General features: G+C 42.6%; 1 protein-coding gene across 4 annotated transcripts; it reads left to right on the top strand.

Moving 5' to 3' along the window:
- Positions 1-24,306: 24,306 nt before the first annotated feature.
- GATA6 (GATA binding protein 6) lies at positions 24,307-57,782 on the top strand. Of its 4 annotated transcripts, none has more exons than XM_028524857.2 (7): positions 24,307-24,604; positions 25,956-27,115; positions 31,461-31,627; positions 35,191-35,316; positions 36,285-36,372; positions 36,468-36,571; positions 53,073-57,782. In XM_028524857.2, exons 2-7 carry the CDS (start codon positions 25,993-25,995, stop codon positions 53,241-53,243), a joined length of 1,779 nt encoding a protein of 592 aa, XP_028380658.1. In that variant the 5' UTR covers positions 24,307-24,604; positions 25,956-25,992; the 3' UTR covers positions 53,244-57,782. The 4 variants fall into 4 exon arrangements, with proteins under 4 accessions (XP_028380658.1, XP_035865110.1, XP_035865111.1 ...); XM_036009217.1 differs by having other exon boundaries at positions 24,309-24,412; XM_036009218.1 differs by lacking the exon at positions 24,307-24,604 and adding an exon at positions 24,623-25,241.
- Positions 57,783-71,917: the final 14,135 nt, after the last annotated feature.

Here is a 71,917-nt window from a genome sequence, read left to right as displayed (position 1 = left end):
GTGGGTAATAGCAGAATTGTAATGATGTTTTAACTATTAAAAAAATGTTTAATAGGCCCTGTGTAGTGTGGCTCAGTGGATTGGGTGTTGGCCAGAAAACTGAAAGGCTGCGGGTTCAATTTCTATCCATGGCACATGCTTAGGTCTTGGGCCAATTCCTCAATGGGAATTGGGGGCGGGGTGTGAGAAGCAACAAATCGATGTATGTCTTATACATCAGTGTTTCCCTCTCTTTCTTCTTCCCTTCTCCTCTCTCTAAAGATAAATAAAATATTTAAAAGAATTAAAAATATAGAACAGTTAAGACTATCTAGAAGTGCTGTACATAATTTTTTTTTAAAAAATTGACAAATGTAATGTTGACATTCACATGGTAACAGATTCTTTGTGATGGGCAGATACACTTGTCTCTCACCCATGGGGAAAGCTCTCCAGCCAGGTTAATAACCCCCTGTAGCCAAGAATCAGGAGTCTCCCCAAAGGGGTCTGACTAAAACTCCAACATTGGGAGTCTCTAGAAAGTGTCAGGCCAGAGGCATGTTGATGCTTTCAGGTGGTCTGATCTTATTTGGATCCACATTCCATCAGTACCTGGGGATGTGGATGCTTTGGTTTGAATTGTCTTCTCGCTCAAATTCATATGTGCAAATCCTAACCCCTAATACCTCAGAAGGTGACCTTATTTGGAAATAAGGGCTTTGCAGATGTAATCAATTTTAAATGAGGGCATATTGGATTAGAGTGGGCTCTTGTAAGATGAGGGAAATTTGGATATAGAGACATGCATAGAGGGAAGATAATATTGAGACACAGAGAGAAGATGGCCATCTACAAGCCAAGGAAAAGGCCTGGAAGAGAGTCTTTCCTTACAGACTTCAGGAGGAACCAACTCTTCCAAACACTTGGTTTTAAACTTCTAATCTCCAAAAGTATGAGAACTGTCTGATACTGAACCTTTCTGGCGCTTAAGCCACCCAGTCTGTGATACCTTGTTATGATAGCCTTAGTGCCATGGGGATAGGGTTCAACTCCAAAAAGAGGAGGGGGTACTGGCAAGTACCAGGCAGCATGTTGCCAAGCAGGGGAATGAAGCTTCAGCCTCATGAGAGGAATGAAAATGAAAAAGGAAATGAGACAATTCCTAGTGAATTTTGAAAAAGTCAGTGAAGTTAAAGTTGCACTCAGGGGCTGTGCCAGAACTCACCTCCCAAACATAAAATATCTTATATCACATGTACAGCAGCAAGAGCCTAGTAAGGCTGGGTGTTTCCATGGGAAGTGTCTGAGTGGCTGTGTCAGGTTGAAATGTATGTGAAGATCCTCAGAACCTGTGCCTGAGGGGGGTATAGGCAAGGCAGTTGTATGAAAGCATGTCTGGCATTTATTACATAGGAGGCTAAATTGTGGCTCAAAATGGGAGTTTTTAAAAATGAGAGAGAGAGAGAGAGAGAGAGAGAGAGAGAGAGAGAGAGAGAGAGAGAGAGAGAGAGAGAGAGAGAGATTGATTTGTTGTTGCATTTATTTATGCATTCATTGGTTGGTTGATTCTTGTATGTGCCCTGACTGGGAATTAAACCGACAACCTTGGCATATCTGATGATGCTCTAACCAACTGAGCTACCTGGTCAGGGCAATAAGTTTTATTATTTTTAAAAAAGAAAAACAGTTGAAATTTAAAATATCATAGGAGACTTGGAAAATAGGAAAAGAAAAAAGTATCCCCACAATCCTACCATCTTAACCAAATTCACCATGCCTTTCCTTTGTCTTTCTTCAAGGATGTGTGCTTTAGGTAGTTGGATTTAGAAAAGTATATATATTATGTAATTTACATTTTTATTTTAAAGTAAAATTATAGTACAAGCATGTTCCCATTTTACTACATGATTTCTCATAAGGATTACCTTTAATGGTTACATAAGCCCCGGGAGTGAGTGATTTCCCTGTTGTTGGAAGTTAAGGTTGGGGCTGTTTTTTACCTTATCAATGTTCACTTTAAGTTTCCTTCCAGTACTGAGATTCTCTGAATCCATGTTTGGCAAAGGGAAATGAAAATCACTTCTCAAATTATCTCCTCCATCTGTAATTCCTCTTAAGAGAGGTCTTTTGAGACACCTTGACCTGTGATATTGTCAGATTTCTATTTATTTCCTCTGAGCATCACTTTAACAAAAAATAATTTTAAGCAATTTCTATCTAGTTGCCTATCTCAGACAGTTTTTTTCCCCAAATGTACCAAAAAAGGAAGAAAGAAAAATGCAAAATTAATACAGAGAATTCCTATATACCTTTCACTCAGATTCCCCTAAAGTTGATATTTTACCTAACCACCATACAATAATCAAAGCTGGGGAATGTACCTTGATACAGTGCTCTTATTAACTTAATTCAGATGTCATCAATTGTTCCACTCTGTCCCTTTTCTGGTTCCAGATCCACTGAGGTAGAATTAGCTGTTGTGTCTCCTTTAATCTAGAACAGTTCCTCAATCTTTTTCTTATTTCACAATCATGACACTTTTGATAAGTACTGGCCAATTATTTTATAGAATGACTAAATTTGGATTGTCCTGTATTTCTTCATGGACTTTTTGTACCACCATAGTGATGTGGGGTCCTTCTCAGAGCATCTGTATCAGAAGGCACATAGTACAGATCTGTCCCATTACAAGTAATGCTAACTTTAATCACCTTGCAAGATGGGGTTCCCCCTTATCCACAGGGGCTGTGTTCCAAGACCCTTCAGTGGATGCCTGAAACCTCAGACAGTACTGAACCCTATATATATACTATGTTTTTTCCTAATCATACATACATACATACATACATACAATTATGAAGTTCAATTTATAAATTAGACAATTTCATGGATAGAAGATTCGTTCTTACTACAGATCTTAGCAACCTCAGGATACCATTGTTTTTCTTTCTGAAATTGAGAACTTTTCCTTTTTCACTTAACAAAAGCACAGCTTCTCTTTGGCCTATCCACATTGCCAGCATCACTACCCTTGCTCTTGAGGGCCGTTACTGGGTAAAATAAAGGTTATTTGAACACAGCACTGCCATACTGCAACAGTTGATCTGATCACCAAGATGGCTACTAAGTGGTTAACAGGCACTTAGTGTGTACAGCATGGAGACACTGGACAAAGGAATGAGTAACTTCTGGGGTGAAACAGAATGGGATGGTTCAATATCTCATTGTGTTACTGAAAAGTGGCACAATTGAAAAGTTAGGAATTGTTTATTTCTGGAATTTTCCATATGAAATTTTTGGACTGCAGTTGACTGCAGATAATTAGAACAGAGGAAACTGAGACTGTGGATAAAGTGGGACTACTCTATTACTTTTTTCTTAGTAAGTATTATAGATACATATTTGAGACTATATAAAAATCTTGTTTCTTATACTTTCACTGGTAATTTTGTTGATGATTCTTTCCTGAACCAGTTATTACTGTGCTGTTTTCTAGAGGATAGTTTTCTATTTATTATTCCTGTGGTTATTAGTTATAATTTACTTTGGATACACTTTATAGATTTCCTTGACCTATACAGCCCATGATCATCCTTACTTAAAACAAAAGAACAGAATGTTTATCTACCATTTATTGTGTGTTCTTGATATCAGAACACATGGAGACACCGAAGGTGGAGGTGCCCTGACAATGGCTTGGAGATGAGGGAGCATGTTCATGTATCTGCACTGACTTGGTTTTCTGAGTCTACCTCAGCTAATTACAGCTCATTCTGAGAAGGAATAGAGGAACTTTTCAATATGTCACTTATCCTTAAAAACTTAACGTTCATTCTATAGATGAGAAAAATGAAACAGCCCAGCTGCTAAGTAGTTAACAGAAGCTTCTTGAAGTCATAAATTGCTTTTTTCTTTTTTTTTTAACCTGAATTCTTGATGACATTCTTAAATTCTAAATATGGAATCTCCCATTTATCAGAATGGTTAAGAATGGCTGGTTAACTGAACATTACCATATATAGCAGGGTACCCCCTCCTCAATGAATCCGTAAGATAAAGCAGAAGCAGTTGCATCTTTAAAATCGCACAATATTTCACATTAGGATGAACGGAAACTCTCATTACCTAGTACCATGACAAAAGGGAAGGATGTGAGCTGATTTTTTAAAGAAAATAATTTCTTTTGTTACCTTGGTTTTTTGTTACCTAACTTTTTCTCCTAAAAATAGCACATCGGAGAAAGAAATTTTAGATTAGGTGGACTTTCTGGTGAGGGTATCTTGAATTTTAAAAAGTTAATCAATATATCTGTCATTTAACTTCTTTTCCTTAAGTTACCAATAGGTATATTCCACTACTAGGAGAGCAAACATCTCCACTCACACACAGAATCAAGACCCACTGTGAACTCCGAGTGCCTCAGCATAGGCACTCCTCTTGGTTGTTGTTTGGTTTTATTTGTAACATTTGTGTCCCCTATGCATTTGTCCCCATACCTGGCACAAAGTAGGCACTGGATAAATATTTGCTAGCTGATGTACTGACCCACTGACAGCCAGAATTTACACCCAGGGCGAGACCCAGCCTAGGTCTTCCTGAATTCCTGGAATTGTTTTCTTATTTCAAAAAACAATACATGCTCATTATAGAAATTTGTAAAATAAACAAATACACACATACAAAAGAGAAAAATGAAGCTCTCTTTATCTTACCAGCCATAGAGATGATTATGCCATATGATGAACATTTTCCTATTTATGAAATATTCTTCAAAAACATGTTTTTAATGACAATAAAATGATCCATTGTGTGGATGTGCCATATCTAACCATTTCCTTGTTGTGGGTCATATAAATTCTTTACAGTTCACCACTATTGGAGATGACATTGTAATGTTATACATTAAACTCTCTATTACAGCTGATTATCAAGTTACTTTCCAAAAGGATTATATCCATTTAAGACCCCAAGCCTCAGATACTTTAAATGCTGACAGTTAAGAAATAAGGGTCTTGAGGCAAGTCCTTTCCTTTTAAAACAGCCTCCAGTATGAGAGTGAACTAACATTTTCCACCAGACCTAACTCTGGGCCCCTATGAAGAGTAGAGTAAACCACAGGGGAATGACTAATTTGAAAAACATGCCTGAAAACCTCAACCTAAATTGAGGAGAGAATATTAGCCTTTCAAAAAAAGTTTGTGAGATAAAGTAAAGGAGAAATGATCCCCAAATTGTGTGATTAGTCACACAAAACAACTACTATCATTATGCTGATGTCACTTTATTCATGGCCTCAGATTAAAAACTATTTTCTCTTTACAAAGATAAAATCATACTAATTAAAAGGGGGAAATATTGGGGAAGGGAATTAGTCAAAGGGGAGAGAACTTTAAAAAAATTAATATTCACCTTTAAGGAATATGTAACATTTGTTTCATTCTGAAACAAAAATATTATTTTCAAAAATAATATACAGTGAAAGCCAAAACTTTCCCAAATTATTTGCCATTACCATTAAGAAAATTCCATTCTGGTGCTTGTTTTTTCTGCTGGTGCATAGTCCACCTCAGACTGGTAGACCAGTTGTCAGACCAAAAGCTTTGCTCAGCGCCTACCGTGGGTATCCATCTGCTCCTAACTACAGCATGTACATATCTCTTTATTAATTCAGTGTTCAAAATGACTGTGAGCCATTATGAACATCTAAAGTATTATTATTATTATTATTGCAACAGACTAGCTTAACTATTTTAAATTTAACCCTTAATAGGACAGTTTATTTTCAGGTTTCCAGTGAACCGAAGGCTACACTACTTGGAATTCTGTGGAAAGGTCTAGAGATAGAGTCCTGGGCTTTGAGCCAGTCATTCATTGGAAAACCACCATTTTAGAAAGTGGGATATTTGGAGTATGTGGGAGTGAGATGGAAATCAATCCTTATGTGGGACAGTTTTGATGAAAAGCCTGAGTAATTGACCCATTCTTTATTTTACTTTTGTGTTTTCATTGATTGTCATGAATCCAATTCCAGCTTATTTTCCAATCATAAGCCTATTTATTATATTTTACTGCTTGATGGCTCATGAATGAACCATTAGTAAAAACAAAGATATTCTGTAGAGTTACATAAATGTACTTTTATTAATATGAGGGTAGTTGGGAAAGAAGCATTGCTCCCATTTTCTTTGTACATTTGTTTAGATAAGCTCATAGTTAACCTTGCAATTCTTAGTGTGTGATTAAAGACAGACCATCAAAAGTGGATTTGAAGCCACCATAGTTTCATCCCAAAGCATACTGGGAAGACAGTGGTACCAAAGGCCTGTTGTCAGGGGATAAGGAATGAGTCGTATTTCTAGGGCCCTTATTCTTCCCATTGACAAGGAAATGAGATGGAGAGGAAGACGTAAGATGTGTAGCCACTTCTAAATGATGCAAAGATGTATTTTTTCTATTGATATTTTCCTTTCTAGTAGTGGTAGTAGATCTGAAAGTCTTAATCTGGAGTAAAGGTCTAAGTAGCTGGGGTTTGAGACAGAGACTAGAGATCTATAGTCTGGGGCTTCTAGAAGATACTTTAGTGTACTCTAGAATGGAGAAAACAGAAGGAGAACATTTTCATTTTCTTCTTCTGATCCCCACACTTGTGTGCCTGGCCAGGCCATTCTAGCTTCCTTAGTTTCACTGTGTCAGTGGCTGGAGCTGGGGTTAATGGGAAGAGATGATTTAGAGAAGACTGTTGGTTACTTATCCATTTATCCCCTTCCCCCTCTCAGTAGACCTTCCCCCTCTCAGTAGACCCACATTTCCATTTCCATTTCCATCATCACCCATGTACATTGAAGGGAGACTATCTCAACCATAACTCTTGGTTGGCTTAACCCAATCAGCCCATTCCCTTCCTAGACTAAGGTCATTTGGTTCAGGCATGGGCATGTGATTTACTAACCAAGGTCAATCTCAGGACTCCTGCTTGGAATCCTGTGACTGGCGTTTTCTCCTTCTTCTTCTGGATACCAGGATATATAGGAATCACCATGGTCCTTTTGCCACCTGAGAAAAATTACGTAAAGATGAAGTTAAATGGGACAAACACATGCAAAGGAGTGGCAGAGAAATGAGCAGGAGCTCATGGGTTCAAATGACTGAACTTCTAGTTACATGTACACATGAACGTCTTCATTGTTCAGTTCAGTGAGAGAAGAGTTTCTGTGTCTTGGAACCAAAAACAAAGCAACCTTCAGAGAAGGTTGGGGGTCTAATTTTGAGGCATCATAGGCCTCCTCTCTAGGGTCTGTTTCTTTCTTCTGACTTGTTATGAGTTGTCAATGAGTCACATTAACCTAGAATATAAATTAAATGTTACACACCCACAGTGAATGGTACTTAAAAACAAAACTGTTTAAGATATTTGCCATCTTTAGGTGGTTTCAATACAAAGATGTAACAAAGAGAGGAAAGGCTGTATTTTGGAATCTACCCATTATTTATCACTTATTTCTCTAAGAAAATCTGCTCCAACTTCCAAACAAAAAATTTATAAATGACTTTGGGGGCCCTCTAGGTCTTGGGATTCTTATGAGGGTATAATATTAATTAGACAAAATTTAAGGCATCTTCTAGCTTTAACATTCTATAATTCTATGTTACTGATTCATTTTAAGTAAGTACAAATGAATCCCAGCAATAGGGCAGCATTCTTGAATAATATTACATTTGAAGATTGTTCATTTCTTGTTCAGCAAGCTGTATCTTGTTTGTTTTCATAGCAGTTGAGAATTTGTCATCATTTTAGCCATTTTTGAAATTCTAGAATAGTGCTCACATCTTGCTTCTAAATATTTATACACAGAATACCTTATTTCCTATAGCAAACTCAGTTTTTTGATTTGTCTTTTTATGGAAACCTGAGAGATCCACATGAGTTCATATTTCTACGCAAAAGTAAATAGTAATTTCCTTCTTCTCCACACATGGGTTAGTCAAAGCAGAGACTTTTTACAAAGAGTTGAGATATTTGCCATCTTTAGATGGTTTCAATGCAAAGATGCAATGGCTTATAATACTTTTGGTTCAACACCTAAGTTACAGTTTGAAAAGCAAATGATCAACTACTTCTAGTCAAGATGGAGGCATAGGTAGACACACTTTGCCTCCTGACACAACCAAAAGAAGGACAAAAACAAATATAAAAACAAAAATAACCAGAGCTGCCAGAAAATCAAACTGTAAAGAAGTCCAACAACCAAGGAGTTAAAGAAGAAACATTCATCCAGACCAGTAGAGAAGTGGAGATGGGCAGCAGGGGTGGAGAGGACTCATGGCAAGGTGGTGGCTAGAGGTCCAGGGTGGGTAAGACAGTAGCTGGTGGATCTGGGGGTCCCACATTTGCATGTGGATAAACTGTGAAGAACAAATGGGGAGTGAGACAGACCACGCAACCCAGGGATCCAGTGCAGGGAAATAAAGCCTTACAACCTCTGACTGAGAAGACCTGTGGGGGTTGCAGTGGTGGGAGAAACTCCCAGCCTCACAGGAGAGTTTGTTGGAGAGACCCATAGGGTCCTAGAATGTACACAAACCCATCCACCAGGGAATCAGCACCAGAAGGGCCCAATTTGCTTGTGGGTAGTGGGGGAAGTGACTGAAAGCCAGCCAAGAGCTAAGCAAGTGACATTGTTCCCTCTCTGACCCCTACCCCCGCAAGACAGTGCCACAGTGCAACAGCATGGGTTGCCCCACCCTGGTGAATACCTAAGGCTCTGCTTCGTACTGTGTAATAGCTGTGCCAAGACAAAATAATATGGCCCAAATGAAAGAACAGGTCAAAGCTCCATAAACAGAACTAAGTGATAAAGAGCTAGCCAACCTATCAGATGCACAGTTGAAAACACTGGTAATCAGGAGGCTCACAGAAATGGTTGAGTATGGTTGCAAAATAACAGAAGAAGTGAAGGCTATGCAAAGTGAATAAAGGAAAACATACAGGGAACCAACAGTGACAGGAAGGAGACTGGGACTCAAATCAATGGTTTGGAGCAGAAGGAAGAAATAAACATTCAACCAGAACATAATGAAGAAATAAGAATTCAAAAAAACAAAGAGAGGCTTAGGAACCTCCAGGACAACTTTAAACATTCCAACATCCAAATAATAGAGGTACCAGAAGGAGAAGAGAAAGAGCAAGAAATTGAAAACTTAGTTGAAAACAATGATGGAAAACTTCCCCAATCTAGTGAAAGAAATAGATTTCTGGGAAGTCCAGGAAGCTCAGAGAGCCCCAAAGAAGTTGGACCCAGGGAAGCACATACCAAGGCACATCATAATCACATCACCCAAGATTAGAAAGAAGGAGAGAATGTTAAAAGCAGCAAGAGGAAAGAAGACAGTAACCTACAAAGGAGTTCCCATAAGACTGTCAGCTGATTTCTCAAAAGAGACCTTATAGGCAAGAAGGGGCTGGAAAGAAATATCCCAAGTCATGAAAGGCAAGGACCTACATCTAAGATTACTCTATCCAGAAAAGCTTTCATTCAGAATTGAAGGGCAGATAAAGTGCTTCCCAGATAAGGTCAAGTTAAAGGAGTTTATCATCACCAAGCCCTTATTATATGAAGTGTTACAGGGACTTATCTAAAAAAAAGAAGATCAAAACTATGAACAGTAAACTGACAACAAACTCACAACTATCACAACTGAACCTAAAAAAAAAGAAAAAAGAAAAACAAATTAAGGAAACAACTAGAACAGAATCAGAATCACAGAAATGGAGATCACATGGAGGATTATCAGTAGGGAGTGGTGTGGGGAGGGGTGAGAATGGGGGAAAAGGTACAAGCATAAATGGTAGGTACAAAATAGAGAGGGTTAAGTTAAGAATAGTACAGGAAATAGAGAAGCCAAAGAACTTATATGTACAACCCAAGGACATGAACTAAGGTGGGGGAATGCTGGCAGGAGGGGGTTGCAGGGTAGGGGGGAATAAAGGGGAGAATAAAATGGGATGACTTTAAAAGCATAATCAATAAGTTATATTACAAAAATGATCAAGTCAGCACAAAGAGTGCCTTGAGAAAAAGATCCATGCTTAGAATCATGACTAGGCAAAACCTGCCTTACCTATAGGTGTGGCAGGTAATCTACTTGGTAGGAATTAAATGTTCCTTGGAGACTTCCCCTATTCCCTCTTGCCAAATCTCTCCCACTAGGCTGCTAAGGAGTCTGAAATTCCACCAGTTGCTCCTTTGAGAAACCATACTACACAAAGTCCCCAGTGAAACAGTACTATATTACCCTGAAGGGCTGGTTATTAGTCCATTAACTCCCAGCAGCACACTAGTTTAGATCAGTCCCTGTGGCCACCTATTTGGGGTGGGTTGCTGGGAAAGGAGAGAAGGGAAGGACTGAGTGTGGGGTAGCCTGATAAGAGTGCCTGTTGGTTACACATCATTGGGTATGGGAACAAGGGACCAAAGATGATTTGTTGCCTTGGGCTTTCTCTACATATCTTGATTCAAAAGAAGTCAGCAGATCTCATTTCTTGTTATCGAGTCTCAGAGGGTACCAATTGAAATAGATATTCCTTACATATCGCTTCCATTCTCTGCCCTGTTTTTCTTCATTGCATGGTCACCTACAAAGAAGTCTCCTTGGGACACTTGTGATATGGCCAGGCGGTTGCTTTGTAAGTAAAAGAACAGCTGTTTGGGTGTTGCTTGTCTCCGCTGAAGGATTTACTTGGGGTTATATCCAGAAATAATGACTTTTCTGTGAGCCCGAGTTGGTACATGGAGGAAGGAAGTGACAGACAGTTATTTTACCTCTTCCTCATCTGTGGCCCAAAGTCTCTGTATCAGTGTGAGAGATGAAGCAATCAAGAGAAAATGTAACATGGGCATCTGCTCTTGGTGTTGTGGAGCAGAAGGAGTACAGTTGAACTGATATGGGTCTGGGACTTTGCTATGAATCTGTTTGGGGTGCATTTAATTAGGTAGGATATTTTATGGTTGCTATCCATTAGAAAAGGATTCTGTAGGGCAGAAACTTTATATACAGTATTCTTGTATGGTGTTGTGTTAGAGTGTTTAAACTTAATTTCCTTAGCAGTTCTCACCCTTTTTCTCTTATATTTGAGGGCTTCCAGGGAGGGTGGACCCATGGAATGAAGGATGGCTGGTTATCTTCAGATAGGATACCACTTTTCATATGAGGCATGTCCCCACCAATAAAAATCAATTTGAACTATCCTGAACAACTCAATGGAAGTGATAGTATTCTTAAATTGAGTTCAGTAAAAAGGAAGGGAATTTGACATTTTATTTGAATGACTCCTTCAGAAATGATGCTCTTTCTCTCATTTGGTATGACCTATCCTATTTTATTTTATTTTTGGTAGGTGACAGTGATAAATCTATTCTTTTGCCATAATTAATGGCAAAAGGCAGTTTCTCTGAAGACTGAAATCTGTTCCTTAATGTTAGAATGATGGAAATAAAAGAGGTTCATGCATCCAGCACTGAAAATGGAAGTTACCCCTGTTCTTCATGTTCATGGTACTGGAGATGATGTTGATATTTAATAAATTCTTGCTGATTTGTACTTTTAGGTATTCTTCTTTTAAAGTGCTATTTCTAGTACATTTAAAAAAGTATTCTCTAAAACAGAATTCTGAATACATACAATGTTCTTAAGTGGCTGAATTAGGAGAAAAAATGTAGAAAGTATTTTGAAGTTGGAGGTAGTAGAACTCAGTGAAATATAAAGTCCATAAAAAAATGAGACAAAGTCTGGGAATTAAAGGAACAATGCCTGCTGCAACAATAGCCTCACAATATCTCCTTTAAGGAGTAAGGATACAAGGACCACAAGCTACAGTCAGTATTTTTTTTTGTATTAGGATTATTGATTACAAAATCCCTTATAAAGATATTATTTCATTACCAGCTCTGTTCAATATACAGGGTCTAGCAAAAGTAAGGCTTGTTTGAACATGGTTGGTAGGGTAATAATATGGGTATAATAATTTTATAGTTTTAATTTAAACATTTCACCTAAAATAGTGGGACTCATATCATATGCTTGAGTGTGCTATTATTATATTTAGAATTACATGCTTATGTTTTTGCAATAAAAAGTTTTGTGATTAAATGAGGCATTATTTGTGTCAGACCCTGTAGAATCCCCACCTCCAAAGTTGATGTTTAAACCTTCTGGTTGACAAGATGGAGGCATAGGTAAACATGGCTTGCCTCCTTGCACAACCACAGCAAAAATTACAACTAGACTACAAAACAAATATAACCCAGAATCGTTAGAAAATTGAGCTGTATGGAAGTCTGACAAAAAGGAATTAAAGAAGCCATATTCATCCAGACAGACGGGTAGGAGGGGCGGAGATGCAGAGAGATGTGGAGAGGTGTGGAGAGGCATGCTGAGTCCAAGAGATGTGGAATGGGCAGTCCCATGCCCATGTTTGGTGGATAAAATCTGGAGGGATACTTTGGGAGCAAGGGATCCTAGCCCCACACCAGACCATTAAGCCCAGGGTCCCAGCATGAGGAAGATAAGTTCCCATAACTTCTGGCTATAAAAACCAGTGGTGGTTGGGGTGGCAGAAGAAACTGTGGGATTCTCAGGTGTCTCTTCTTAAAGGTTACTCAATAGACTTAGGACTTACATAGACTCACTGTGATTCAGCACCAGGACAACAGCTGGAAGGACACCAGTGGCATATGGGGAGAAATTGAAGTGACTGGCATCAGGGTGAATGCTGAGAGACAACTTTCCCTGAATAAAACCCCAGAGGCCAGGAAGCAGTATTATCCCCTCTCTGTGCCCCACCCCCCACACACAGAGCAACAGAGTAGTAACTCTGGTTGTCCCACCCTCACAATTACCTAAAGTTCTGCCCCGTCTAACTTAGTGGTGCCCTTTTCCACAATAGACCATGCTACTAAGACAGGCAGTCAAAGCAGCTCTACCTAATACACAGAAATAAACACAGAGAGACTGCCAAAATGAGGAGACAAAGAAATATGGTCCAAGTGAACGAACAGAAGAAAACTCCAGAAAAAACTAAAAAAAATGGAGATAAGCAATATACCAGATGCAGAGTTCAAAATACTGTTGATCAGGATGCTCAAGGAATTCACTGGGTACTTCAACAGCATAAAAAAGATTCAGGCAGAAATGAAGGTTACACTAAATGAAATAAAGAAAAATTTATAGAGAACCAACAGTTGAGGGGATGAAGCTGAGAATCAAATCAATGATCTGAAACATAAGAAAGGAAAAAACATTCAATCAGAACAGCAAGAAGAAAAAAGAATCCAAAAATATGAGGATAGGTTGAGGAGCCTCTGGGACATCATCAAAAGTACCAACATTCGAATCATAGGGGTGCCAGAAGGGGAATAGAAAGAGCAATAAATTGAAAACTTATCTGAAAAACATAATGAAAGAAAACATCCCTAATTTGATGGAGGATATAGACATACAAGTCCAGGAGACACAGAGAGTCCCAAACAAGATGGCCCCAAAGAGGATCAAACAAAGACACATCATAATTAAAATGCCAAAGGTCAAATCTTAAAATCTTAAAAGTAGCAAGAGGAAAGCAGATAGTTACCTACAAAGGAGTTCCCAAAAGACTGTCAGCTGATTTCTGGAAACTTTGCAGGCTAGGAGGATATTTGAATACTAGCAAGAAGTATTCAAAGCAATGAAAAGCAAGGACCTACAGCCTAGGTTACTTGATCCAGCAAAGCTATCATTTAGAATGGAAGGAGAGATAAAGTACTTACCAGACAAAGTAAAGCCAAAGGAGTTCATTATCAGCAAGCCATTATTATATGAAATGTTAAAGGGACTTTTTTAAGAAAAAGAAGATCAACACTATGAACATTAAAAAGGCAATAAATTTACAACTATCAACAACTGAATCTAAAAAAACAAGCTAAGCAAAGAAGCAGAACAAGAACAGAATCGTAGATATGGAGATCATTTGGAGGGTTATCAGTTGGGAGGAGCAAGGGGGAGAATGAGGGAAAAGGACAAGGGATTAAGAAGTATAAATTGGTAGTCACAAAATAGGCAAGAGGATGTTCATAACAGTATAGGAAATGGAGAAGCCAAAGAAATGATCTGCATGCCTCATGATGTGAACTAAGGGGGGCATTGCTGGAGGAAGTGTGGATTACCAGATGGTGGAGGCAAAGGGGAACAAATTGAGACAACTGTAATAGCATAATCAATAAGATATATTAAAACATCTAGTTGAGTATTCTATTGAGGAGAATGTAGAAGAATTTTGATTTTAAAAAGTAGATATAAAGAGATCATTGTCTTTAGTGTAGAATGGTGTGATATTGATGGAATTCATGCTTCAGGCTGGGTGCATTGTATCTTAAAAATTTTAATACTATCACACTCAACAAGCATTTGGTGTATGCTATGTGCTAGACATGGTATGTATCAATGGGGACCCAAAGATGAATGAGATCAGAGGGACACAGTAAAGATGAGCCATCTGTGATTCACCACATGTCACAATGACAACAATGCTACATGAGCATAAAGAGGGCAGCTGTAATTGTGTTAGTTTGGTTCAATGGGTGGAGAAAGAAGGCCATTAAGGCCATCGTATGATAGAGATACATATGACAACCTTCACTAATTACATGATGGGTTTCATCGTCATTAGAGTCACACAGACTCTAATTAGAGTTGTGACTGTAGATGCAACTTGGGGTGCTCATGAGGACAGAATGAGTGTCACAACCCCAGGCCATGTTCTAGCCATCATATTGTGCCTCCTCAAGGGAGAAGGTGTGCCAGTTCTGTCGGGAAGAACCTTTTATATTTATTAGACATTAAAATATCTGTGCCCTGAAAGTGTTTTATTGCCTCTGTAACCTCTACTTTTACCTCTATGTAAACATGATATGCTGGGTGAAAGCCCACAACTCCACTCACAGATCAAATTATTGGCACGTTTGTCATTATGAAGATAGCATGTTGGAAGGTGCTATATTCAGAAAGGGTGCATTTATGTTGGTAAATAGTTTCCAGTAGGAAATGTCTTATATCCTCAAACGTTTTTTCCTGTATCATTTTTTTAATGCCTTTGATCACTTCCTACCTAACTTTTTGGGGGCTGTGGTATATTCTCTCTTCCCTCTCATCTCTCTTCCCCTTAGGATGTAGACCTAAGTAGAAGTTCATGTTTTTATTTATCAAACAGTTCAAATAGCTTGTTTTTTGAGCTAGGCATTCTTCTAAGTACTTCGTAAATATTAACTTGCTTAGTTTTTATAACTATTCCTTGAGGTGTCTACTGTTACTATTAGTTCCTTTTTACAGATGAGGAAATGGCAAGTAGAGATAGTAAGAAACTTGCATAAGGACACACAGCCAGAGAGACAGCAAGCTGCAGAGCTTGGATTTGAACCCCAACCCGCATGCGCTTAATCTCACTGCAGTGTTGAGGTATAGACAGATCCTGTGGGCCTACCAGCTCAGACCTTGGTAGGCTTTTCCCCATTCACTTAGCCTTTTTCACTTCTGCCCAAAGTATGCTGAGCTCTTGAAATGCAAAGGTTGATGGCTTTAATTGTGGATCCACACTGTGGTTTTTGGCTAGAGTTTGCTGGTCACTGGCTTTGTGGTAGTCAGTCTTTAAAAGTGGTTTTTGTTAGATAATTGTATGTCTTTAATTTGTGGTATTATAAACAGAGCAGTAATCTGGCTCAGGAGTAGCTAAATAAAATTATTTGATATCCATTAAGTCAAGTTTCTGTTTTTACTCACCTCTATTAGAATTGAATATAGCTATGGTCAGGAAAAAGCAACAACATGGACTATCTTGTAGTGGGTATCTCCTGACTGAATAGATTTTTTTAAAAAATGCCTTCTGAAGAAGGTAATCTTCCTTCTGCTTCCTTCCTTCCCTAACAGAACAGATAACTACAATTTTCCTCTTAGTTATTCCCCTTAGGTATTATGACAGTTCAGCTTTCTTTAGAAGATGAATTTTAGAGGGGAAAATAGAAGCACACTTTTTTGAAATTTAATAGACTTGGAACATGACTATTTTTTTAAGGCCTATTTAAACCTCTCTTACCTAAAATATTTTCCTTACTCAGAAAATTCTTGATAGTTCAAGATACATAAAAGTATTAAATCACATAAAGTAATTACTTATTTAGTAAATATGAAGTCCCCAGATAGTAACTATATTTGAAATAAGGGCATCCATTGTCAGTGACTGCTTTTCATTGGTGTTTTGTGATTTAGTTGGCTAATTATGTATTTATAGGTAAAGAATAGATTATTTCAATAGCATTTTCTATCAGAAGTTTTCAGGTTTGAAAGCTGGAGCCTAAGCTAACTGTTCAGTTTTTGGAGATAAATCATTCCTTTTGGTTAGCCCATTGGTGCATATTTCTGTTCAACCTGACAGAGTCCAAAGAGCCAGATGAGACACATTTGAGTGGTCTTCCTGGGGCCCTGACAGAGCCACACACAAGTCAGTAGTCTGTGATTAATGTAGAAAGCAATACTTTTACCATTTTACAGATGGGGAAACTGAGGCACTGAGAGGTTAAGTGGCTTGCCCCCCACCACAAGGCTGTTTAGTAGATCCAGGAAACCAGGCACTCATGCCAGCTAACCATGCTTTTGCATCCAATTCTCACCAATTCTAAACTTTGCAAGTTACAGTTCTTGTACCTGTCCACAGGTAGGTTACAAACTGGAAGTTGGATTTAATGTTGCCATTCACTTTCTAGGAGAAGGAAGCTACCAAGGTTGCTTTGGCTAAAAGAGCCGGTTCCCCATGGACACGACCCTCTTGGACCAGCTGTCTCTCTGCTGATCCCCCAAGGCTTCAGTCCATGAGGATTCAATCAGCCCCAGACCGCTGGCTGGGATGGGGGGCAGGAGGACTGTAAATCTGGGAAAGCTACAAGTATTCAGGGTCTTGAACTTTATCAGGTTTAAATGTGTGATTGTGAAAGTAAAGAGCAAAGAAATGACAGCACTCAGTAAATCAAATGTAGAGAAGATCAGGACTGTCAGAGACCAGAGAAAAACAGGCTCTGGGCTCAAGCACTGCTGAAAACCTGCAGGGAGGGGACGACTTTTATGTTCTCTCCAGACTTTGCCTTTTGAAAAGCAAATCTTTTTCCCTGTCATTTTATCTAGAGAACAGTATTCTTTGTTAGGTCCCATGGATTTCTTTTTTTTTTTTTTTTTTAAGTTTTCCTGATTGAGGTTTAGATCTTGTTCGAGAAGACAGGACACTGTAAGGAAAAAAAATCGGGTGGAAAATGTCTGGAATGGCCTAGATTTTCCTCTAGGAAAATGGTTCCAATGGTCAGTAATGGGTTCCATTTTCAGTAAAACTGGGCAAAAAATAGTGTGTTCCATAGCTCCTCAGAGATATATTTTTATTCAATAACAAAAATATAATTAAAGTAAAATAAGTCTCCTAATATATTTCGATAACAAATTGAAAGGCAAAAAGCATGAAAGAAGTGTAGTTAGCTGACCAGGTCAGTTTAATTAATTCTTTTTTTCTCCCTGATACCCAGTGCCAGTCCTCACAGCTGCCCTCCTTCGTGGCCCCATCTGTTAATTCACTGCTATCTACTGCCAAAAAGGAGTTCCAGGGAGAGGGTGCTGCTAAGACTGGGATTCTTTTCCTGGAGCAGAGGACAAGCCTTAAGATTACTATCTTTGTCCTGTAGAAGATACTGGTCTGTTGGAGGCAATTGCAAGGGGAACAAGGAATGCTTCCTCTTCAAAGGAATCAAAAGTAAGTAAAGGACCTTTTCGTCTCAACTCCCTCCTCCCCCCTTTCTTACCACAATGCAATAAATAAAGTCCTCACTGCTGGTGCATAGGAAAAGCTTGAGATCTCTGGTGAATGGCAGTCTCAGAGAAGCTCTTTCCTGAGAATTAATTTAGCTTCAGAGGACAGTTAAGTCACACAAGAAATTAAAATTTGGTGTAGTATATGTGAATCTATTACAATATAGATATTGGTAATAAGTTCACACATATACAGTGCTTACTATGTGCCAGGTACTATCAGTATTAGCACTTTACATATCATCCTCATTTTACAGATGAGGAAAATGAGGCACAGAGAAGTTAGACAATTTGTCCTGCTCACACAGCTAGTAAGTGGTTGCGACAGGATCCAAACCCAAGCAGGCTGGCCCAGGATTTGGGCTTCCAGAAAGTCCTTGGTATGTGAGCTAGAGCAACTCCCTTTTTTTCAAATTAATCATGAAGCCTAGAGGAAAATCTGAGGCTAGGTATTCACTAGAGAAGAAAAAAGGCTGTCATCTCCCTCTGTCTTGAAAGGTATCTGTGGTTCTTTGCCTGACCAGCTCTACAGAAGTGCCAACTTTGTAGACTGTAAACACTTCAAAACTAGAGGCCAGCTTTTCTAGTTCTCTTTGTGCAGTGGTACTCAGTACTGCTGGGTAAGTACAGGACACTGGAGGACTGCATGTGGGTAGACAACCCTTTGGTTCTAATTCTCTGCATATTTGCAACATAGCTAAATGGAAAGGTCATGTTTCTTGGTAGCAAATGCAGTAATTTTTTATTTCTTGGGCACTTTTTAAAAAGTGCCCAAGGAGGGCACTTATTCAAGGAGGAACATTTATTTATTTAGCAAATCTCCAAAAACCTATCACCTCCTTTTTCTGCTGCCTCTTTACACCCTCCCCACAGGGGGAAAAAACCCAGTCAGAAAGGCCTCTGATCTGTGATGGCCCTGGGGCAGTGGCGTCTGGACCCTGATCCTAGAACTGGCATTGCCTGCACACTTAAGGATACAAGTAAAATTCAAGGAAAGCCTAGGATTTTGGTCTTTAGAACTTTCTGCATCTCTTTGACCTTCTTGGGTGTGGAAATGATCCCTTACTCTCTGATGATCTGTTTTTTTCCCTTTCCAGGAGCTGGGTGAGGAGAAAGGATTCAGTTTTGGAGTTCACCTTATTTGGATGAGGAGAGGAGAAAAGAGAGGCATCTTTAACTTCTGAGGCCCAGCATGAGGTGACAGACAGAAGCTAAAGATACTGGATAGAGTTTTGGAATTCAGAGCACTGTCTCCAATTTTGACAGAGAAGAACAGATAGCTGAAGGCAGAAGATGTGAGAAGAAGCCCCACTGCGGGGAAGCCAAGAGAGTCTCATATGCCAGCCCAGCTTTTCATCCTGCCATAGTCAAAGTGGTAGAAAAGGCTTATTTGGGCCTTGGGGGAAACTCCAAAACATAGCATCATACTCCCCAAACCCACTTTCCAGTCCTGGATCAGGAAACTGAATACTCCTCTGTTCACCTTTGGTGAAAGGGAAGGGATCACCCCGGGGGCAGGGCCCGGGCCCAGCTGGCAGCCCTAGGCTTTATGTAGTGATGCCAGTAGTAATTAATAATGATAATAAATACCACACTTCATAACCAAACCCAACCTGAGGATGACTGAATGATTGGACCTCTGCCTCCCACCTGCACGCTGTTAGTCTGTGAGTCCACACCCTCCTGTTATCTTGGGTCGAATCCAGCTTCCAGGTTCCAGCCACCACGTTCAGCGGGTTCAAAAGAAGGTCTGCTCCCCGCAGCCGCGGATGCGAAGTAACAGCGCCCCTCAGCAAAGCCGCAGGCAGCAGGGGGGAGGGGGCGGGGAGTAGAGGTGGTTTGGCTTTACGGTATTACTCAGCGTCAGACAACAGTTAAAGTGGGATGGTAATTTAGGCCCAACCGTGCTCGGTTTAATTTTCCTGCGAACTTCTGGGGACTGCTTTGGGGGCCCAGCTCCCGCCTGGAGTTGCCCGGGTCCTGGACCCCACAGTCTGGCCGTCGCGGTTCTGCGGCCCGGGCACCTCCGCGTCCCCGCGCCCCGGGCACCTCCGCGTCCAGCTCACCCACCGCGGCCAGGCCGGGCCGTGGAGGTGCGACCTCAGGGCGTCGGCGCGCACCCCAGCCGTGGGGAGGGTGGACGGCGCCGCTGTGGAATGTCTTTATCGGGATCCCAGAGCCACCCGCTTCTCCTTCGCTACTTCAGGCGATCACGGAAAGACACCTTTCGATCTTTTGTCAGGCATCTTGGCTCTTAATAGCTAAATTTATTTGGTTTAAAGCGGCCTTGGGAGAAGCAGTGAGGGAGAAATCTTTCGTCGGTCATTGGGTGGCCCAGATAACAAGCTTTAAAAGAGAGAGGGGAGAAGAAAGTAGAAAGGTTAATGGACCAGGGGAGGGCGGGAAGGCGCCCAGCGTGGGGCTTTTACAGCGACCCTCCCCCGGCCGCCCCTTATCGCGGCCCTGACTTACCCTCGGAGCATGAAGCACATTAAGTCACGTAAACAGCTCGCGGAGAGGAATGCCACCGCGGTGACCTTTCGCGCACCTCCGCCTCGAGCCCACCTCCGCGGCGCGCCGGCGGCGCAGGCAGCTGCCGGGGCTGCGGGGCGCGCCCGGGGCTGCAGGGCGAGGGGCGGCCGCCGGACCTGCGGCCGCGGAGCTCCGGGAGCCGGATTCCCGCGCCCGGGGCGTGGCGCTGCCTGCTCCGCGCCCAAAATGACCGCCGGCGGGGGCGAGGGGGTTGGGGCGACCTCTAGGCCGCGCGGTATTCGCCGCCGGCACCACCTGACATTTCTAAAGAGTTTTTGAGAATTAAAAAATAAAACACCCTCCCCTCCCTCCTAAGAAACCACCGTCAAGACTCGGGCGACCGCCCGTGTGGACCGACAGACGCTGGGGGCGGGGGACACGCCGTCCAGACCCAGCTAGGGGGCGCGGAAGCCAGTGGGGCTGAGGACCCGGAGGTGACCCGTGCCCTTCGGCAAGAGCGTCTCGGGAGCAAGAATAAATATGGTATCAGCGAGAAGATACCATAAATCTGGTTCAAAAACACTCTCAACTTAAAAATGTGGTTTAAGTAAGACGTTGTGCTCCTTTTCCTTCTGAAATGTCCCTTGAGCAGCTAGGAGCTTGGAAAACGACAGTGCAGTGAGCGTGAGTTTGCGGGAGTGAAGGCGGGTGGTGATGTGGATTCCGGGGTGTCACCGCACCCCGCCACCAGCCTGTAGTGGGACTGAGTCCCCGAACACCTACTCTCTCGTTTGGTAGCAGAGCCCCCGCCCCCCGCCCCATTGGCTGCTGTTTTCAGGCTGAATTCGAATCTCGATGAGTAGTGTGGCGCGGCCCAAATAAATCAGTCCCGGGGACACGCTGCGCCCCAGCCTGCGCCCCGGAGCCAGCCTCTCTCCGAAGGTGGGGAGGGCTGCTGGGGAGGGACAGCTCACTTCGGAGGGGCCACCCCTTGGGTCTAAATAGTCCGGAGAGAAATGATTCCGTTTCGGATGAGCAAACCCCAGAAGAAGAGACAGGCGGAAGGAAAAAGAAAAAAGTAAGGAAAGGAAAGGGGAGGAAAGTTAAGGAAAGAAGTCACGAATAAAACAGAACAACTTCGAAGAGCCTGCCTGTCTACCTGGAAAACTCTGGGGGCCTTCTACAGCTCTTGGATTTCTAATTTGGGGCACACTTTTTCTGCATCCCTTATTCTCCCCACCTTCTGAGACCCGCAGGGGTGCTCAGAGAAAACTCAAAGGGCTTGGGGCCAATGGAGGCTGGCTTTGGAAATGTGCTGCTCCGCCGGGGTGTTGTCCCCAGGGCCAAAGTCGATGCATTGGGAAAACTGCAAACTGGAAGGGTCAGGCAACCTGACTTTCGGTATGAATTAACTCTACGGGTCAAATAGTTTGTTTTATTTTTAAATTAACTGGCAAGGAAAGCGCTTCACTACCGATTCCCTCCTTTGGTTGGAAAACCAATCTTAAAAAACCAAAAAACAATTTGTGACCCAGCAAAGGAGCAATGACTTTTCCCCTCCCCTTCTTTGTTTTAGGCAATGTTACAAAGAGGTTGGGAACCTGGAGGATAAAATGCCGAGTCCCTTCTCGGGCCCTTAGAACCCTCACATTGGGGACTTTACCTCAGTGTCTGTCCTGCCGCTCCCCTCTGTCCCAGCGGTGCCCGAGCCAGCTCACCCTCACTGCTGCTGTGGAGCTGTGGGACAAGCAGGTCCCTGGGGGTGAGCTATTGTCCAAGGAAATTCACATGCACACCCCGGTACTTGAAAATAAAAAAGAAACACAGTGGACATTAGATTTGCCCAGGGCTGGGTCTCCTTGGGGCTCAGGCTTGGAGGCCCCTCAGAACCTGGACTCTAATTGGCCAAAATATGTGTAAACCCATCTTCATTAGAAATCAACTCGCCAAAATTTGAATTAAAATAACACTTTCCTTTTAAAAGCAAACCTGAGAAACATTTAAAAACAGTTGGCCTCAAGGAAGATCAACTGTCCATAACATTTCTGTAACTGCTTACAAAGGAGATTCTGCAAAGGTCAGTCTATTTAAAAATTTGGTCGGAACTCACATAAAAACCAAAAGAAAGACATTGGAAGCCCTGGCCCAAGTTAAGTGCTCGGCGGACCGACGTAGGGCGGTCCTTCCTGGTAGTCTCATTGGATGGAACTCGGGTTCACATTGAAAGCCCCTGGATCCTGCCCCTGCCTCCAGGCTCCGTTCCAGAGTTTTCTACCTTCGGTCCTTCCGAAACGTGGCCACAGCTGAAACTGGGAGCCGCCACAGTGGTTCAGGGAGGCTGAGAGGAATGTAGTAAAAGTGACTAAATTAGATGAGAGCGGTTTATGGACCTTCTCAGTAGCAATTTAAAATTCAGAAGTGTTTAGCAGCAATTTACAACGAAGAATGAAAAAGAAAAGAAAGAATGAGTCTCGAACTCTCTCGATTCTGCGCCTGTTCCACCGTGCTGCCAGGCCCTGTGCGCTTCTCTCTGCTCCCCCCACTACCGCATCCCCCGCCCCCCACCACACACAGGTTCACAGCCCACAGTTATACTGAGAGACTGGGTCTCACAATCTTTCCAAACCATATTTTACGAGTCCCCTACCTACCCTGGTTTAACCATGCTTAGGTTTCTCTCCTTTCCCCCAGCGGAAAAACACAAACACAAACAAACAAAAACAGCCAAAACACTTTCAGGGAGACTGACCTTTAGAAAATCATTTACTTCGATTTACCTGTAAAAAAAAAAAAGTGTAAAAATCCATTCCCACACAACTCCTGCCCTGGTTAGAGTTCTCGCAAGCCTTTTGAGGTCATGGCTGTCGGAAGAAATCCTTTTTGTGAGCAAAAGGAGCGAGACCTAGTATCAGAGCTCCTGCCGCGGACGGACCCGTGGCCGCGCGACTCCCTGATGACAGATCGGCGCTGATAACCCCGCGACGTTTATTTCCAGTCCCTTTGCCGGCTAAGGACCGTATCAGTTTGTACACAGTTGTGATAACCATTTGGAGGGAGTGAAGAAGGGGTGTGTATGTGGGGGTGGATGGGAAGCGGTATGTCACGCTGGGTTCAGGGAAGGTGACCCCCCTCTTTCCAATGACTTATCTGAGACTTACCTGAAGTTCTCCAGAGAAAGCTCAGAGCAAAGGAGACACCCAAACTCGGAGAGCATCTGCGGGCGCTACTGGCACAGAAGCCCTTTTGCAGCCTGTACACCCCACGGACTAACCTAGCACGGCATTTACTAGTGTGACTGCACCACGACCCCTAATTAAAAGTCCTATAGGTTAGTTAAGGAGTACTGACATGAACCTCCCAGAAATTCAGCGTGTTTCTGTAAAGAAGGGCACAGAGAGGGAGCTGAGCATTCGGGTTCCTTCTTTCAATGTCATGGAAGCCTTAACTTCGATGGCCACCACGACCCTCTGAGCTCCAGGATCTTGAGCAGAGGTCGGGAAAAGTTTAAGGTCGATCACACACAAACGCAGAGCAAAAAATTCATTTAATGTGGAGGGAGGAGCAGGGAAGGCCAGCGGAGCAAAGCATTCCCCCCCCCCCCCCATTCTGGGGGAGCGTTGACCAGGCAGCTGGCGCGTCCCTCCCAAAGTGGTGGCAGCGCCGGGCTGTACAGAGCCGATTTTTCCTGTGCCACCCTCCCCCACCCCCCGTGAGTGCGTGTGTAACTAGTGGCGGAGGAAAGTTCTTCGCCGAAGGTTGGCTGTGGGTCGCCTGGCAGGTCTGGCGTTCGGCCACCTCCGCCCCTCCCCCGGCGTCCTCGCGGTCGGCGCCCCCTGGATGCACCAGTCCGAACTCCCAGGACCGCTCGGCTCACACCCGCAGGCAGCGCAGCGCTCATTGTCTGCCCTGGCCGCGCGCTCCCCTCCCCCTGCAGCCCGCCGTCCCCTCCCCACCCTTTATTTTCTCCTCCCCTCGCTCCCTCCTCCTCTTCTTCCTCCTCCTCTTCACCTCCAGCACCTAGTTGCTCGCGGAGAGCAGTTCAGACCCACAGCCTGGCACCCTTCGGCGAGCGCTGTTTGTTTAGGGCTCGGTAAGTCCAATCAGGAGCGCAGGCTGCAGTTTTCCGGCAGAGCAGTAAGAGGCGCCTCCTCTCTCCTTTTTATTCACCAGCAGCGCGGCGCAGACCTCGGACTCGCGTTCGCTGGCCGGCGCCCTGGGCCTCTCTCCGCGCTCGGGAGCACCCTTCACCGCTGCGGTTCTCCATGCGCAGCGCCCACCCGAGGTTCGGCTGCTTCCTCTCTTGCTCGTGCTTCGCTCTTTACTTGATTCTACCCCTGCCCGTCGCGGGCCGCCTGGTTCTGCGCTCCGGGCCGCAGTCGGCTCCGAGGGTGTTTCGCTTCTCCACTGCTGTCAGGCTGTAGAGGCTTCCAGGTTCCCGGGACACCCGCGTGCCAACTTCTGGTGTGGTTTCCTCTCCCCGAAGTGCTTATCTGCGCGCAGGCTTATCTCCGAGTTATCTGGGCGCCAAGGGGCGGGAGTCGTAGCTCAGCGGGCAGAGAGACTTCTTTCTTGCTATCTAGCCCGGGTCTGTGTGTGAGCATTCATTTTAGCGCGGTTATCTTCAATGAGCCTAAGCGATTTGGAAAGGCAGCCTGGAGGAGGCCTGCCGGGCTGCATTTCCCTCCGTGCTTAAAACCCGAGTCTCCCTGTCATTCTTCCTGCTCTCTCCTTTGGGGTGGCTTCGGCTCCGGGGCGGTCTCACGTCCCCCCTCCTCTTCTCTGCACTCCGCTCCACCCCGTACGTCCGATTCCGGAACGGTCTGGCCTTTTCACTGCTGGGGATGACCGTGGGGTGGGCTGGGGTGGCCCGGCGGGAGAGAGCGCACGCGCTGGTAGCTGCAACGGGAGCCGCGATTAAGGTGTGCGGCGCCGCCACGGGAACGCGGGTTGGTCGTGAATCTCGGCTCTGCGGGCACCCCTCGCTGCCTGTGCCCGGAAGGTCCAAGACTGCCGTCCCCGCCCCAGGCCCCACCTTCCCTGGGCTGAGTTGTATTTTTTCTCTGGGGCTTGCGTTCCGTCTTGTCAGCTCAGTCCGGGAAGCACTGGGAGAGCCCGTGTGAGAGAACGCGGCGGTTTCGTTTTCGGGACAGGTTGTCTTACTTGAGCCAACGATTTCCACGAGGGCAACCTTAATAGTGGGCGAGGGGCCCCTGCGGGGAGGAGAATAAGGCAACGCCGACACGCAACGCTACTTAAAAAGTTCTTTTGTGTGTGAACCGCCTGGAGGGAGCCGCTTTGAGGAGGAAGGGAAACCTCGGCCAGCCTTGCAGTCTCCCCCTGGGATCGGGCACGCACGTGGATGAAGGATGCTGAGGAGGGAGAGGGTGGGGAGGGCGACGGTACCAGGGAGGTGGGGGTGTGGGAGGGCGGTTAAACCCTGTCTTTGGAGGATCCGGTGGCTGCTGCGCACGTCACAGCCCCTCTTATCCTCCAACTCTCACTCCCAGGCGGAAATGGGATCTTTGAGGAACCTCATCAGCTAGGAAAAGGGAGTGCAAGTGCGATGTCGTGGGGCCTGCGCTCTTGGTAACCCCTTTTTTATTTCTCCTCCCGTCCCCGTTTCCTCGCCTCAGGAGCTAGAAGTCAGCTTGCAGCAGCGCCGGACTGTGGATGGCCTTGACTGAAGACAGCTGGTGCCTCTCCAAGCGCTTTGAGCCCGCGGGTGAGGACGCGAGCGACTCCGGAGCCTTTCCAGCGCGGGAGTCCTCCACGCCTCCTTCCCCCAGATCCTCTTCATCCTCCTCCTGCTGTTCTCGGGGTGCGGAGCGCGGCCCCGGCAGCGCCAGCAACTGCAGGACGCCGCAGCTCGACACGGAGACGGCGGCGGGACCCCCGGCCCGCTCGCTGCTGCTCAGCCCCTACGCCTCGCATCCCTTTGGGGCTCCCCACGGACCTTCGGCGCCCGGGGTCGCTGGCCCCGGGAGCGCCCTGTCGAGCTGGGAGGACCTAGTGCTCTTCACTGACCTCGATCAGGCCGCGACCGCCAGCAAACTGCTGTGGTCTAGCCGCGGCGCCAAGCTGAGTCCCTTCGCACCCGAGCAGCCTGAGGAGATGTACCAGACCCTCGCCGCTCTCTCCAGCCAGGGGCCGGCCGCTTACGACGGCGCGCCAGGCGGCTTCGTGCACTCGGCGGCCGCCGCGGCAGCGGCAGCAGCGGCGGCCAGCTCCCCAGTCTACGTGCCCACCACCCGCGTGGGCTCCATGCTGCCAGGCCTGCCGTACCTGCAGGGGGCGGGCAGCGGGCCCGCCAACCACGCTGGAGGCGCGGGCGCACACCCAGGCTGGCCCCAGGCCTCCGCCGACAGCCCCCCATACGGCAGCGGAGGAGGCGCGGCCGGCGGAGCCGCAGCTGGGCCCGGCGGCGCGGGCTCGGCCGCAGCGCACGTCTCGGCGCGCTTCCCCTACTCTTCCAGCCCGCCCATGGCCAACGGCGCGGCTCGGGACCCTGGGGGCTACCCCGCAGCGGGCGGTGGGGGCGCGGGCGGTGTGAGCGGCGGCGGCGGCCTGGCTACCATGGGCGGCCGAGAGCACCAGTACAGCTCGCTGTCGGCCGCGCGGCAGCTAAACGGAACGTATCACCACCATCACCACCACCACCCGAGTCCCTACTCTCCTTACGTGGGTGCGCCGCTGACACCGGCCTGGCCCGCCGGCCCCTTCGAGACCCCGGTGCTGCACAGCCTGCAGAGCCGCGCCGGAGCCCCGCTCCCGATGCCGCGGGGCCCCAGCACCGGTAAGGATGGAGCCGCCGCGTAGGGGTGGGACCCGTGGCCTCGGGGCGAAAACGGGCGTGGAGCAGCTACTTGACCTGGGCCCTGTTTTCTGGACTTTCCGGTCGGGGTGCCCAGAAGTCGGTCTGGCCCAAGGCAGCGTTTGCCGACCTGTGTCTGGACGACCCGGAGTCTGGCTGCGTTGATGTGGCGTTTCTGTTTTTCCGACTGTCTCACTTCCTTTCCACGGAAGGGACGCGCATGTATACCTCAGTGCCCGGGAGAAGCTGAAAGGATTTGACGAGTAGTGAATGGGATGGGCAGTAAGAAGCAATGAGCTCGGAAAGGAACCGATAGGGTCTGAGTCCTGTGGAAGACTGTAGTTTTGCGTGAGTGGAAGAGTAGATTCCTTTGGGGGTAAGTTTAGGAGAGTGTTGGACACTTAATTCACCTTGTTCTCAAATACACACAGCCTACTTAATCCACCTCTCTAAAGGTGAGGAATTGTGTGTATTTTCCTTAGGGAGAGTATTTAAAAAAAAACTCGACAGTGGAAAAAGACCTGAGGACCTAGTTGGCATCCCCACCTCCCCCTCAGTGAGAGGGGAGAAGACAGAGGACGCCTGGACTGGAAAGCTGGTGGGGGCCCTTTGGCTTGGCATCGTTTGGTCAGGTGCCTGGGCCTCCCACACCTATCCTTCCTCTAGCGTTCAGCCCGCCAATTTTTCAGGTTTTAGTCCCACTGGTACTATCATTCCAGTGTTTAGGGCAACTCAGTGGGTGACCTGGGAAAAAACAATTTTCAGAATACCTGGAAACAGCCCATTTTGAAGTGTTTTGTTCACAGATGCAGGGGAGGGTGCAAATTGTGTTGTCTGGCCTGACAGAGGCCCTTTGGCTTCTTAGCCACAGCATCCTGGTGCTTCCACAGGTCTCCCTTACTTTATATTTAACCTGTTTCATAAGCTGGCAGACTCCTAAGACAAAGCTGTTTCTTTTTTAGCTGTTGTTTGAGGGGATCTGTGGGGAGCCGCAGGGATGGCAATAATGAAGGAGGAGCCTTGGCCTAAATTATTTCACCTGGTGCTTTTACACCACAGGTCTGAGAGCTTCAGCTTTCCATTTTGGGACAAGAAGTCCTTTAGGGGCCCTGATTAGTTAGGATATATGAGGCGTTGCCAACCTTGTGTTCAGAAGACATGCTGGAAACTCGAGTGGCTTGAGAGTGAAGGATCTGATGTGAAAAGCATTGGTAACGGTGGGAGAGGGCAACAAGCTCTTCCTCTTGTTCTCCTCCCACTCTATAGATTTTGGTCTCCAAATTTCCTCCTCTTTCCCTTGCAAAGCTGGCTCTCGAGACCATTTTCACGATGAGGGGGTGACGGGTCCTGCAGATTTGCTAAACTTTTGAGTAGAGACGTGAGAGCAGAGCGCTGTCACCCTTCCTGCTGTATAGGGACCCATGTCTGGCTTCCAGAGACAGAGAGAAGCGAGATGTGGGATCTTCAAAGGATGGAAAGGGGGTGGGTGTTAGGGATGTGAGGCCTTTGTCAGTCTGGAGTCTAGTGGGGAAGCTGAAAGGGTTTGTGAGTTGGGTTGGGGGCTGCAGCAGCTGGAGCGAGGTGTAGCTAGCTCTGCCTGTTCCGGACACACCTTAACGCGATCTACTAGTTCCTTTCCCTTAGTCTTCTAGCATTTCACAGGAGAAAGAGAAGTAGTCCAAAAGACAAAGTACTTGGTCCTGTGTGGAAAATCCTTTTAGAGGCAGGGTGCAATTGCAGGCAAGTTGTTCATTTTAAACTTAGCCGATCCTTTCACCAATGTTTTTACTTTCTGGATAGGACACTGCGAAATCAGAAAAATCTTCCGTAGACTCAGTATATTTGAAAAAAAAAAAAAAACAACAAAAAACAAAAACCAAACAACTAACCAAAAATGGGAAGGGGTTTGGGAACACCCAGGCTTTTTGTGTGGAGTCAGGAAGGCAGGAAGCTACTGAGAATAAGTCAGTGTGGGGCCAGGGGAGGTGAGTAACTCTTAACTTGGCTCGTCCTCGCAGGTGCTCTTTTGCTAGAGAGACCTGGACCCCCGAAGCCTCTCTCCCTCCCAGCTTCCTAGCCAGAGTCCCTGCTTCTCCACTTCAATTTTTTTTTTTTTAAACAAACCATTTCTGGAGACACTCTTTAATTGATTTGAGCAAGCAGCAGGACTAAAACCTGTGTGGAGCTTTCTCAACCTGCCCAGTGTGGAGGCTTCTGGGAACCAGCTCCATACATCTCTCCCTGGTTCTGGTGGTAGGTGGCTGGGGAGTCTTGGGGGAACTCAGTGTCCTCACAGCCCTTCAGCCCAGGAGCCCAGGCCTCTCTTAAGCTGCCACTAACTGTTCTTCTCTTTGGGTCCTGGGGAGACACTTGCTGGCTGAGCCCTTCTCTCCTGAGTCTGTCATTCCCCAGGGGCCCCTGAAGCAGCCATGTTAGGAGAGATGATGATGAGTAGGGGGAAACTGAGGAAGGAAGGGGCTTCCAGCACTGTCAGATTGTATAATTTTAGTTTAAAAATAATTTTCTTGTTTTAATTATAGAATTGTAGCTGCTGAGTGAGGGGTGGGGAGACATAGGGAGGGAATGGTAGCTATAGATTTTATTTAACTAAAAATAAGCAAACTTCGTACATTTTACTTATCCACAGTGGACTTTAAGTTTTCAGATGACCGAATAAGATACCTGGAGAGTTCACACTGTTTTCTTCTTATTGTTCTCCTCTCGGGGCAGGCGGCCAGGCACAGGTCTGGTTTCTCCAGGGAATGCCCCACTCCTCTATTGAGAGAGGCTCTGATAGGTAACATTTTAAAGTCAACAACAAAGACAAATACCTTGTTTAACTTCAGTGTCCTTGAAGTCCTGAGCATTTTACTGATTACCGTAGTCAATAGTGGCTTTTAGGGCGGAGAAGAATAAATCTTTGTGATGTTGTAAGTTGCAGTATCCCCATGACAACTTTGAACTCAAATTATGTAGGATGCTAGTTTCTTTTAAACTTATTTCTCAAGAAAGGAGACTTGTGTTGTAGGGTAAATAGTAAATGAAATTAAAGAGTATTTATGTCAAAGACACATTTAAATATCTTTACAACAAACAGTTAAGTGTGCAGGAATGGAAGGAATAGAAAGGCTCAATAGCACACAATCTTCAAATAAAACTCTAAAGTGTTATGTTTATTTACTTTAAAAATTGATTCAGAAATTCTTAAAGCAAACTGGGACATTTAAGTCCTTTATAATGTTCATAACTCAAACAGGAAATATATAATTTTTAAAAGTATTTAAAAAGTACTTAATAAGTGCATATCTCATTAGATAATATTCATATTTAACCAATTTAGGTTAATACATTTTACAACCACTTATTCTTAAGATTGTTTTTAAGTAACAGGTTTTGATTAGTTGTGAACTCCAAAGACTAACCAAGTAGAAACGACACACACACGCTTTTTAGAAAGATTGCATAAGTTGACATTTTAGTGTAGGAAAATGGGAAATAGTTGTATTTAGCATTGGATGGTCTTAGTAATTTTCTGGATCAATAAAATATGAACCGTTTGTAGAAATTTTGCAGATAGAATCAATTATACCCACTTTAAAATCAGAATATATTAGTGTTTGGTTGTTGTGACATGAGAATAAAACTCGCCATTTATCTCTGCTTGTTAATATTAGTGCATTTCTTCCCTGAGGAGATCCGAGGCGTGTTCTAATTAATTGGTATAAATGCTCAAGAACAGTATTTGTAATTTCACCTGTCTTTTTTAGAGGGGGGATAGGAAGGGTGGCGGTCATAGTAAATACTTTTCAAAAGAAAAAGAAGATAAAGGAACTGAGGCAGCCTCCGGGTGTCCTGGGGTCCTCGCGGGCGGGAGCAGGGGTCAGTGAGCCGCGTTAACACCGTGTGGTTTGCTCGGGCTTGGCAAGTGGCATACTGTAACAATGATGGATTTCAGTTTTAAAAAGCTTGTGAACAGCCGGAAAGGAGGGGTCAGGGAACCCAAATCGATCTCCCCACAGTTCATCTCAACTCTGAGGTCCTTGTTGGTAGAAGGCAAATGACCTGGGCTCGGCTTCCAGCACTGACTTCTACTTTACTGGGTTTTTACTGGGCGCGCCTTAGGGTGCAGAGAATGGTCAGCGATCAATAGGGACCTCACCAGCCGGCTCCGGGCTTGGCTGCTGAGCAGAAAGATCTGTGGGGAAGGGCGCGGGCTTGACCTCGGCAGCACTAGGGACGTGGAGTGCTGGGGGTCTTGGCGGGAGCCTGGGGGAGGGGCGGGCGCGGCGCGGCCTCACCCGGCCTTCGGTCCCCTTTCTCACCGCAGACCTGCTGGAGGACCTGCCCGAGAGTCGCGAGTGTGTGAACTGCGGCTCCATCCAGACGCCGCTCTGGCGGCGGGACGGCACTGGCCACTACTTGTGCAACGCCTGCGGCCTCTACAGCAAGATGAACGGCCTCAGCCGGCCCCTCATCAAGCCCCAGAAGCGCGTGGTGAGTGAAACCGCCGCCCTCCTTCCCTGAGGGCTGGGCTGGCCCAGCCGGCCCAGTCAGCCCCGGGCGCCCTGGCGGGGACAGGTGCCGCGCTGCCGGGAGCCCCCTGGGCCTGACTCGAGTGCAGGAATGAAGATTCCTGATTTGTTGACGCCGGATTGGAGGTTATCCTGAAATCAACGTCTGGGGAAGGAAAGCAGCCTTTTCCCCATATTTAAGATAGGGAATGGCATTTTATATGAAAGCAAAAAAGAAAGGTGTAGGGTATTACCTTTTTTTTTAAAGTAAAAAAAAAACTATATTTACATATCTCTTTATGTATTTGTAAATGCACTGAAATAATTCTGGTAGGAGACACAAGGCATTTGCAGTGATGGTAACCCCCGGAGAAAAAGACTGAGCATACCGACCCAGGTTAGGTGAAGGGGAGAGATTTTTTTTTCACTATGCATTCTGCTCTGGTTTGGATTTTGTTCTTGAAAAACGATGCTCATTTACAGCACCCCTCTCCACCTCCCAATAGGACATGACAACATACCTACGCTCCCTTTCTCTCTACAGCCTCATTGCGGGCTTCTTTGATTCTGTCCCTTCTCTAACACTTCTGGGTCCCTTCTGCCTCTTCTTGGAGAGAAGCAGGTTTTAGCCGCAAATTCCATCCGTCTTTTGGATTGCCCTTGAGTCTGGTGAAAATTTGTTTACTCTAACCTTCGTTATTTTGAAATCTGGTTGTTCAGAACTACACAGAACTTGAGAAAAAATGCAGTCTGTGTGTTCTTCACAAGTTGAGGATTTTCGTCAATAGGAACACGTTTTACTGTGTTTCAAAGTGTGGGGATTCTGATTTTTTTTTTTTTCAGGGATCAATCTCTTATTATCTTAATCTTATTTTTAAAGGAGAGGGTACTTAGAGAAAATAAAGCTTTCATGAGCCCCACGATAAAGTTAACATTTGTGTAGACAAGTACGCATACTCTAATACTTTTTAAAGTAAAATATTTTACAGTTAGATGCCAGACATCTTAAGTGTCCAAGTAATTTATTTGTTATACGCTAATTAGCAGGAATATATGCTACATGTGTTGTTTGTGTTAAACAGATTAGAGTGAAATTGCATCACAGTGTAAGTCTGGCACCTTAAGGAGAAGCAATTAGTTTTATGGTTGCTTTGTTTTTAATGCATTTAAAATAAAATGGCCAAGGTTAATTTAATGAGTGTATGTGCCTTAAACTTGTTACAGCCTCCCACAGCCTAAAGTTTTTCTTCAAAGGCCATCCTTAACTTCAGTGCCTGCCTGACTCCCTATGGTTTTCATTTTTCTTACAAGCATGATATTAAAAAAAGTAGCTGGAAAATGTTCCAAGGAAGTTCTTTGTTTTCATGTATTAGGCTATGTATTAACAATGAAGCTGATTATTATGATTATTATTTTTTTAAAAGGTACATTGAGCGGAGAACTAGCTGAGCTCAGAAGTAACATTTTCTTGAGATTGAGTAAAAAACTGGTAGAATAGTAGCCATTTCGGTTCCAGTTGTATTATAAATTTAATCTAGTAGCATCCATATTTAGATAGTGCCATTAGTTTTGTGCTTTTACAAGTAAAAATAACTTACCAGAAAAACAGTTTTTAACATCTCCGAATCCATTAGTTTCCCTTCTGTGTGGCAGCTGTCTTGGCAGTAACCAAGGTCAGCCAATATGCTTGGTAAATGGGTTATAAATGATACCAATTGAAGGGTGTGTCTATCAATTAGTTCTCCTTGTGGGCTTCTTATTTATGGTTTTGATGGACCTACCTTAGTTATCAGAAGTAGAATGTTGAACCCAAGTTTGTTTAGCCAGCAGTACAGAACCAATCACATTTCAAAATAAGACATTTATGGTTAACTTGAATTCCTTGTCAGTGATGAATATAACTGAGATCACTTGTTATAAGGAGCTTTTATAACCCACTCACCTTCATTTCACATGTTTATGAGGACTGGCTTCACTTATGATCTGCAGTTGACAGTCATAAAGTTCTTTGATATAATGGCACATTCTGATAACAGCTTTGCTTCACATTGGCTCCAAATTCCACTGGAAACTGTCATAAATGGCCTGTTTATAAAATGAACCTTCCTGGTCCCTTGTTTTCTGAGTTTACGTTTATAAAGAGAAAGGAGTGTTCTGCTAGGAAATTATTTTCTTTTAACCAGAAAGGAAGAAAGAAAAAGAAAGAAACCCTGATGAGTAAGATTTTATGTTTTCATCATTTTAGCAAAGCAATTCCCAAATAGTTCTCCTGTCATCCAAGCATATTCATCACTACCAAAAGTCAAATTGATTTTTTTTTCTTAGCACCAGCTTCTTAAAATGTTGCAGTGCTAAGAGGCTTACCAGTGTCCCGTTCTTTTTATGATTTGTCTGTAAAGAGTAATGCTAAAGTAATACACCAGGATGTGAATTGTAAGTGACAAATTCAATTGTATCTTTTAAAATTGCCACCAAAATATGTGGACGTCTCTGTGCTTTAATCTGTGAATTTTCAATATATGCTCAATGTTTGTTTTCATTGTGCGTTCTCTACAGCTTCTTCTCTTAAATTAGTGTAGCTAACTTCCCAAATTCTGTAACTTTCAACCTGTTTTGGTCCCTGGATTTTCACTATAGCTTTTTAAACAGGACTCCTGGCACCATTTTTTAAGTTGCCTGTCTAGGTAATTTATAAACAAATTTAGATTTTTGACATTCTAGAGAGGAAGCTGATACTAGGTTAAAATCTCATTCTTTATCATTCTCTCATAATTTAGGGGAAGTAAATTCCCTTTAAGGATGTTACAGGCATAAGGGAACATGGAAATCATAATGACAGTAACTTTCTGATATATCACTTACCCCTTTGTGTGAAAAAAAGTTCATTATTATAGTGGCAGGGTAAATAAAATATATTAGTATCATTGTATATAAGACAGTGCCAGCATTAAAATAATGCCAGAAAATTTGCTTTCCCTTTGCAAAAATGAGTAATATAAAACATCAGGCAGCATTGGATCATGTTAATTATGGAGTATATTAAAGATATACCTCTTTACAAACATTTTCTACGTTTTCCAAAGTCAATTTTTATTAATATGTAGTTTCTCAAAAGTTTCCGGTTTGATTCTCTGCACATGAGAGGCAGACCTGACTAACTCCAGTTTTCAGGGGAAACAGACTGCCTAGAGCCACCTGACTGGTTGACAGTCAGGTGCATTGCATTTCAGTCATCCTACATCTCTGACCTCTGACAACAGTGGGTGCAGTTACCTGGCCAACATTGTGACTGGTTCCTGGTTATCCTATAATCTACGTTAATATGCTGGAGCAAATCAAATGTGTTTGGGATCAAGCACACTAAGTAAGTTTCTTGGGCCTGGAAGGTCAATCTAATCACACTTAATTTTTACTCAGTGAACCTCTTATTTATAATAACCAGGTACATGCTTATTGATGACAGGGACATGATACATTCGTATGTACAGCATATATACATAAAAATCACTTATAACTGAACACTTACTTTCTTGTGCTGCTTTCTAGCCTTCCTCCCGGCGGCTTGGATTGTCCTGTGCCAACTGTCACACCACAACGACCACTTTGTGGCGCAGAAATGCTGAGGGCGAACCTGTGTGCAATGCTTGTGGACTCTACATGAAGCTCCATGGGGTGCGCCACGAATTCTGCTCATAGTGCATATATGTTTAGTATGGTTTGTAAATGATTTCAGTTAAAAAAGTCAGCAAAGGAGCAGAGGATAAAAATTAAAAAATCTGATTTTTTTATATGCATGTTACTGAATCTAGGATGATATTAATTATATTAAACTATTATCTTAGAGGGCAGTAAGAAACAAAAATGCTGCCAGTTAAACTGTCACACACATCTACTGTAAGACAATATTAGAAATATTAAAATGTGAAAAATGTATATTTTAGAATTGATAAAATTGTAGTAACCCTTTAAAAAAGCTTGCACAAAGAAAAAAGCATGGGAAGAACTAGAAGGGCACAATAACTATTTTATATCTTAATTTTTGAATGCATTCAAATATATTTATACAAAGGAGTAATATACAGAGTGAGGGAAGAGTAGGTTTATAGTTGTTTGTATGGAAAATAATACAATAATTAATAAATAATATAAGAATAAACTGTTTCGCATACAACTGTAAACCTGCTTTTGCCACACCCTGTATTTGATAATTGTAGTTAGAAAGATTCTATATTTCATCTTAAGGATAGCACAAAATATTATAAACATCTACTTAGAAAGGAAAATAACCTTGTATATGTACAATTGGAAGAAGAGAGCACATGAGCTCTTTGAAGTAAAAGTACACATTCAGTGGTTTTCCTCTATAATTGAATTGTATAAAACAGTAAGCATTAATTGAAGGAATAATATCTCCCCGGCAAATCACCTCATTTGCTCTGAAGGACTCTGCATTTGATGGGGTAAGTGTAGTCTTTGTGCAGTTGGAATCTACAGAGTGTATATAAAAATTGGATTGAGATTTATGCCAAGTTCTTTTAAATGAGGGCTTTCAGTACTGATGTTGGGTCTTTAGCTAAAGTTTGAGTTTTCTTCAACATAATATTTATTAACTGTATGGCCTATGTGAAATTTTTTTTTAGGTGCCTCGACCGCTTGCTATGAAAAAAGAGGGAATTCAAACCAGGAAACGAAAACCTAAGAACATAAATAAGTCAAAGGCTTGCTCTGGTAAATATAATAAAATGCTATTTGATTGTAAAGTATTTGCCAACCTTAACAGTAGAGTATATGTATATTTATGAGGTTAATTTTGACTGTTGCAGGTAGTAGCAATAATTCTGTTCCTATGACTCCATCTTCCACCTCTTCTAATTCAGATGATTGCAGCAAAAATACTTCCCCTACAACACAACCGACAGCCTCAGGGGTAAGTGTTAAAACAGTATAGACTCTAAACTAGTGGGTAGCTGTCTATTTTATTATCTTAAATTTTATCTTATCGGGTAGCACAATAACCTAAACCAACAGTTCAGTTTCATTAGCTGATACCTAAGAATAGCTTTTAGAGGAAATTACGTTTAAATGTGAATAAAGCGACTAACTTAAGTACTTTACAAACCTCTTAATTAAGAGCTATATCATGTTTTTATGGTTAAATTAACCTAAATAAAAGCTAGAAGTTTTGGGTTGAAGTGCTTTAAATTGTTTTATTTGCAGGTATATGTGTGCATGTATATTTGTATGTGTGTATATATGCACACATGCCTGGAAATATGTATATTTTATATATAAAAATAAATATATAAATATATAAACCTGGTATTATAACATAATATTTGTATGTATTTCTACTGTAGATCAAAAAAATTATCAGCTCAGTGGTTTCCTATACCCCAGAGCCCATGACATTTAAATTGCTTTTATCACATCAACTCCTGCTTTTGATTTCCCCTCCCCTACCCTCCCCCCTTCCTTCTCCTTCCTTCTTTCCCTCCTTATCATCTACTCAAAACACAGCTCATCATAATGTGTCAGGTGCTGTATCACTGATCTTTCTTTACCCAATGTCCTCCTGCAAGGAGGGCTTGCCTTCTTCAAATGCACCTTAATTGTACCCAGGCTTCTTTCAGGCTTGCTGCAAACCTGTCAGCAATTTTATTTGTGAGTGAGGGTCTTTGTGAAGATCACACACAAAGTTAGTTTCTGTAAAGTTATGATTGGAATTCAGTTTTTCTTAAGTGAAGAGCACTTTTCCACCCTAGTATTTCCTGAACTTATCTGGATGCTATTTTAAAATGGCCAGGTTGCACCCTAGGTCTCATTGAAATCCAGGGTGGGGCCTGGGCAGAACGACCCAGATACTGAGACTAGTTTAGGATGAAACACCAGCCTTAAACATCCCTATTCACTTAGTAATTGTTTTCTACATTTGGCTTTGTCCTATTTGGAGTACTTAGAAATACTACACATTCCTGGGCCCCACCCTGGATTTTCTAAGTCAGAGATTGGGATGGGGCTTGGAAATCTGTGTTTATGAACTAGTGCTCCAGGTGACATTGAAACCCTGCCCTTGAGGAGTCTTCCAATCAGAGTTTGGGAACCACAGAGTTGGTTTCTTTTCTTTTGTCATATTCTCACATACCTAACCAAACAAAAATTAAACCATTAAAACAGTTTTAAACTGTGCTTAAAATTATATTTATTTCCTTTGTTCTCTGACCCAAATTCTTTTGAGTTTTTCCTTTGTTTCCTTGTTTTAATGAAACAAGAATTTTGATCAGAGTATCACAAGGGAAAAAGCCTTTTGTTTTTGTTTGTTACAGACGGGTTAAAGAATGTTTCTAGCCTTTATAAAGCTGGACTCTGATGTATGATGTTTTTACAGGAGGGTTACATGTAATTTTAAGGATCTAAAGTGGTAAATAGAACAGGTCCTTGTGGGGAAATGAAAAGGTCAAAATTATTTAAAAATAATTTTTATTATGCCCTAAATCCAGCTAAATGAGGCCAAACTAAGTTCTGCTTTTCCAAAGCTTTGAGGGAACAGCCCGGTTTTAAGCCTTGATATCCACCTTCTTTAACAGAAATGAGGATTGCTGTCAGTTCTAAGTCACTGTTGTTGGTAAAACAGTCCAGTTTAAGCATGGCAGGAGCCAGATTTGAATGATAAATGGCAGAGAAATAGATATTTGCCCAACAATGGGCTTTGGGGACCCCCAACCCTAGTGGGTGGGTTCCACTTGGTTCTCGTGGTTCTGTGATGTAAAAGGTCAAAACTGGCAATTTGCAAGTCCAGTCAGCTGCCCTCCCAGAGAAAGAACAGTGAGGAGTCTGGGATGGTCTGGCCCTGGACTGTCTGGAAGAGGAACCTCGGGAGTTAGGCTGTGGTGTCTCAGCATCTCTCACCTGTGACTCAGAATGCTCAGTTCCCTCCCTAGGGCCAGCAGGCAAAGCAACAGGATTTTAGAGGTTAGGAGATTTGTGAACAGTTCTACACGAGGTCTTTTGCTGTAAGCTCTCATCCTTCCTGTGGCCTGCGCAGCCTCTGAGGAACCGAGGAACAGGCTGTGAGAGCTACAGCCATCCACAGAAATGCTCCCTGACAGCTTTCCCAGTGCATGGGCTTTTGTGGGGTAGATAGCCCACCCTCCTCCCCTCACCCAGAGACCCACTCCTGGCCTGCTCCACAGGCACTCAGCTGGCGCCTGGGGTGTGGGTTTTCTCCAGTCGGTTTGCCCATCACGGATGTGCCCGTCAGCTCCTGCCTGCCGTTTCCAAAGCCAATCTGCTGGCTGCCTTTGGAAACTCTGCCCCTCTAAGAATAATTGTAGATTCTAGGTGTCTCCCCAAGTCACTACCAAAGAGTACAGTGTGTGTCTCTTGGTCCCTAAGCACTTTTCAGAGCCTTCTGGGTGTGCATGACCACTGGCAGCTGAGTTGTAAAGAGCATGCTGGGGGAGTTATCTGTGAGCCGAGGGCAGAAGCACTTGTGAAGGGGGACGGTGTTGACAAAGATGTGTCATTTTCCCTTTTTAGTCACGGTTAATGATGTTGGAGGGCAGTTGCTGTTTGTGCTGACCACTTACAGGATTTAGGTGAAGGGCTGTAGGTGAGGAAAGTGTTATATCCACATAGCAAGGTTGTATCTGGTACATACGTAGTATGTAGCACCTTCGTTGGCTCAGTGTGTAATAAGCCTCCTATGGTGATGGGTACATCCCATTGATCTCCAGTGGCCCCTTTGGTGGAAATTAGAGTTACTCTAGCTTGATAGGCACAACTGAGCTGCAAAACAAAAGGCAGTCTTAGGCATCCAGTGGAAGATAGGAACTGGGGCTGCATGTTCTTCCCTGAGAGATATAAAGGGCAATGTAAATGCTCTACCTTTCTTTAGTATTTGTATATTATTTTTGAATATTTGACTATTTCCTCAATATCTTGGACTTGCAAGGATGTCAGACCACTGCAGAGGTCTTAACCAAACTTGCTGTTTATTTTCATTCCCACTGAGAAATCAACTCTAGGAGATCACTAGTAGGCATTCCCACCAGGCTTCTTTTCAGCTCTATTGTTCCCACGCTGCCCTGTGGGTGGGCGTGTTCAGGTGGTAGCACTGGTCTCCGGTGTGGCCTGGTTCCTGAGCTAGCCTGGCAGGGGCTGAGTGTTCTGCCTGAGTCTTCTGCCGCTGTGAAGGGGCCTCCAGGCTCCTTCCTGAGCAGGGCGAAGGGGTGGGCAGGATTCTTCGTGTATAACATTTGGCATTTTTCTAGAACAAGAAAATGAGGCTCTGAAGCCTCATTTCTTTGACTTTTTTGCATGTCTTAGCTTTATGTTACATACTTGTTGCCATTTTGTGTTTTAACTAGACCTCTGCCTGGGAAAAAGGAAGACATTCCTTCTGATGGTCATTGGATGAATGTTGTGGGCTATGTGTGGGGTGTGTGTGTATGTGTGGTGGAGGTAGAGAGAGAGTAGTTTGTTTTCTGTGTGAGGTCAGGAAGACCTGCTGCTGTGCAGCCCAGGATTTGAAAAGTCCATATCATGTTGCTTTGGAATCTTTGTTAAGAAATATGTTAAACTTAATTTTTAATAGTATTAATTTTTTGTGACTTTTGAACTTATAGATAAGTTTCCCCTATGTAGTCTTTAAGGTATTTCTTAATTTCCTTTGGGATGGGAAAGATTAAATTGGGGATGAAAAATGCAGTAAGAAAATGTCTGAGAATAAGAAATCACTGAACATACAGGATGGGGCAAAAATAGGTTTACAGTTGTGAGTATGTGAGACACAGCTTATTTCTGTATTATTGGTTACTGTACACCTTTTGCCCCACACTGTGTAAGACTAGGCCTTGCTTTACAGTTGTTGTTCTATTTATACAGCATTGCACTATGGGAGGCCCTGTTTAAAACTGAGTAAAACAGCATTCCTGACTTCAGATTTTTCCTAAGGTGGTAGTAGTCGTGGGGGCAAATATAGACAGATCTGACTGCTGGTTAGATTCAGAAGTGCTTTAAAGGAGCGACAAATTATGGTAGGAAGCTAAAGCAGGGAGTGGTGAATTCTGAATGCAGAGCTGGAGATGGCTCCATAGAGTAGAGGAAATTCGAGTTAATGGGTTGGATTTTTGTGGGGGAAACAAAGGGATGAAGGTGTTCAGGAAGAAGAGGAGCATGGGTATCTATGGTACTTCAGGGATAGTTTTAGGGGTTCAGTGCGTCTGTAGTGCAGGGTGTAAGAAGCCAAAGGCAGATAAGGCTGGTAAAATAGGTGGAAGGTAGAGTCCTCCTTAAGAAGGGCTCAAACCACATTCATTTCTAAATGATGGACTTTCTCTAACCCACACTGCAGTCACAAATGTGTTTCTGTGTGCTAGAGCCCAACAATTAAAACATTCTTAGCTGGGAGTATTTTGAAAATTGATGTAAACAAATGCTAGCATGCTCATACTTGTACATTTTACAAGCAGGGTTTCCCCTCACAAATAGTAAGGAAAAAAAAAAAGTCTTCCTCGGAGCTGGTGACATGCCCTGACCTCACAGCTTATAATGTTTAGTTTCTCTGTCCCCAGGGTTCATCAGGGCAAGATGGTTTTGGGGTAGCTGGCACGTGACATGAATGGAAACATATTAGGCTTGGTGTGTTAGTGATAGGAAGAAGTTTCTTCACCTTGTGGTTCGTTGTTGGTGATACACTTCCACAAGAGAGGCAGATGACCTTACACTGAGATAAGGACGGACCTCATCTCATGTTCCTCCCAGGCTGATTCTGTGCCTTTGGGTGGACCTTACCCATTTGGTCAGTTTCTCCTTGCTGAATAGATTTCTTCATTCTTGTCTCATTTATTCTTCTGAGATGCTCTTTTCCTAGCTAGACCTGTTTTCTTATTGTAGTCACCCCTTGATAATAATGTTATTCAAAGGCCTTGTCAGAAGACGGACTTCTTTTTTTTTTTTTTTTTTTTTTAAGATTTTATCTATTTTTTAGCGAGGGGAAGAGAGGGAGAAAGAGAAGGAGAGAAACATCAAAGTGTGGTTGCCTGGCCTGCAATCCAGGCATGTGCCCTGACTGGGAATCAAATCTGCAACCCTTTGGTTCGCAGGCCTCCACTCAATCCACTGAGACACACCAGCCAGGGCAGAAGACGTACTTCTCTTGAGCTGCATGGTGCTAAATCTTGTGCTGGAAGTGGTTTGAGAGAGTTAACGCACACCCATAAGTGCTTGTAGCCTACAGGCAGCGGTTGAGGGACTGATGCTTGTTAGGATATCTGGATGTCTTCATAAGGCCTTCTGAAGGAAGGTTAGGTGCTTTGCAGGATAATATTTAAAATTCTTTATATAGATTTTTGATTATTTGCATCCTATGGTAAAAAATTAGAAAGCAACACTTTATTAGTCCTGTAGCTTACTTTTTTATTAGCAAATTTATACCGCATTGTCTTTTTCTCCAGGTAATTGACTTTACTGTGGCATTATGGTTGGCCACAAAATAATAGTTCCTATTATTATTAACTGTTCCTATAATCATTAAACAGCTGAAAGGTCATTTATACAGTGTGAGTTGCTTTTGCTTAGAGGAACTTGGCTATGAAGAGAGGGTCTGATTCCAGAGGCTGCTAGAACAGAGACAAAACAATTTCTGCTGATCCCCTAACTTAACTCTTCCACAAGAGCCTTTAGAGTCCTTGAAAGCCAGACATTGGTGGATTAGCCTTGTACTCTATCAGTTGTGCTCTTGCTTTTGAGAAATTTTCTCCTTTTCTCACACTTTCTCATTTATAAGATAGTGGACATAGGAAGGCAGGAAACTAGCTTCATCAATACTTTTATGTGCCAGGTGTTTTATGGACATTTTCTCTTCTATTCCTAATTATTACTCTACTATGCAGGTGCTTTTATTACCATTTTGTATTCGCAGGAATGAGACTCAGAAGGTAACTAACATGCCCAAGGTTATATATTAAGGGTTTGGATTTGGACCCAGGTTGTTATCACTATGGTGTACTAGATTAATACATGGTATGTAGTACATGTGATGCTGAGATGTTTAAAGAGAAGGAATTATATTTTCTTTCTTTTTTTTTTTTAGATTTCATTTATTTATTTTTAGAGAGGGAAGGGAGGGAGAGAGAGAGAGAGAGAGAGAAACATCAATGTGCGGTTGCTGGGGGTTATGGCCTGCAACCTAGGCATGTGTCCTGACTGGGAATCGAACCTGCAATGCCTGGTTCGCAGCCCGCGCTCAATCCACTGAGCTACGCCAGCCAGGGCAGGAATTATATTTTCTTAATTAAATCTAATTTAATTGGTAATTTTCAGCATTAAATATTGTCCCACTGAAACAGTTGGAAAAATAGTGCCAGAGAAGTGATTTGCTCATGGCCAAACATAAAAGGCACACTGTACACATTTTCTTCTTACTATACTTATTAATGAAATGTATTATAGTAGTAATACATTTGGGTAGTATATATAGTACAAATATACTGTTTGGGTACTAGAAAAAAGTAAAATTTACTGTTAATGTTTCTAATGTGATTAGAAAGATCCTCATAAAATATTATTAAAATTCTTTTAATGCTGTGATTTAAATTCATACAGCGAATGCTAAGTTAATTGGAACTCTTCAGAATGTTCAGATTGCCTTCAGTTAATTTTTCAAAATCAGTGTAAATGCATTTTTTTAATAGGCAAGTGTCAATTTTTTCTCCAAGTGTTTATAGTCCAAGATGCTCTCTTCTAAATGAATAGAAAAAGTTACAAAGTCATTAATCTCCCACAGGGTCTGAGAGAGAGTTGCGGTTAGGCCTTATTATTGCCTCATTTATAAACCAGGGCCCAGAGTGACTCCATAAGGTCACAAAACAAGCCCACGTTGAAGCGGGGACTGGAACCGACGTCTCCTGCTCTCAGTCCAGGGCTGTTACCACTCCCAGGAGTTGACCAACCATCATAGTTATTAATATCCCACTTGCCACTTGCTACAAGCCATGAACATAAATATTTTGTTGGCATTTTATCTTCACGCTCCCTATGTGCCAGGCTCCCTTTCTTACTTCCCTCACAGCCCCTTCTAATAACTCACGTTCCTGTCTGACCACATTGGCCTTCACTGTGAGAGTCACACGTCACCCTGGCAGGGAACCTTGAAGTATGTGCAGTTTGCATACTTTCCTTTTGATCTCAAGGCCTTTTGTGGACTTCCCTGTTTTTTTTTTTCCCCATGTGTGTGTGCGTGTGTGCGCATATCAGGGAGGATGATAAAAAGTAGTTAGAAATATGTGCTACTACATTAATGTCTGATGGCTTTGTTATGTATATTAGGAAACAGTAAAACTGTATTGTGCTTTAAATAGTTTATAATGTATGTGTTCACCTAATTTATCACGGGACTGATTTATTTTAATAAGTGACATTATCACAATCTGAAAGCATTAGAATATGAGGTAAAGAATAAGTGTAGGCAGAATATCATTTGCCTTTTCCTGTGGCCTCAGAACCCAACTTTTCTTTGTAGATGACAGTTTCTTTGCAGTTTTTTCTCCATGCCTCAGTTAGAATATACAAAATTGTCACAAAACTTGAAATAATGTTATGGGAAAACATGGCCAAATTTAAGAAATTTGGCTTAGAATGCTTTGAAATGTTATTGCTAAATGAATCTTTGAAGAAAATGAATTCCTTTCCTGGAACGAAAGTAATTTATTATGTATTTCATGGGTGTCTGCCAAAAGAGTTACTAGCAATATGAAGATCTAATGAATATGAATTAAATACACTGTGTTAGCTCTGGTCATGTTAAGACCTACCTGTTAATTTTCTTTGAAATTTTAATGATTTAAAAAAGCATCTCCAAAGACAGGTGGTGGCATATGTTATAACTCGCAATGCTGCTACTTACCATACTAGGCCCAGCAGTCGGAATTTGCGAGACTGGGCACCAAGAGATTATTTTATTTACTTCAGATTTTAAGAAGGATTTGAATAAAGAAACAGCAGGTATTGATTTCAACGTCCTGTTGGAGTCTTGTGAGTAAACAATTCCAAGTCCATATCTGCCCATGTTTAAATGCTTATTTACTTAGCGCACTGCCTCTTTTGTTTGTCCCCAGACTTGGGGCACACCCTGTAGCATCCTTTTTATCTTATTAAGCATAAATACTTTTTAATTTAAAGTGCTTATTAAGTTTAGTTGCTTGATTGATGGTGATGCCTGAATATTGTATGAAGTTTATTCTGGGGGTTCACGGATTAGCAGCTGGAAGGAAACCATTTCGGGCAGCCAGGCGCTGAGCTGCAGCCCTGTGTGACTCCAGTAAGATGCCAAGGTTTTGTAAAGCCTCTGTTTTCCTCTGCTAACGGGGAAAAGTAATTCCTACCATCTGGTTCTTAGGAGTATTGTATAGCGTAAGTGGGAGATGCCTGTGGACCTCTTTGAAGCTCAAGAAGAATAGCACTATTTAAATTTAATCTTGGAAATTAATAGTGATGTACTTTATTTGCCTGGCAATGTTTTTCATCCCAAGACATTAGAAATAAATCCTTACTTTCCTAATAGGGGAATTCAGAGATGGAGAGCTATTGTGTTAGTAAAGTAACCATATTTTAAATACTGCTTTTATTTTTGATAGCAACAGTTTTTCATTCCTCATGATACTTAGTATATTTATACTGCTTTCATGGATCTTGGACTATGATATGCTTTCTCTAATTGAGATGGTGAGATAAAGACACTCATCCAATCTCTTGAAAAGCCAGTTTTGCTATAAAAGATCATAATTCACCAGGTTTTAAATCTTGCCTCAGGGTTCTTTACCAGTTAATTTGAAGACTAGAATAGAGTCATCTGTTTTGTTTTGATTCATTTCAGAAGAAAAACTTTTTCTCAGTACGCAAATGACTTCACGTTGTAGAACGAACTCTCCCTCCCCTTTGCAATTTATATTTGTACATTAGTATTTTACTGACAACCCCAGAATACTTATAAATTTTGGGCCATGCTTTTCTTCACCACAACATGCTTTCTCTTTTAGTGTGTACAGATGTGCAAAACAATTTGCTTCTCTGTCCAGAGAATATTGTAAGTACAGAATTTTTCTTCTGTCCTTGCAGCATCCTAGAGTATGGATAAAACCTAGTTTACTCAGGCCTGGAAGGACCAAGAGGGGTCATGGGGGCAGCCAGCAAGCTCTCCAGTAAGGAATTTGTTTGTTAGATTACAAAAAAATTACCGTTCTGCTGAAAACTGAGTCAGGTTGTCAGCTGAAGTGACCGTGACTCTCCTCTTGTGAGGGAAGGTGCCCGTGTGGTCTTGCTCGATGGGAGCCACTGTGGGAGAATTAGAGGGTTTTGTTGTGATTGACGATTTTTACATCTCCCAATGGAGACAGAACACTTTGTGAATCTTCCTGTGTTGAAATTTTTGAATTCACTTTTTGTCTGTTTCTATTACTTCCATTTAAACTGAAATGAGCATTGTTTTTAGGGCGGAAGTTTAGATTTATCTAAAAGTGTTTCTTTGTTGGAACTTACATGTAGTTTTTACTTTTTCTTTTGAGGAAGGCCGCTATAAAGCACTGCGAGAGTCTAACCCAGAGGTTATAAAAGCAGAGAAGAGAGCTTTGGCAATGAGGGACGGCTGGCTTCCCCTCACACAAGAAAAAGCCGTAACCACAAACTTACTCAGATGTAGAGGAAGGACAGATCAGAGGCCATGGAAGTTGACAGTCTGAATGTGAGCTGAGGAGGCAGTGGTGATCATCATCAAAGTCTCATGCTCTGGAAATGATCACACGCTCACCCCCCAACCTGCCTGGGGTGCAGTGTTTTCTTTCTTCAGATCGGGGCTGCGTTAAGAGAGATTACAGCATGGAGGACCGAGTACATCCCTGTCGACTGCTTATTGCTTTTCTTTCTAAAAAATGAAGTGCATGTTTATAATTCCCAAACCAGAGAACTTATGATGTTCTTCAAGATAGGCTGTGTCCTTGAAGGGTTTCTTTACTCAGATGTGTTGCCTTTCCAGAGCTGCCTCCCCGGGCATCTCCGCCGGAGGCTGTTGCTCGGTCTGCCTGTTATGGGGTATATGCCATAGAGGCAAAGAAAGAGAAGTGGTAATCTTGGTGAGCCAGGCACTGCTGGGCATTTAACTACCTGAGTTTATCAATTTAGAAAGCCTTGACTTTTCAGATATCTGTCTGAAAACTAAACAAAGATTTATTCTCACAGGCAAAAAACGTGGTGATTTAAACCTGATCTGTGCCTACTTCACAGGCTGGTGGATGTTTTCCCTGTCCCTGTCGGCAGCAGCCGAGTAGCCCCTGAAGTCACTTATTCCTGTAGGAGGGAGTTTTCCAGCCCAGCTGCCGGGCCATCAGTCGTCTCCCACCTCACTTGGCCTGCGCTCAGTGCTAAGCCCAGGCTGGGACTGGTGCTGATAACACATTTTTTTCAACAGGAAGTGCCTCCATTTTCAGTTGTCTGTGGGAGGGTGGAGGGCAGATAAGCTGTGAATGGAAACACAGAACAGATTTCTGCTCCACCCTCAGTGCACTTTGATCAGAGAAAGAGCGAGGGCCTCCGCCTGCCTGAGCTCCGTGAAAGGAGGAAGGATGATTCAGCTACAGGCATTCCCGAGTGCTCTTCTGTACTGTTGCTCAGAAGCATTTGGTGGAGTAGGCTGGTGAGGTGTCTGCTTTTGCTATGTTGAGGTGTCTGTGATCTGAATTAAAGCCCTTCAAGGGTTTAACTAGATGTGGGAAGACATAGTGACCAGTTGAAATTTATACTTGTATGTTTTTGTGTGTGTGTACTGGGTCCAGGGTCACAATAAGTTTTCTCTGATTTTCTCCCCCAAATTGTACTGATTCTCACTAGGTAGGTCTTGAATATTACCAATGAGGAAAAGGCACTTAGATGAATAATGACATGACAAGCCAGGTTTCTTAAGGAGGGTTGTGCCAATTATAGTCTTCTGCAGGAAGGATACGGGTTTCAAGAGCTCGGGTTCCGCTGGTGTTTGTTCCACGTAGTGCTTGGTGCTTCAACTTCTATGAAACCATGTTTCTCATGGGCATGGATGGCAGAGTTCCAGCCTATGCCAGGTGATAGGGAGGTGACTCCTGGGGTACATGAGGCCCCTTCCGACCCACCCTTCTCTCTGGTAGTGCCTCCACTCTGATTCTTCCCTGTATTTTCATGCTACTTTATTGACTCCCTCCAGGCTGGCTCATTCCTCAAGGCATGTGCCTCATGATTCTGGTGTTAGTGTCTTCTATCCTTCCCCCAAGGTACTTATACCATTCAATTAAAATATTCAAAGAAAGGCATAGGTGGCTAATAGGTTGGGCTCTCTCAAATGGTCCCCTCTCAAATGCCCTCCTGGGTTCTCTCAAAATACTCTTGTGTATTCATGGGTAAGTTGTAATTATGACACAGAAATTTTATGTCCTGCTGTTTTTCACCTAACATTGCATTACAGGAGTTTTTCCATTTTGCTACATGATCTTATTATTTTTAATAGTTGCATAATAGTTTATTGAGTGGATGTACTTTGCTTTTCCAAATCATTCCCATATTATTAGACATTAGATTATTTCTATGGTTTCCACTACTGTAAGTAAACCTGCAATGGATGTCTTCCTGTGCAGAGCCTTTCCCTTCCTTCAAATTCTTTCCTTACAATGCATTTTCAGAAGTGAAATTACAGAGCCAAGCAGGGTGTAAAATTATTGATGTCTCTGCTAACTGCCTCCTAAGGTGTGTATCAGAATTCAGCCCTGCTGGCCACGTGGATGAGGGACCTGGGGTTATCACGATTTTATCAGATCTTATTATGTATTGTTACATAAAAATCATAATTTATTTTTTACTGAGGTATGACTGGAATACATAAAAGTTTTACATTGTAGTATTTCATGTTTGAATAGTGTATCCCCATTTACAAATATGGTTCTCAAGCTTTAAGCACAAGTACTTGCTCCGTTTTTTTCTGAGAGACTCAGATGTTGCTTTTGATTTCAAATCAGCTGCACATATATATATATATATAAAATATTTTTGTTGAATTTATTGGGGTGACACTGGTTAATAGAATTAAAGGTTTCAGGTGTTTAATACATTATCTGTATATTATGTGCTCACCACTGCAAGTCAAGTCTCCTTCTATCATTGTTTATCCTCCCTTTACCTTCTGCCTCCCCTCACCGGCCTTCCCCTCTGATAATCACCATACTGTTCCATGAGTTCTTTTTCCCCTTAATCCTTTCACCTTTCTTAACCAGCCCCCCAACCATCCCCTCTGACAATTGTCAGTCTGTTCTCTGTACCTATGAGTCTGTTTCTATTTTTGTTGGCTTATTTTGTTCATTAGATTCCACATATAAGTGAAATCATATGGTACTTGTCTTTCTCTGACTGGTTTATTTCACTTAGCATAATGCTCTCCAGGTCCATCCACACTGTTGCAAAAGGTAAGATTTCCTTCTTTTTTACAGCTATGTAGTGTTGCTGTGTAAATGAACCATAGCTTTTTTATCCACCCATCTACTGATAGACACTTGGGTTGCTTCCATATCTTGGCGATTGTAAATAACACTGCAGTGAACATAGGGGTGCATATATTCTTTCAAATTAGTGTTTTGGGTTTCTTCAGATACATTCCCAGAAGTGGAATCACTGGGTTGTAAGGCAGTTCCACTTTTTATTTTTTGGAGGAAACTCCTCACTGTTTTCCACAGTGGCTGCACCCGTCTGCCTTCCCACCAACAGTGCACAGGGGTTCCTTTTTTCCACATTCTTGTCAGCATGTGAGGTGATATCTCATTGTGGTTTTAATTTATATTTCTTGATATTTAGTGATGTTGACTATTGTCATATGTCTATTGGCCATGTGTATATCCTCTTTGGAGAAGTGTCTGTTCAGGTCCTTTGCCCATTTTTTAATTTGTTTCTTTGTTTTTGGTGGTGAGTTGTATAAGTTCTTTATAAATTTTGGATATTAACCCCTTATCAGCTGTTTTTTTTTTTAAGGAGCTCATCACTAATGTATACAATTTGTGGTTTGCCTGCCCATTGGCAATAGGACTCTTGGCCTGCTGTATAGCTTAACATTTTTGTCTGAAGACAATAGGTATTTCACTGGTAGCTTTTGGAATTATTACTCAGGTGTAAGAATAATAATCAAGGTATTAAGATTTCTATAATGGAGCTTATTTGAAAAAGGGCCAGTGAGCCTTTTGAAGGGCTGTGGAAGCACCTTATTTTTTTGTTTGTTTGTTTTGTTTTGTTTTTTGTTTTGCTTGTAAAGAGCTGTCACTAACAATTAGGATAAGGTCATTGTTGAGGTGGGTTTCACTTATAGCTCTGAATTCTCACTGTTCCCACCCAGTGATGGTGGTAACTCAGCTGGTAAAGAATAGAGTTGGGAGATTAAGGTAGTTCTCTATGCTCTATCCTCAACAGTAATAATAAACTACTAATAGTAGCCTATACTTATGTAGTCTTTACCATCGCCAGACACTGTTGTAAAAGCCTTACACATATTAACAAATTTATTTCTTGCAACAACCTTACACATAGATGTCTCTGTATCTTTCCATTTTTTAGTGAGGAAACTGAGGCACAGAAAGTGCCAGGTCAGGCCTTCTAGTTTACCTCTCCCACATTGTCTCTTTTGACTCCTTTACTTAAACACTTCTGTCTTAGCTGGTTTCCCTGTGAACAGATTTCTCGTGTCCTGCATGCCTCCCATTCTGAACACCCATTCCTCACCAATAACAATATCTTCTTTTTGTGGAATGTTCCCCATGGCAAGGTGTCATGCTGATGCTTTTATGAACATCTCAGTTAATCATCACTACCATACTTGAAGCGGGTAAGACAGAGCCAGTTATGGAGAAAGAGACTCAGGGAGGTGACCACACTTATGGGTGGCAGAACCAGGACACTACTTGAAAGCCCATGCTTGTCCTTAGCACTTGTGGCCATTTGAGATGGGCTGCTTCCTGGGCCGATATAGGCACCTTCTTCATTTCAGAGAATAGTACTTACTATGATGAAGTCACATTTAGTCAGATAAATGCAGATGTGCTTTTGTGGGGAATAAGTAGATCAATACAAAGTTGAGTGTGGCATAAATCACTTATAAAACAACTTTTTCTATTAGCTGTATAATAGCTAATGAAGACTCTAAAATGAGGAGTCCTTTTGTAATCTAATGTCACCCTTTTATTTCTTTGGGGTTAAAAATCTGGATCCATATTGGCTTTGCTCACTGTGGGGGTTTTGGATTTAAGAGCTAAAGCTAATCACTATATATTTTTTAAGATATTTATTTATTTTTAGAGAGATGGGAAGGGTGGGAGAGAGGGAGAGAAACATCAGTGCAAGAGAGAAACATCAATCAGTTGCCTCTCATATGTGCCCCGACAATGATTGAACCTCTAACCTAGTCATATGCCCTGACCTTGAACTGGCAACCTTTTGCTTTATGGGATGACGCCCAACCAACTGAGCCACACTGGCCAGGGCTGTCACCATATTCATATGTGTAACCAAATTCATAGCTTTAGTGTGTTTGACAGGATTATTTCAGCTATTTCAAAATTTTCACAAGAACCTATTTAAAATTTTAGGCACATCAATGACTTTTTGAAATTTGCTTTTATATGCACCCAAGGCCCTCAGTTTAAGTCTTTTTAGTTTGTGATACTTAAAAAGATGTTTGGGAGTAGGGGTACTATCATTGCTGGATTTTTACAGACACTCATTTTTCCTAGGAAAAGGAAGGATTGGATTCCGGTAAACGGGTTGGATTTGGGCCTGGCTGGTGTGTAGCTCAGTGGATTGAGCACGGGCTTGTGAAACAAAGGATCACGGTTTGTTCGATTCCCAGTCAGGGCACATGCCTGATCTTTAAAAATAAAATAAAATAAAATATAAAATAAAAAAATATAAAGGGGCTGGATTTGGTCTGTCCAGCTGGTAGGACGTTGGGGTAGATAAACAGGAAATCATATGGTCAGACCTCCTGAAGCCCCACCTCCTAGCATTGTGTGGTTAACTTTTAACTTCTTTTATTGTTTATTTTATTACAGTTGTCTCAATTTTCCCTCTGCCCTTCTCCACCTAGCTGCCCCCCTGCACTGCACCATCAATCCCCACTCTGTTGTCCATGTCCATGGGTCATTCATACACGTTCTTTAACTAATTCATGTGGTTATTTTGAGGATTAGAGAGAAAATCAGATTTTATCCAGGAAAGAGTAGGACCACGTTGACTTCCAGGCCTCAGGAGCCAGAGGGGCTCGGCGCACCTTCCGTTCAGTTCAGCCTGTGTCTGGTGCCCTGTGTTTTCTCTGAAGTGAATGTAACATCAGTTCAGCCAGAAATATGTTTTAAGGATTTAATGGGATTATGTGTGTAAAAGAAAGGTATGCTTTGAGAAGCACAAAATATTCTACCTGTGTCAAAAACCAAGTATCCAGTAATTTATGGGGTAGAGCCCTGAAAGCACAGAGGAAATGACAGGCTTCTGAGATCTGAGAAGGCAAAAGGCAGGATTTAAACACATGTGATTATGGCTAGATTTTTAAAAGAGCCAAATGCAACTTTCTCAAACCATAGTCTAAACATGATTAGTTATTGAGGCTTGATCCTACTAAAGTATGTCAAATAAATGATATGTTTTCTATACGGCCTTTCTTGTTTGGATGGAAGGAAGGAAGGAATGAAACAATACAAAGGTAGCCTTTTGCTTTGAGAAATAATTGCCACAATCTCGACAGATACAGGATGTTAGCATTTTCATTATAATATGATCTGCTTCAAACATAGCTCATTCTTCTTGGAAAGAATTAAGGTAAATGAGGTAGATATTAAAACCTGTATATGCGTGGGTTAATTTTCCATGAAGTCAGTGCTCAAAAATTTCATTTATCAGGCTCTGCTGAGCTGTGTAGCTTTCTCTTTTAGACTTTGACATAACTGCTAAGCCTGTGGCTCTGCCATGTGTGTGAGTGTGTATATGCAATGCTCTGCATTTTCTCTTGAAATGATTAGATTGTGTGGGCATCATTAGGGTCTGTTTACCTATGTGGTGTGGCTTGTTTCACTGTCAGATCTCAGGGCTTGGCACTTTTTACAAATAGGCTTCCTCCAGTTCCTTTTCTACTTTTGTCCAGCTGCACATGTTGCTGTGTGGTTACTGCCATGAGTTCTCCAGATAACAGGAGAATGTGTCTAAGAGCTTAAATCTCCAGGGTTAGGTCGATGTCCCTGTGCAGCACAGTGAACAGCCCTCACTCTGTCTGCACTGCCCATCTCGTTTGTCCCCGAGTGTTGACCTAGCAGGAGCTTGATGCCTGACAGATTTATCGGTAACTCTCTCCCCTTCTCTGTCTCCTCTCTGTCCCCATCTTCTGCCAGGCTGGCGCCCCGGTGATGTCTGGTGCAGGAGAAAGCACGAACCCTGAGAACAGCGAGCTCAAGTACTCAGGTCAAGATGGGCTGTACATAGGTGTCAGCCTGGCCTCGCCGGCTGAAGTCACGTCCTCCTCGGTGAGACAGGATTCATGGTGTGCGCTCGCCCTGGCCTGAGCCCGCTGCCTGGAGCGGGAGGGCCCTCGGGACCTGCAGCGATTATGCCACGCTGTGCAAACTGGGGAGAGTATGCTGACAGAACATTCCTCTGACATGTGATTTCCATGCCTTTATTTTGAAAGAGATGCATTTCCCAAGAGGCTTGCTCTGCCTTACCAGCCAGCCCCTGTCAGTGAAGAGCCAGGGAGAAGATGGAGCGTTTCCTGGGAAGGCCAGTGCAGCCCCACAGCACGGGCCACTTCCAGCCAGCCTACCTGTGGGTCTGCCAGGGCATCCACTGGGCCACCTCCAGAAACCTGGACCAGGACTGGGGCCTTGCCTGCTAAGGAATTTTGAGATTTTTAAAAAAGGTTTTATGTGTGTTGCCCCAAATCATGTGCTTCTTCTGATCGGTTTTGGTTATTCCAGAATTTATTAATGCCTTTCCACACCCAGATTTCACATGTGTTCACGAAGAAGACCATTTGAGGCCATTTGGTACACATCTCTGGAGGCTGAGTCGGTTCATGAGGTCACTTGTCAAAAATATCACTCAGTTTGCAGGACTGCATTATAACTGTAACGTACACTGTGACTGACGTTCCTCAAAGTTCGTATCGTGTGACTGATCTACAGTCAGTCGAAATTTGTAAACAGGGTAGCAAACAAGATATTTTTCTTCCATGTATACAATAATTTTTTTAAAAAAGTGCAATTTGCGTTGCAGCAATCAGTGTTAAATCATTTGCATAAGATTTAACAACATTTTTTATAATGAATGTAAACATTTTAACTTAATGGTACTTAAATAATTTAAAAGAAAAATGTTAACTTAGACATTCTTAATGCTTCTTTTACAACTACATCCCATTTCTGTATTTCCAATTGTTAAAGAAAAGTATTTCAAGAACAAATCTTCTCTCAGGAAAATTGCCTCTATTCATTTGTTAAGAATTCTTATACAAGAACACCAGTATCCCCCCTTTATTTTACTGTGGAATATGTGCTGGAAAATTTGCAACAAAACTTTACTACCTAACAGACACCATTTGTAAATACTCTAGGCATCTGTGCACACCAAGATGAAGTCTCTATAGTGTGATTGACCCACAGGCAGGTTGGTTTACATTAATTTTTTTAAATGGGATGTCACATGGAAACTTATTTCACCAAAGTTTTAAAAATAAAAAAGGGTATTGTTTTGTTTTCTGTACAGTGAATTTCCTTCCCTTTTAGTTTCATTTCGATAATGTATGTGGCTATAGATATTCATATAAAACAAGCTCATGTGAGGTTTGCAAATTGCCTTATAGTTGTCCTTTCAATGAATTGTCCTTTTGGAGCTGTTTTATAACATGGTTTATTCAAAGTTGGCACATGGAGTTAGTTATCACTTTCAATTTGCATTGGGGACAATTTTTGTAAGTGAAAGGGACACTGTATTAAACCTTATTATCTGAGATTATAAGCATTCTCTTAGGATCAGCCCTTAAAAACATTGAAAAAGCCCAGAGTTTCTTCCCTCTGAATGAAATATACTTCATAGTCTAGAAACGGTCTCACTTCTGGAACCCTCCTTTTGCGAAGTGCCACTAAGTCTGAAAGCTTATCTGAGGTTGAAGTTTTTTTCACTCACCAGAAGATATGAAATGGTCCAAACAGTCTCTGCTTTTTCTTCACTGTTGGGCGGATTTCAGGAAATCAAGAAGCTATTCCACAACACAATGGTGTAATTTCATTTTGGCTCCAAAGTGTGGGGCATTTTTGACTTCTTTTCATGATTACAGCCATTCTGTGGGTGTTCCTTTGTGGTGGGGTGGTGTTGGAAGTCAGACTCGGGGCTGGGGTATGTGTGCGTCTGGGGAAGTCACTGAAGCCCACATGCACCCCGAAACCATAAGGTGGGCTAGAACAATGGTTACGAGTGCTGGGTCTGCAGTCAGATCACTAGGCTTCACGTCCTGCTCTGCATGCATGAGCTTTGTGACCTTGGGCAAGTTATCCAACTTATGTTCCTCATCTGTAAAATGATGCCAGTAACACAGAGCTCACAACTCATAGGAAAGAGTACATGTAAAGTGCTTAGCACAGGACCTGGGGCAGAGTAAGCATTGAGTATGAACTTGATTGAAGAAGAGTGGCAGGAACTCCTACCACATGGGTGTTTGGAATGTCTTAGTCCCTGTGCAGAATCAGAGGTTTGTGGTCTGAGAATCTGATGTGTCTCGGCTCACCTGCACTTCTTCAACAATGCTGGGGAGAGTGCTATGGGGGATCCCCCCAGCCCAGGCGGTGGCAGAGATGGATGGGGAGGATGCCTGAGAGATAACAGTGGGAGTTCAGCTGATTGTTTAATAGAACAGGGCTGGTCTGACAGCAAAAGAAAATTATCCCCTCATTTTTGCCCCTCCTTCCTCTTACGGTTTTCATTACTTTGAGTGCTTTCTGGTGGGTTGGCAGTTGTTAGAGTTAATATGCTTTGATTGGGAAATGAATTTTTCTTATTGGGGCTTCCAAATGATCCTTTTTTCTGGGGATGGTCTCAGATGTTGCTACTTCCAATCCTAAAGTGCCATTAGGTTGCTAAAGCTCCTTTTTCTTTAGAACACAAAGGGGAAATAATTCCAGCTTTCATGAAATAAATGGCTAAGGGCAGAAGGAGAAGGAGAGGGCTTCTTGTAGCCTGTCTTAACACAGCAAACTCCACTGGTCTAGGCTTTTTCAATGGGAACTTTCTCACCTGTGATTGTATAAAGTGGAAGTTTGACCATTTCTCCCAAACACGTAACCTCGGCACCCCCTCCCCCAGAGTAGGATGCACAAAAGCAAGTCACTTCTCACTAAGGAGTACATTTACCTAGATGGTGCCCCTCGGCTTCAAGCGTCGGCAGGCCCATTGCTATGGGCTGCAGAATTTATGTCCTCTGTCACTCTGGGCTGATTTTAGGTCATCTTACATAACTGAAGGCTCTGTCTGGGGTTTCTCTTCAGGGTCATTTTGTGTTGTTTCCTGGTGCTTATGGGAGGGTCAGGAAAGCAAAGGGAGCTATTCATTTCCCCCTGCAAATAAATTAACTTCTTGCTCATGGGAAATGTTTTCCCCAGTCCTTGGAAAATTGATGTAATTTCAGATTATAGATAGGTTAACTGCTGGAAGGGCAATACAACAGTCTTTGGTGGCTATGCCAGATCCCACGCTGCTTTCATTTTGGGGCAGTGTGGTGGCTTCCGTGTGTTAAGTTCTCTCTATGCCCTGGCACTGCCCATGGGGTCGACAGGTCCCGGTGACTCTGGGAAGCAAACACTGGGAGGGTGTGTGTGGGTGGGGGGAGGCCGAGAGTGGAGAGCGGGGGCCAAATATTCAGAATAAGGCAGCTCTCGCTAATTAAAATGGGTTCTGTTTCTGGGTTGAAATAGCAAGTCAACTTGGCAATCTCCTGTTGTTTGGAAACTCTAAAGGGCAGTCAGATATGAGTTTGGTAATTTTAAATGAGAACTACTAATAAATTTGTTAGATCAAATCTTTGAAAACAGAGTTTACAGATAAAAATTCCATAGAGCTCTGGCCACTTGAGGCCTCTAGTTGGATTCTATGTGGCTGAAACATTAGCTGCAGCTAAAGCAGGCCCATCTCCTAAGGTTTTTGGAGGTAGAGACTGGGTGCTAGCCCTGGTAGGATCTGCAGAGGAGAGGAATCATATGGTGCCTTCAGTTGTTTCAATTATAAGACATTATTAGGCTGGAAGCCTGAGTAAGTAGATAGGAACTTTGGATAAATTCTGGTTGATAGTTTCCAAATAACTTCTAAAAGAGTTAGGATGTTGCATGTGGGTGTCAAACCTCCAGTATGGTGTCTCCCAGATCTGCATCGGAGGACAGCCGGTATTCACTGTTCTTCCTGCTCAGCAGCTATCACAGGGATGTGACCATTCTGCAGTTGATATCACTATTTTAAAGAGGTTTTTAAAAAGATGAATATTTAAAAATGGCTAAAATACAGCAATTAAAAATGAAATAATGTTTAATTAGTAGAAGGGCTTACATTTCAGTCATCAGTGGTTCCTTGTGGTAAGATAATTATCTAGACATCCCTTAGCTTTTGAGCAAGTCATTTCCCCTCTGGACCTCAGTCTCTGCAGCAAGCACACAATGGATAAACCAGGAGGCGCAGTCTGAAGGTCCCTTCCATCTGTGTTTGCTGCCCACAGGCCCATGTGCTGATTATAGGTAATGACGAGATGGTGGGTCTGTGGCCTGGTCTGAGTCCCCCGAGTCTGAGGGGCTTCTGCAGGCCACACCATGACTAGGGAAGCTGGTAGGATTGGAATCTCCTAGTTTTCTCCTGGTTGGTTGCCTCACCTCCTTGGGTTTTGATCGACTGTTGGCCAAGTTCTTTTATTGCCTAAGGCCACAGAGGGTGCGAGTCTGGTCATATTAATGAACAGAGGGACTTGGTAGGAGGTGCTGCCACCCCCTAACACCAAACCTCTGATAGAAAACTTAAACAGTGATATGGACCCAGACCGGAAAATGGAAATGTCTGCCAGTTGAACAGTCCGTAGAACAAGGAAAAAACAGCTTTGCTTTGCTTGGCCGATTGCTTCAATATCTTGTAGTTGGCTTTTTATTTCTTGGAAACAACCAACTTTTCATTGCTGTTTGCCTTCTGTGTCTTCTCTTTACCCATTACAGGGTTTTCCTCCCTGTCTCCACCCCCTCCCTAGCTTTTACCCTTATTTTCGTGGATTTTGTTCCTTTAGCACTCCAAGACTGGTCTGAAATAATAATAGCAAATATTTTGCTGCACATATATTGATTTATGTAATCCTCATGCCAAGTGAATGAGGTGTTGCCATCCCATTTTACAGACATTTCTACAGATGCACAGAGAGGTTAAGTAACTTGTCCAAGATTACACAGGGACAGTCTGGTTCCAGAGCACAGGCTGTTAACCACTCTATCATATTGTCTTCTTGATTTAAAGGGGAAGAAATTGAAAAACACAGAGGGGGAAGCAGAACTGTCTGAGGCTTGAGGTTATGTCCTTTCTGTCTCCCCTAGCATCTTAGAAACAGACAATTGTGATTTGCAACACAGGTATGCCTAGATTGAGAAACCTCATAAAAGTATACAGTTCTTTGAATTACAGATTTCTTCAGAAAACATAAGGTAGCATGTAGTTGTTAGCTGGAAAGGATTGAGTTTGGAGGTGTTGTGCTGTCTGAGCAAGTCACTTCTTTTACCTGTAACTTCAAGTAATGCTTGTTATGCTCTTAGCTCAAAAGCATTTTGCAAAGTTTAAAAAGCTGGTGAAATTATTGATTAAGACTGAACATCAGAGAGAACAAGGAATACTTCATTGTGGGGTAAAAATTTTCAATAACATTGTGGTTGTGCCAAAGAATTGTTTTCAGGAACACTTGTGCAAGATTTTGGCAGTGGTGTCTTAGGCTTTATCTTTTTAAATAAGTGTTCATTACTGTTTACATCATTGTTGCTATTATTATTTTGATAAGTTTGCATTACTAACGGTGCTCTCTGTCAGGAGTTCTCAGACTTCTAGGTATACAAGAACCCCACACAGTGCCTGTTGCATGGCCCCTGCCTCCTTCCCCAGGGAATCTGGTTCTGCAGGCCCTGTGCAGGGCTGAAAACTGGGTTTTTTGGCCTTTGCATTAGTTAAAATTTCTGGAATAATACAACATTAGAAAAGTTCTAAGTTGGAATACAGTGAAAAACAAGAGTCCTTTTCATCCCTGTTCCCCAGCCACTCAGTTGCTCACCTAGATGTAACTTATTTCTTGTATCGGTTACATGCATTGGCTGTCAATGCACACATAAGCATATATGAGTGTATATATTCAATGTTTTTTACATATGTGGTAGCATACTATACACATTGCTTTGCCTTTTGCTTTTTTCACTTAGTATTCATTAATTAATTGGTGTCCTGTTGAAGGATATTTGTTTCCAATCTTTTTCTATTCAAGTGATACTGCAGTTATTATCCCATAGCTGTGTCTTTTAACTCGTATGCAAATGTACGTATGGGGTAAGTTTCAGATGTGGCATTGCTGAGTCAAGGAGTATTTCTACTTTCAATGTTGGTAGATACTGCCAAATTGTTATCACGGAGATTGTTCCAGTTTGCACTTTCCCAGCCAATGTTCCCTTAGTCAAATGTCTGTTATCACACACTCAGATCTTTGTCATTTAGCATCTCTGAGCTTTGTTTTGCATCTTATTGTGAATAAGGTTGAACATCTTTTCCTATGATTAAGAGCTGTGTGTAGTTCCATTTATGTGAACTCTTTGCCTGATTCTGTTCATGTTCTTCACCTATTTTTTCTATGGAGTTGTTGGTTTCATTGATTTGAGAAGTTCTTTGCATATGAAGGAAATTAGCTTTTGTCTGAAATATATTTTAATGATATTTATTCCTGATTTTTCATTTGACTTTGTGTATACAAAAACAATCATGATGATCTTTTTTTTAAGGTAATTCAATTTATCTAACTTTTCTTTTATGGCTTTGGAAGTTTTGTATAATATTTAGAAAAGCCTTCTCCACTGTTAAGATTGTTTTTTTAAATCCCATGTTTTCCTCTAGTATTTTTATGGTTTTTGCTTTGGAGGTTTACATTTTGTTTCCATCTGGAATTTTTGTTTTGGGTAGTTGTAACATGAAGAATATATATTTAACCTTATGTCTTTCTAAATGGCAGCCTACTTGTTCCAGCATCATTTCCTGAATAATTCATTTACCTCCCACTGACTCAAATGGGAATTTAAAAGATATGTTGATTCTCATATATGCATTCTTGTATAAATTCTTATGTGGATATATACTTAATATAATTTTTTTGTATATATTTGGGTCTATTTCTGGATTTTTCTATTTTGTACCAATGATCTGTTTATTCATGCTTTGATACCAAATTGCTTTGGCTATTATGCTTTGCAATATATTTAGAAGTTTAGCTTCTCATTAATGTTTAAAAAATAGGAATTTGATCATTATTTTCACTTATTTATTTTTCTATACAAACATTAGAATGAGCTTGTTCAATTTTTAAAAAACCGTGTTGATATTTTTATTGGAATAATATTAAAATTTTAAATTAACTTATGTAGAATTAATACCTTCTTAAGTGTTCCTGTCCAAGATGAAGCATGTCTTTTCATCTGTTTATTTTTCTGTTCCTCATTAGCATTTTAAAGTTTCCTTCCTGTAGGTCTTATGCATGTTTCTAGTTAAGTTTATTCCTAGGTATTTCACACTTTTTGATGTTAGTATATCTCTCAAAGTTGGTTATTTATGCTAAGAGCATGTATTAAGTTTGTTTCCCAGAATCACTCTGAATTTTCATGTCTTTTTTTCCCCAGTCAATTCTCTTGCATTTTCTGGGGGAATATGCAGTTTCTATCTGCACTTCTGGTTGTTTAGATATTGGTGGGAAACCCTGCTCTTGGTGTTGTCTGATTAAGAAAATACATAGCCCCTAATGCACTTATATTCACTTAAATATTGGATTCATATAACTTCAGAGATGGAAGGGATCTTGCTGAGGTCTAGCTGAGGAAACTGAGTCTTAGAGGTTAAGTCTTGCTTTTCAGTATGGAACCTGGGTTTCCAGACTCCTGGCTCAGTGACCTTGGCTCTGGGCTAGGCTGAGAGGTCACTGCATGAAACTTGAGAACCAAACTGTGAGCAAAAGCTTGACCTTTGGCAGAGACTGGTAACTTCTTACTACTCTGAGCATTGCTTCATTAATCAGTTTAGGAATTAACAAGCTACTGAGACTTGCACCAATACGGTTTTTCAAAGATTGCATATGTCCCCACATACCAGCTTGGAGTTACTACCTCCAGGGAGTAGCACAAATGACTATTGGTCTCCAGTGAATCATCAGGCTGCATTAGCTGGAATAAATGAAAGCATTGTGAGAGCAGGAAATCAGGACAAACACCTACACTTGCTAACCCAAACAGCTTCCCTTACTGAGCCCCTGGAGATCAGTTATCACCAAATGGACAGATATACTCTGCAAAGTTTTTGCAGGCTTCACAGCTTGTAAATAAGGGACTGCATTCTTCGTGCTCTCCTCTTGTTGAATCTGGCAGAGGGAGGATCTCTGGCTCCAATCAACTGGGCAATGACCAGTAGCTGGGCTGGCTGAGACAGCGATGACTCCAACTAAATGAACTTTATAAACCCACTGTTCTTAATTCAGAGCACCCTTTATTTTAATAACACGGGGGGCCTTGTTCATGAAAAATCATTGGGAGCACCTGTTGTGTATTACCTATCATTTATAAAGTCATGCCAAATACCAATTGATCTATGTGGAACACATTGGCATAAATTACACAATTTTTAACATTTTTATAACTCTTATGCCATTTGCTCTTTCTTACACTCTGATTATTCTTTGTAGCTTCCCCAGGGCTTTTTTTTGTTTGTTTATTCTACCATTTACATTTTGTTGAGGACTGAGTTTACAACAAACATTTCTGACTCGGATACCACTAGATTTAATGGCAGAATTTCTAGTCGGGTCCTTCCAGGATAAATTCCTGAAGTTGCCTCCTCTGTTTTACAAAGGGGCAAGAGAGCCTTTTATTTTAGGGCTGACCACAGGAAGCCTTAGGGTGGTGGTTATATCTTGGGTCGGGACAGTGGAGGGAGCTGCTCTCAGTTTAACCTTCTTTTCTTGACCTTTTTGAAGCATTTAATGTTGTGGCCCACTCCATTTTTCTTGAAACCTCCCTTTTTGATATTCATGATGTTGTAGGTAAATCAGGGGTATGGTGAAGTGGAGAGACTGTGGACTTTGAAATCATGCAGGTGTGGGTTTGAATCCTGGCTGCACACACAAGTTCTGGGGCTTGACTAAGTTACTTAACTTCTCCAGGCTTCAGTGTTCAGTGTTCACAAAGGAGAGCAACATTACCACCTCATAACCCTGTCATCAGCCTTGAAGCCTTACTCAACTTCAGCTGTGTGAGGGGTGGAGCAGCATTTGTAACCCTTGGCAGGGTGCTAGCACAGTGCCTTCATGAAACAGGCACTCACTAATTTAGTTGCTTTCTAGTTTACATGTGCAGCCTAGAACAATGTCATTCATTCATTCTCAGAGATCTCCAGAGAAACAGAACCATGTATATGTATGTGTATGTGTATGTGTGTGTATGTGTATGTATATGTATATCTCTCTGTGTTGTCATCCTTATATCTATCTACCTATCCATCTGCAGAGAGATATTTATTTTAAGGAATTGGCTCATGATTACTATGGTGGCTGGCAAGTCTGAAATCCATAGGGCTGGCAGGCAGACTGGTGACTCAGGTTAAGAGTTGATATTGGAGTCTTAAGTCTGAATTCTGCAGGGCAGTAATCTGCAAACTCAGGCATGATTTCCATGTTACATTCTCAAGGAGGATTTTTTTCTTTGGGAAACTTCAGTCTTTGCTCTTAAGGCCTCCCACTGATTGGATGAGGTCCACATATATCACAGAGGTAAATCTGCCTTACTCATTGTACAGTTTAAATGTCAAGCACATCAAAAACATACCTTCAAAGGAACATCTAGACTGGTGTTTGACCAAAAAAATGGGCGACATTGCCTAGCCAATTTGACATATAATTAACCATCACATTGCATTAGATTGACCATTGATCCTTAGCAATTGGGCCTCAGTTAAAGGGATCTATTGGAACGCACTCAGGACCAGTGTTCTGTGTTGGTTATTTCTTGTTGACTCATAGGATTCTAATGGCAGGGGTGGTGCTGGCAGTCGAGGGAGTCTTGCAGAAGGGTGCTAACTTGAAGTGCAGAAATGGCTCACATCTGGTCAGCCCTGGGCTTGGGTCACCATGGTCTAGCTGTGTGATCCTGGCCATATCACTGAGCTATTCTGGGCCTCAGTTAACTTTGTCTAGAAAGGGTGACATTTAGACTTGATGCGCTTTAAGTTCCCTTTTCACTCTTGGGTTTCTCTGCTTTTCTTGTTTTGGTACATGATTTGCAGAGATTTGTTAGTAATTCACAGCTTGCAATTGCTTAAGTTTTTTGGAAATGGTTCCATGAGTTCAACAGCATTCAGAATTGACATCACATGCTTGTTGACCAGAAAAGTGATGCCTTTTTATCACTGTGATGTGATGATGTCATTTATCTAGTGAGTGCTCAATAGGTGCTTTTTGATTTAAAAAGATATTTTTAAAAAGCTTATCTAATTATAAAGACATGTTCAGCACAAGCTCCAGGATGATGATAGATAGACTCACCCTGTGCATTAGCCTTCCCGAAGTTTAGGGAACTTCAGGAGTATAGAGAATATAGAAAAGAACTGAGGCTTTGGAATAATACATCTTGACTTAAATCCTGGCTTTTCCACTTACCAGCTGTGCAAACTTGGTCATAATATTTAACTTTCCGGAGCCTCAGTTTATTCATCTGTAAAATGGGAGTGGTGGGACTCCTCACAGAATTGTGAAATTAAATGAAATTCTGCATGTGAACTCTGCCAGTGACACAGAATAAACCTGAAATAAAGATGAGTGTCTCCCTGCTCCCCCTAACTTGGATTGTTTACAATATTCTGGAGTCTTATAGGGCCACTAGTAAGTTTGAGGCAAGGGGCTTACTTTCAGACATAATCAAGGAATCCGCCTGTCACTAAAAAATAAAAAAAAATTAAGGTATGGTCATCTTCTGAGGTTGTCGCACATGAAACGTGATGCTTAGGCAATGTAGTACTTTGCTTTACTTTTAAAACAGACAGTCTGTACTCTAGGAATTGGCATTTCTTCCATTCAAGGAAGAAGTGATGAATCATTACAGGAAATATTTTTTCTCAAGTACCAATGAAAGGAATTAAAAATAGAACTGTAAGTTGAGAACAATTTTGGGAGGAGTCAGAGTAGAGATGGGCATCCCAGGGTTGAAGTCAACATCTTTGAGTTAGTTAATCCTGTGTTTTAATTCCTGTTACTACCTCTCCAAGGCTTCAAAAGGCTTGTATATTGAAAAAATAATTAAAATACATTATATCAAAAGACTTAGAATGCCATCAGTGATGGAAATAATGGTAAATAATGTTCTAAACAAATAAAAACAGGCCTCTGTGGGCTGCTGGAGAAAAGCTCTCGCCCAGCCACAGAAAACATCCTGGAAGGTAGGAGCTGTGGGGGGTGCCCCCCACCTCCACTGCCTTCCTCTGGGGATGGGGGTGGGGAGGGCTGAGCACAAGGATATGACCACTCTTTACAGCATCATTTGTGCTGGACCAGGATGTACTCACTCTCTCTCTCCACCTGGTTTCATTCAAGACCTAAATTGCTGTTAATTACCACTAACCAGTTTCTTTCAACTGTTCTGCTCTTCAAAGAAGATAGGTTTTAAATTATTCTTTCCTTTAATTGTGACTGGGGTCACTTTACTACATTCTAAATGTGATTTTAATCGAAACTCCCTAAATAGCTGCAGTTGGGACTTGGTGTCACCTGTGCCCTTCAACTCCTGTCTTCTCGGGTTGGTGACTACAAACCAGCCAGGTCAGCACAGCCACTTGTTTCAACTCCACTTTCACATGGAGTAAACAGAGCTGTTTCCAAACTGGGCTGGTTTTAACCCAGGGCCAACGGCTTGCCGGCTTGCTGCTCCTTGCTCTTCTTTTCCAAAGTGGAAGGGGAGTCCTGTTCCCACATTCTCTTCTTGAAGGTTTACTGCTCACATTCCAGCAGGGTCAGGAAACAGGAAGCCAAACAAAGGAAAGAAGGACAGAGGAAAAGACCTAAAGAGACAGAGGCAAGAAAAGGTATACTCACAATTCTGATCTAATAATTAGCTGATTCTGCAAACTTCAGAGAGAACAGGCAAGAGAAATAGAGAAGACTTTTTTAATTAAATATTTTTACTTTAATGAAATCTACAAACGAAAGACCATATATATCAGCTATATGCAGTTTAATGAATAATGATAATGCAAATACCCAGACATCCACCACCCAATTTAAAAAACACAACATTACCAGTATCTTTGAACCCCTTGTGGGGCTGTGGGGCAGTTTTCAGTTACCTGGGGCTACTTAATCCACAGCCAAATGCCTGAATCCACCATGCATTTACATTTAAATATGTCAAATTATCACCTTTTCGGCATTCTCCAGATAGGAATTGGTTTTTCATTCTTTAAAGGGCTCCCTGCTTTCCCAAAGCCTCTCATTAGCCTCTCCCCCTCCCCCACCCCAGCCACCATTAGGAATTTCCCCCAACTTTTGTCTGGAAAAAAAAAGGGTCAATAGTCCATATAGGGAGACCTATTTCTGTGAATAACATCAATTTAGCTACCTGATTCTTCCTAAATTCTGCAGATATTAAAGCCAGGAATCCTTATAGACTCAAGTAGGCAGCAAATGCTTTCCTCTGCAGCACAAATAAGGTGCTCTATATTTTCAGACCTCTCAGGGAGGGGGTGGAAGGGTAAGTTGCAAGTACAATTTGCCTCTGTAATACACAGGCTCTGAGACCTGCAGTAAACATATTTTCTTTCTTTCTGCCCTTTTCCAGAGGGATATAGTGTTGTAGAATGGGTTTGCATGTTCTGTATGGGCAACCTCGGTGGACTACAAACTAGATGGAGGGATGGTGCAGGTAGGTTTGATCATCTTAAGACAGACACAGCTGAGAAGCCCTTCTGAGTAGTACTGAGTGCCTACCTGCCAGTGAAGGTCAGGGAGCGTGTCACCATTGCTCATCAGTGAAAAGCAGACTGTGACGATGCTGCCTCCCCAACCCTGTACATCATGATGTGTGTGTGCCTGCCAACATACCTTCTGGGTGTCCCCAGACACTTCTTATGATTGTTAGGTGCTCTCCACCTCATTCCTACACCTTTGCCTACTGGGCTGAACCTGGACCAGCTGTCAGCTCTCCTACCTTTTGCTACCTCCGTCATAGGGCTTTGAGAATGATCTGGATGTGAGACCCAGGTGGACCTAACTGTTCATTGGCCTTGTTTCAGAGTGGCTCTTGCTCTTCTCAGTCTATTTCTCAGAGTTCCCATGACCTTACACCACCAGGTGGAGCTTTTTGTTCCTGGACCCAGGTGATCTTCTGGGCTTAGGGCTTTTGGAGGAATCTTTTTGGATTTAGCAGTGTTTATGATGGTGGGGGTCTAGGCAAAAGGAGAAGAAACTCCTTATTTCTCTCATAAAAATTCATGCCACTTTGCAGAAGGAGAGACCTTCGAGCCTCAGTACCTGAGTGTGAGGCTTTGTCCTGGATCTCCTACAGCTTGTAGAGGAAGTCAAGAGCCATTAATGAGGGCCAGGGGGTAAAGTCACTAGTGAGTCAGGTGGAGGCTAAATTGTCATCCAAGAGCAGGTAATCTTGATCTGGGGCCTCTATATGTTTGGATTTATTTGTGAAATTTTGTGTGTATGCAGACATGTGCATTTTTCTAGGGAAAGGTTCATTACTTTCATCAGATTCTCAAAGGCACTCGTAACTCAAAGTAGATTAAGAACCAGTGGTCACTTCTGATTGCTTGTTTGCAATACAATGAGAAAAATAGAGGATATACTTGAGTTTTTTAATAAGGTTAAAATTATAAGAATGTTCTTTCTCCAAATACAATTCCTTCCTAACCCCACCCCACACCTTGGCCTGTGAAATCTCATATTCTGGGAACCGACAGATCTAGAGGATTGTCTTTATATTTGCACATGATTTTGGAGTGTGCTGCCGTGTGTCACTCTCCTCCCGCTGTTTCCCATACATGAGAGTTGTCTTTCATTGTGTACAAAGTTCATTTAAAGCAAGTGGTGTTACAAAATAAATGAGGCACGTTAAAATTTTTAAGAATTTATTTGAGCAAAAATTGATTTGAATCAGGCAACACCAAACCGGAAATAGTTAGGAACACTCCAACCACAGGAGCCCAGCGCAAGACTTTCTAGAGAAGATGGAGAAGCAAAGCGAGTATTTGATTGGCTACAGCTTCCGGTTGCCTTATTTGGGAAAGCTGAGTTTGCTGTTTGTGTTTGGCTATTGTTAGGTTTCAATTTCTTAACCTTGAGGCATTTGCAAGCTTAGGTTTTGGTTGGTGTAGGCCGCTAAGGTATTAGGACGGCCTCAGTCTAAAGGGCTGCTTTTTAGTCAATTAAACTCAACTTCTCCTGGTTCCCAGAAAAGGTAACTGTCGCTTTGGGTAAATCACTGAATCTTTCTGGACCCTAATTTTCTTAAAAAAAATAAGGCAATTTGGCTGAGACCTCTCAAAGTCCTGTCTAAATTTAATACTATATACTTCAAATGAATACATCCGAGGCCAAGGTGGGAGGGGGAGGTGCAGACCAGAGCCTCGAGGGAGAAGATTGAGGGCAGAGAGGGAACCCTGTTTCTTAATTGTTAGCAAAATCAGAGTGGGAGAAAACATTTGGCAATGTATTTAAAATTTATAAAAATGTCTGGCTCTTGTCTAAAAGTAGTTAATATGCTCTTTATACAGAGATAGGTAAAGGAGAAACAGGTCAAAGTCAGATACAGGTTTCCCCTGTTCTCTGAAAGTTTCATGAACTGAAATGATGTAAAGCAAAGAGTATCCCAGCTTCCCAAAAGTTCACAATCTGCCACTTTGCTTTTACCAAAGACCTACATTAGTACACCTGTTTTTGCTAACCAAAAGACATTCAAAGAGGATTTTTGCTTTTATGAGAAAAAGCTGTTATACCTGTATAATGATCAGGACAACAGTAACAAAAAGAACCATGATGATAGTTACTGCTCAGCTCATTGAGTGCCAGCTCTGAGTTGAACTTTGCATTCATGATCTCATTGAATTCTGAAGGGGAAGTTTGGGTCATCCTATTTTTATAGATACAATCATTGGCAGTTGCCTTTTCTGGGAACCAGAAGAAGTTGGGCTTAATTGATTAAAAAACCAATAGGGACAAAACTATGATTGGAACCCAAATCTACTAACTTGAAAGTTTCCACCCCTGCAAACACACCTGGAAGCCAGAACTACTACTACTACTACTACTACTACTACTACTTCTTCTCCTCCTCCTCCTCCTCCTCCTCCTCCTCCTCCTCCTCCTCCTTCTTCTTCTTCTTCTTCTTCTTCTTCTTCCTCTTCTTCTCCTCCTCCTCCTCCTCCTTCCTCCCTTCCTTCCTTCCTTCCTTCCTTCCTTCCTTCCTTCTTTCCTTCTTCCTTCCTCCTCTTTCTCTTCTTCCTCTTCTCCTCCCTCCTCTTCCCCCTCCACTCCCACTCCCCTCCCCCTCCTCCTCTTTCTCCTCCCCCTCCTCCTCCTTCTTCTTCTTCCTTCTTCTCCTTCTCCTCCTTTCCCTCCTCCTCCTCCTTTCCCACCTCCTTCTTCTTTTTCTTCCTCTTCCCCTCCTCCTCCTCCTCCTTCTTCTTTAATTTCATTTATTTATTTTTAAGAGAAAGGGGAAGGGAGGGAGAAAGAGAGGGAGAGAAACATTCAATGTCTGAAAGATACACCGGTCAGTTGCCTCTCGCACACCCTCAGCTAAGGACCTGGCCCACAACCCAGGCATGTACCCTGACCAGGAATCAAACCCACGACCTTCTGGTTTGCAGGCTGGCACTCAAAGGGCAGAACTCCTTTTCTCAAAATTCAGTCTGATGTCCAGCAGCATGGACATTACCTAGGAGTTTCTTGGATCAGATCAGGGCCTATCCCAGACCCAGCCCAGAAAAATCTGGATATAACCTGATTCTCAGGGAATACATACTCATGTGAAAATTTGAAAAGCCCTGGTTTAAATGACTTAAAAAAAAACCCAAAACAAAAAAAACCTCATACCACATGTCAATACACATTAACTGTTCCCTGGCTTGATGGTTGAAGAAGAAAAGCCTGGCGCTAAGGATGAAAGAGAGAGACATTCAGGTTGTGGAGAGTGCAGTCCTTGCTTAGTGATTGGTGTGTGCATTTCTGAAACCCTCTTGCCCGTTTCCTTCCTTGAAAACTAAATATGTCATAGAGTGCACAACCCCAACAGTGAGCCCCAATGTAGACTATGGACTTTTAGTGGATGAGGAGGTTCATCTATTGTAACAAATGTACTATCCTGGTGGGATAAGTCATAGTAGGGGAGGCTATGCATGTGTGGGGACAAGGGTATATGGGAACTTGCTGCACTTTCCACTCAATTTTGCTGTGAACCTAAAACTGCTCTAAAAATATATATTAAAACAACAGCAATAATTGAGTATGTGAGCCCATGGGCTTTGCCAAAGATGGCACAGCCAGTAAGATAAAGCCTGTTCAATTCTTTTTTTATCCATTTGGATAAAAGGTGCTTTTGAAAGAGAGGGTTTTGTCAAGTGCCATGATCTCATCATTTGGCAACACCGTTGGGAGAGGATCCAAGGGAAACCCAGGGCGTTGACGTGCGGGTGACTCAGGGGCCGGAATGGCTGACAGTGAGCAGCCTGAGGCTTGGAGTTGGTGGGAGGGGGCAGGAACCTGCCAGGCCCTTTCAGGCAGTGCTACCCAGTAATGGGAACCTGAAGGCCCTGGCTCCCGGCTCCTGCCTGCCCAGAAGTGCCGGGCGCTGGCTTTTGCTTCTCTCTGGTTTTCTGAGCTGTGTTTTCTCCTTTGTTCAGTAAATACTTGTGGCCTGCGGTGGGCCCGTAAAGGGCTCCGCTAGCACCAAGCTGCCATAGACCTCGGTTAATATACATTCCAGGCCCCCGGGGGCAGTTGGCATGCCTGCAATGTAGCATCTAATGTGTTTTGCTTGGTTTTTCTTTTGGTTTGTTTAATAATATTACTAACATATGTATAAAGCATTTTAAAACTTTTTATTCCTGTACCTCATTTGACTTTCCTGAGAGTCTGATAAATGGATGGGCGAATGATGGTATTAGGGAGTCTGGGTGGGTATCCCTCATCCTATGGATAGTGAAGAAACAGAAATTCAGTGTGTGAAGTGACTTGCTCAGCTACTGCTGGTGGGTGACATGGGTGATGTGGGCTATGGTTCCCAGGACTCACACTCGTGCATCCCAAAGTTTCTGGCTTGGGCTGCTTGAAGACTAACTAGTTCAGCTAAATAGGTGATGCATTACTTGTTGGCCTTTGAGGATGACAGTTAACCCTGTGTATATGTGTTTGCATTTGTGAGACTTCCCAAAGTTAGAACTTTCACAGGAGATTTAAGATCAGGGTGGAGAATACTATGGCAAAATGGTTCTTTAAGCGGACTTTTTTTTTTCCCCCATTTGGCTGTGGTCTTGTGGCCAAGCATTTAAATAGACTTTTTAATTTTTTTCCATGATGCTAACTTTTAAGAAACAAAATGCTGGGGAAAACAAGGCCGAGAGAAGTGGTTAGGTTTGGCTTGGGAGTGTCCCCTCAGGTTTCATCTGAGCAGTGAACTGCATGGAAATTGGGTAAAACCAGGATACTCTCAGGGAGTCCTGGGAGTTGCTGACAAGACAGGTTATCAGAATTTGAGGCAAATGGTCCAAGTGGCCATTTAGCATCTTGGGCTTTAACAACTTCAGTTTCAAGCCAATAACTCACTTTGAGGGGAAGGGGCATGGCCCACGTGATCTGTGTTCCGTACTTCCAGCAGGTATCCGGAGGTGCCTTATTCATTAGCAAATGTGAGAAATTACTAATTAGCACCCTGCTACTGCTACCACTACTGTGTTAAAGCAGTGGTGGTTATAGGTGGGTGTGAGGAGAACCACCCCCCTTCTCCCACCCTTTTCCCTTCTGAGATACTTGGATTAACATTGGAAGAATGTCTCTGTTAACGAAATCACCATAGCCATCAAGACTTTTTAAAATGAAAAGATGGATGTCAAGAAGATGCTAAAAAACTTGGGGAAAAAATAAAAACCCTTAACACTACCTTCCTAATGTGATTGCAGTATTTTTATATTTGCATTTTTTTCTGGTCTTTGCCCACATACACATTTATTTGGCATTATGGTAAGTTCATTGTAACATACCCACTGAGTGTACTTTTTTCCCTCCTGATATTGTACCATATATACTTCTCCAATTTATACATTGTCTCCATAATGATCATTTTCAGTGTTTGCACAATATTAATCACATTGACACCCTCAATATACTAACCAATCCTTTTGGTGGGCATTTGGTGGTTTCTAGATTTTTTATTACTGAGGTGGCCAGGAGCATTTTGGCATGCAGATACTTTGTCGTCTTTGAAATTGTTTTGTTAAAGAAATACCAGCAATGACAACTGAAAAGAGATCTGGGAAGGTGGTACCACTCTTCTGCTTCTATGGGGTTGGAGGGAGATGCTTGGTGCTTTCAAGCCGTCTGCCAGTCTGCTCTATGAAGTGCTTTCTCAGACCCTTTAAAATATCCCTCCTGGGTTCCTACTTAAGCTTCTGCCTGCATTTCCTCCCAGTCTCTCTCTCACTATCTTTCCTCAGTCTACATCTGCTCCTTGGACTCCTCCAGAACATCTATCTCCCCATCCCTGGAAAGGTCTCACCGGAATGACCCATCTTTTCAGTCCTGGCCCCTTTCTGAAGCTGATCTGCCCTCCAACGGATGGAGAGGGGAGGGAACAACACGTGTTTGCATCTTCGCCTCTGGATCTGATGTCTTATGTAAATATTATTTCTTGTCCTCTTTACATCACTAGCCCACAAGGCAAGGGCCCTGCCT

Source organism: Phyllostomus discolor, chromosome 9 (assembly GCF_004126475.2).
Source record: "Phyllostomus discolor isolate MPI-MPIP mPhyDis1 chromosome 9, mPhyDis1.pri.v3, whole genome shotgun sequence".
In the NCBI taxonomy this organism is placed as follows: Eukaryota; Metazoa; Chordata; class Mammalia; order Chiroptera; family Phyllostomidae; genus Phyllostomus; species Phyllostomus discolor.
This window is presented reverse-complemented; position numbering and strand designations above follow the sequence as displayed.

Excerpts from the sequence above, each read along its gene's own strand:
- GATA6 (XM_028524857.2), top strand. The coding sequence starts at position 25,993 with ATGGCCTTGACTGAAGACAGCTGGTGCCTCTCCAAGCGCTTTGAGCCC. Across the intron at positions 27,116-31,460 it reads GCCGCGGGGCCCCAGCACCG|ACCTGCTGGAGGACCTGCCC; the intron begins GTAAGGATGGAG and ends TTCTCACCGCAG. Across the intron at positions 36,572-53,072 it reads CACAACCGACAGCCTCAGGG|GCTGGCGCCCCGGTGATGTC; the intron begins GTAAGTGTTAAA and ends ATCTTCTGCCAG.